Here is a 71654-nt window from a genome sequence, read left to right as displayed (position 1 = left end):
GGAGGAAGATCAGCCAATTCCCAAGTATGATTACTTAAAATTGATTCGATCTCACTATTGACCGCTTCTTTCCAATAGATTGACTCAGACGAAGACATTGCTGCTTTAAATGTTTGGGGCTCATTTTCAAGCAAGAATGCCACAAAATCTGGTCCGAACGAAGTAGGCTTCCGTTGACGATCACTACGCCTAGGATCTTTGTTAGGTAGTGTATTTTCTACTGATTCTTCCCGTGGTCGTTTAGTTCTTTCACTTGTCGACTCACATTTACTTTTATACGGATAAATGTTTTCAAAGAACTCAGCGTTATCTGATTCAATTACCGTATTAACATGAATTTCAGGATTATCAGATTTGTGAACTAAAAACCGACAGGCTTTACTATTCACAGCATACCCAATAAATACACAGTCCACTGTTTTGGATCCAATTTTCACCCTTTTAGGTAAAGGGACTTCTACCTTGGCTAAACACCCCCACACTTTGAAATATTTCAAGTTGGGTTTCCTTCCTTTCCATAATTCATATGGAATTGATTGTGTTTTGATATGGGGTATCCTATTCAGTATTTTGTTAGCCGTAAGGATGGCTTCCCCCCACAAGTTTCGCGGTGAACCGGAATTGATTATCAAGGCATTCATCATTTCTTTTAAGGTTCTATTCTTTCGTTCAGCCAATCCATTTGACTGTGGTGTATAGGGTGCAGTAGTTTGATGAATAATACCATGTTCCAAACATATTTCTGCAAAAGGAGATTCATATTCTCCCCCCTATCACTTCGAATCATTTTTATCTTTAGACTCAATTGATTCTCTACTTCATTCTTATATTGCTTAAATGCATCAATTGCTTCATCCTTACTATTAAGCAAATATACATAACAAAATCGAGTGCAATCGTCAATAAAAGTTATAAAATACTTTTTTCCACCGCGAGATGGTATTGACTTCATATCGCATATATCTGTGTGAATTAAGTCTAAAGGTTTAGAACTCCTGTTAACAGACTTATAAGGATGTTTAACAAACTTACATTCCACACAAATTTCACATTTCGATTTGTCGCATTTGAAGTTTGGCAATACTTCTAAAGTAATCAACTTTTTCAAGGCTTTGTAATTTACATGTCCCAAACGGGCATGCCATAAATCATTTGACTCCAATAAGTAAACAGAAACAGAATTCTTATTAATACTGTCAACAACCATTACATTGAGTTTGAAAAGGCCCTCAGTGAGGTAGCCCTTTCCTAAGAACATCTCATTCTTACTTATTACAGCTTTGTCACTAACTAGAACACATTTAAATCCATTCTTAACAAGTAGTGCAGCAGAAACTAAATTCTTCCTAATAGAAGGAACATACAGTACGTTGTTCAATGTCAACACCTTGCCAGATGTCATTTTCAACATTACTTTTCCAGATCCTACAATCTTTGCTGTTGCCGTGTTGCCCATGAATAACTCTTCATCGAACTCAGCAGGAGTGTACGTTGCAAAGGCTTCTTTCTCAGAGCAAACGAGTCGAGTAGCACCAGAATCAAGAAACCACTCCTTGGGATTTCCAACTAGGTTGCACTCCGAAATCATTGCACAGAGGTTATCTACATCTTCCATCTTTTCCACGATGTTTGCTTGACTCTTGCCTTTGTCTTTGTCCTTCTTTGGAGCACGACAGTCTGTTGACTTGTGGCCAGCCTTTCCACAATTGTAACAGTTGCCCTTGAATTTCTTCTTAGCATGTTCTGACTTCTGCCCTTTGGACTTCTTTCTCTTCTTGTCTTTGGTAGGAGCTTCTTCAACAATGTTAACTCCAATCATTGTCGAATTCCCACGAGACTTCTTTTCGGCGGTCTTGTTATCTTCCTCAATCTTGAGCCTAATCACAAGATCTTCAAGCCTCATTTCCTTGCGTTTGTGCTTTAGATAATTCTTGAAGTCGTTCCACGAAGGAGGTAACTTCTCAATCATTGCAGCAACCTGAAAAGCTTCATTTACTACCATGTCCTCAGCAATCAGATCATGGAAAATAAGTTGAAGTTCCTGCACTTGTGATCCAACAATTTTATTATCTGACATTTTATAGTCTAAAAATTTTGCGACCACAAACTTTTTCAAGCATGCATCTTCTGTCTTGTATTTCTTTTCAAGTGCATTCCACAACTCTTTAGAAGTTGTCATTGCACTATAGACATTGTACAAGTCATCCTCAAGCGCACTTAGAATGTAGCCCTTACATAGGAAGTCTGCCTGTTTCCATGCCTCAACAATCATGAATTTCTCTCTGTCTGGCATGTCCTCAACAGGCACTGAAGTTTCTTCGCTAGTAAATTTCTGCAAACCAAGAGTAGTAAGCCAGAAAAATACTCGTTGCTGCCATCCTTTGAAGTTCACACCAGAAAACTTCCCAGGTTTCTCTGTTGGTGGTACAGCAGTTCGGGCTAGTACAGCAACAGTGACCGAATTTGAAGTATTATCATTTGCCATTTCTGTTAAACAAAAATCGAAACAAATGATTCAGTAGGCAATACAATAATTGCAAACTTAACAGAAGTATAAAACTACAAAAGTTTTTATCTTCACCAGAATCACAGATTAACAATATAATACTAATAATTTCCTTAAGAATGTTATCACCAATCTGTAGACTAAATATATATATATATAAATATATATATACCAGAAACTTTAAGAAACAGTAACTAGTTCAAACCAGAATTTAATTAATTAAACTAAATTCAGAAAACAAAATCTGTAAAGAACAGAAAGGAAAAAGATCAAGTCCACTGAATACATAGTGTCCCCTTAAGGAAATTATTCCCCTCTAGTATCCGAGGTTTGAATTGGAATATATCCTCCCAGGATAAAATGATCTTACTCACCAGTGTATTGATACCCAAAACCTTGGTGTCAACGAACCACTCAACAGCAGTAAAACACACGATTTTATTTTGTACAGAAAGAAGAAGAAGAAGCAGAAATTTCGTAAGTGAAAAATCTGAGGAATCGCAGGTATTTATAGACAAGAAACGGCCATTGATGAAAGGTTGCAATCTTTCAAAAGGCCATGGCTATTCTGAAGCGTTGCAACTCGTTCAGAATAGACATCTCCAACGACGGGAAAATTTAAATAAAACGGGAAAGAAAATTCAAGTTGTTAAGTCGGTTAAATCAGATCTCGCGGATCCGGGTCGGGTTTGGGTCAGAAAATATTAAATTAATTAATTAAATAAATAATTAATTAAAATAAATTAATTAAATAAATAATTAATTAAAATTAATTAATTAAATAAATAATTAATTAAAATAAATTTCGTTCAAAAAAGAAACTCCACGAACGAACATTTTCCAAAGCCAAAGCCAAAGCCGAGTCGAGCGAGCGAGGACGACGGCGCGAGGGAGTCCCTCTTTACAACCCTTTAACAACTAATAGAAGTACTACTATATTTAAGCACATCTATTTTTCTCTTCACCACCTATGTGGGACAAATGCCTTTTACAAAGGCATAAGGGACAAAGGAACTTTTTCAAGTTCCCTCCCTTTTCATTTTTTTTTTCCCTCCATTTCCCATTAATCTTTCTATATACCCAACACTAAATTTATTCTAAGATGTTTACCTGAATTTATTGCACCAATTATTCTAAAAACCTCATCATATTAAAATCCTTATTCCACACAGAGAACTGAACAATAACAACAACAACAAAAGGGTCCATAAGTGCCAAATAGTAACATTTGATGAAATATGACATACATCATCGTTTACCATTTAGGCAATTAAACGATATCCAGCAACGTTACAATTTATAGTTGTAACTTGTAAGCACATAAATTGCAATATCACACATTTACAATGAGTAAAACCAAAAATGAAGAAAAATATGGTTATTAGAGCATTGACAATACTGTATCTGTTAGTAGCTTTCATAATGTTATTCCACATAGCTAATCATTTTACTTGGAACATTATAAGTGTTTTAATAATATGCTTTTTTACACACGATCAATATATAAGAATTAGACTTATACGGAAAAAGTCTATACTCTAAATAAGATTATCTTTAAATATATCCCCTTAGGAATATTGGGTGGGTAGAATTGGTCTGCTTTGTCATTTTTTGTAAGCAATAAGTACGCATATCCACTATTGGACTCAAAAGAGTGTGCATATACACACTGAAATTATATTTTTTCCTTATAATATATATAGATATATAAGAGGGGATCTCTTTCTATTTGAAAACATTACGATTAAAGGTATAACATGAAGGATAGAGAAAAAAAATAAGCATATCAAAAAATTAGATTATGGTAATAGAGAGAACAAAGTAACCTTGACTAAGTTAGTAAAGCATAAATGAAGAGGAAATACCTTAAGACATGTCCAATGAAGATTTTCATTCAAAAATGAAGAACTCCTTAAATTGCTTATTATACTCATCAAAACACTCTTTTATAAGACTAATGATCACCTCAATTGCCTCTTTTGTCTTTTCCATAATTTAAATTTTAGGAAGGAAAAAATATAGAAGAATTAGAAGTTATCGCTAGTAAAAAAATTGGATAAAGAATCATTTTTATTTTTAAAATTTTATCTAAATGAAAGCAAATATCTATTATTCTTCAAATTTTAGGAGAATGATGTGATGAATAATTAATGAAGGTGATCAAAAGGGCAAAGATTGTAATTGGCTTATGTGCTTGTACAGTACGTCTGCAAAATGAATCGACTTTGATGTTCAATATCGACCAAATATTGTACGACCTCTTAAATAATTGACTTGTTTTCATTTTAACGATATAATCAGGATTAATGCCTATGAAACACTTCTAATGTGATTTAAAGCGCACCTATTAAATACAAATACTAACATGACAAAAATAACATATACTATTTATTTTTCTTTATAAAAAGGATAGTTCGGTTTATAAGCAAGGATTAAAGAAAGACCGCAATTCAAGAGTGTGGTATAGACGAAAAATCCTACCGCCGTATCAGTTGCAACTCCTCCACCAACTTCAGCCATTTGTGACCTCTCTCCTCTCCAACGCCTAAAACTACAACATTCATTTTTTCACGACACCTGCATCTTTGACGTTGTTTTACCAGATTCTCAACCAAAATCTCCATTACTACGTAAGCAACCTAATTCCACACAACACACAAATGGTTTTGTTATTAAAGAGAATAAAAAGCATTAATGATTGGAAAATTAATGGTCTTCAACAACAAGCAATCAAATATTATAGAGGACGTTTCTAAATTGCAGTGAACTATTTTAATGAATTTGATCTAAATATACATTCATTACAACTCTTCAAATTCTCACGTTGAAGGTCTAGTTTAATTTTATTATGTTTAATATATTTTAAATTTAGTATAGGGGTAAAATGGTAATTCAACTTTGCACTTTGGAGCTTTTCACTTTTAATAATATATGATTCATAGTGTCATGCTTATGGCAAGTGGATCGTTTAGGGCCTCACAGAGTCCTATTCACCATGTCACATTTAGGGTGTATTTTGGATTGTGACAAACTTGGTATTAGAGCATTAGGTGATAAGGTTCTATAAGTATGACAAGCCACGTCGAGTAGAGTCTTGTTCATGAGTGTGAAGTGTGTCACATTTATGAATAGAAGGATATAAGGCATTTAGGAAGCTTTACTTCTTTCACTACTCTAAAATCGTGTGATAGAGTTGAACTCTATAAAGGTCTTCCTCCTAACTCTTGTTCTGTGCTTTTCAGAATATGCTACCACGAAGAGCTCCCATGAGAAGGAATGTTGGTGACAATGTGGAACCCAAAGTTTCTCAAGCTCCGGTTGATCCTTTATCCAAGCAAGTGTTACATGTTGAATTTGGGCCCGCTTTCCAAGTGTTGGCTCATGACATGACCACTTAATCTAATAGGGAAGTTGTAGCTCCTGTGAACCCAATTATGGGTACGATGACAATGAGAATTAAGATACTTCACAAGGATGAATCCTTCAGAATTTCATGGGTCCAAAGTGGACGAGGATCCACAAGATTGTGGACTTTATGTGTGTGACTCCAGTGGAAAAGAAGACTTGGCCCCTTACCAACTCAAGGGTGTTGCTTAAGTTTGGTTTGACCAATCGAAAGAGAAAAGAGCATTAGATGCAGGTCCCTTGGATTGGGATAAGGTCAAATGGGGGTTTCTTGATCGTTTCTTTCCCCTTTAGATGAAGGAGAATAAATTGCAAGAGTTTATCAATCTAAGACAAGGGAGCATGGGTGTGAATGAGTACTTATTGAAGTTCATTCAATGGTTAAAGTATGCTCTTACTATGGTTGTCGACTCTAGGTCAAGAATAAGTAAGTTTGTATCAAAAGTGTCTGCGATGATGGTCAAAGAATGTCGAACAACCATGCTAATCAAAGAGATTGGTATCTCAAGGTTAATGATTCATGTCCAACAAATATATGAGGAAAAGCTAAATGATAAGGCAAGGGAGTCAAAGGGGGAAAGAACGTGTGATGGTGATTTCTCTCACTCTAGGTACAGTGTACATGGACATTCTCAATTTCACCAAAATTTCTCCGATCAAAATTAGTCAAATGCTCCGGCTCAAAAGTTAAACAAAGATAAGGTTAACCCTAAGCCTTAAGGAGGTAGTTAAAGTGGATATTATATTCCCGCTTTCCAAAAGTGTGGCAAGAGTCATTCAGGAATATTCTTAGCCGGTACCAATGTTTTCTATCATTGTGAGAATAATGGTCACAAGGTAAGGGATTTCTCTTTCCAAGTTAGAAAGGGTAAGGTTGGCCGACAAGTTCAGCTTAGAGGTTCTGGTTCAGGTGGTGCTCCTCATCAGAATAACTTCTATGCTCTTTAGGCTCGACATGATCATGAGGGTTCTCTAAATGTGGTGACTGGTATGTTACACGTCTTTCATCTTGATGTATATGCATTACTTGATACAGGGGCTACATTGTCTTTTGTGACTCTTTATGTGGCTATGAGATTTGATGTCTTTCCAAAAATTCTTTTAGAACCTTTTTTAGTCTTTACACCTATTGGTCCATTGTTGCTAGACGAGTCTATAGAAATTTCCTAGTTTCAGTTTCTCATAGAGTCAGTTCTGTTGACCTTGTAAAGTTAGGCATGTTAGATTTTGATGTTATTCTAGGGATGGATTGACTTCACTCTTGTTATGCTTCCATAAATTGTCGTACCTATTGGTGACATTCCAGGTTATGAATGAACCTATCTTAGAATGGAAGGGTGGAAATTCAGCACATAAGGGTCAGCTTATCTATTGCCTAAAGTCTAGGAAAATGATCTCTAAAGGTTGTATCTATCATCTTGTTCGGATTAGAAATAAATATTTCAAAACCCCTACTCTTTATTTAGTTTCGATTATAAATGAGTTTCTGAAAGTGTTTCCTGATGATCTTCCTTGTATTACTCCTGAAAGAGAAATAGACTTTGGATTTGACCTTCTTCCAATACACAACCTATCTCTATTCCTCCTTACCGTATGGATCTGACATAACTTAAGGATTTAAAGGAGCAATTGAAATATTTGTTGGATAAGGATTTTATTAAACCGAGTATCTCTCTTTAGGGTGCTCTGGTGTTTGTTTGAAAGAAGGATGATTCTCTTTATATGTGTATTGAATATTGACAATTAAACAAGGTCACAATAAAGAATAAGTATCCTATTCCAAGGATAGATGACTTGTTTGATCAACTCTAAGGTGCAAGTTTCTTCTCAAAGACTAATCTTCGATCGGGGTATCATCAATTAAGGGTAAGGGATAGTGACATTTCGAAGATGGCTTTTTGAACTTGGTATGGTCACTATGAGTTCTTGGTGATGTTATTTAGATTGACTAATGCCCCAACGATGTTCATGGATCTTATGAATAGAGTATTCAAGAAATATCTTGACATGTTCGTGATTGTATTTATTGATGATATTGTGATTTACTCACGGAGTGAGGATGAGCATATTGATCATCTAAGTATTGTGTTACAAATCCTCAAGGATCTTCAATTGTTTGATAAGTTTTGCAAGTGTGAATTTTGATTGAGGTCCGTTGCTTTGTTTTTGCCATATTATTTTCGGTGATGGTATTTGTGTTGATCCTAAGAAGACCGAGGCGGTTAAGAACTTACATAGACCTCTTTCCCCTTCAGATATTTACAGTTCCTTAGGTTTGACCTGTTATTATAGGAGATTTGTAGAAGGATTTTCCTCTATTGCTTTGCCTTTGACTACATTGACTTAAAAGAAGGTAAAATTTCACTGATCGGAAGCTTGGGAGAAGAGTTTCGAAGTGCAATATTCTACAGGCTGTAGAAAGGGTCCATAGAAGTTGATCCGCATAACCCATAAATCCTTTCCATTCACAAGCACTTCCATAGTCCGTGAAGTGTTATACGTTTTGTAGAAGGCAACCGTAGAAGGCCTCCATCAGTTTTAAGTTAGGTTACTTTGGTCATTTCCACTCTTTAAATTCCTGTACTATGTCATTTTAACCTATTCAAAATGAGATTAGGGGGGATTTTATCAGCCCAAAGCTCCTCATTCACTCATAACCTCCCCAAATTAGATTTCTTCTCTCTCAAGTGTTCTCCTAAAGCAAGAACTAGGGTTCCAAACTTTAAGTCTCCATTCAAAGAATCAAGCCAAAAAGGTATGTGGGATTTAATCAATTGATATCCCTTCACCCATTGAGTCCTAAATGCTACAGACTTTCAAGATTATGATTCCTACAAGGTAGAACTTTCTATGATCTTCATAGGTTTTCATTGTAAATTAGTTTTTCTTCATGATACGTGTCTAATTACATGTTTTACTCATGAATTCCATGATTTCAATTATAATTCCATATTTCAATGATAATTTCATGAACCCATAGCATGCACGTATTTTCATGACTCAGAATTATGCTAATTCATATGCATGTCCCATATTAACATATTTTCTCGATTTAGATGATTTCATATAAAGTATCTTCCAAATTATTTTCAGTTATCATGATATAAGATGCTTTAGATAAAGTATTTCTCAATATGATTTCAGTTATCATGATTTATGAGTTGCTCATGAACATCAGTTATTAGTCTGATTGAGTATTATCATAGTATTATGATTTCCATAATATCCATGTTTCCCTTGGGAGTAATACCTAGCACTGAAGCTTTCTAGTCATCGCTTGTGGACCTTTAATAGCAATCTCTAAGTCCCAGAACTACGTGCCACCATAGGATTTGTCTTAGATAGACATTAACTCATTGTATCCATATTAGTTCAATTATCAGGTCCCTTGTGATGGAAAGTATAGGAGGCCCTATTTTTGGTGTAGGGGTGATACACTGAACTCCATGTAGCAGCTCAAATGGTTTATATTAGTTTTAGTAGCTCCCACAATCAAATTTTTAGTTATTACATGACCTTGTACTTATGTATTTTAGATCAGTATATCTTAACTTTATGTTAATAACTTGGTCATTGCATTAGCATGTTTCACATATTTAGTATGTCATATATCATGTTTATTATGCATATTACCCATACTTAGTACATTCAAAGTACTGACCGTATACTTTTTGCCTATATTGTTTGATAATATAGGTTCTAACGCTCAGTATCTAAGTCATAGTTAGTATAGATTAAGTCAATGTTGTAGGAGCTTTCGGTGAGTTGTCATTACCCGAGGACGGCCCCTTTACCTTTGACTTTCAATATTTCACTTTCAATTTCAGATAGTTGGAGTTGGCTTGGGGTTTTTCCCCATATTAGTAGAGGCTTTCAAACAATCTGATATAGATTAAACTTATGTCATTACTTTCAGATATTAGTCCATCTCAGTATTATATGCTTTATTAAGATATTTTAGATTTAGCTTTCACATTTACTTTCTAGATTTCTTTGGTTATATGCAAATCTTAGTGTCATGCCATGCCATTATGTTATATTGGGGGTCACATATGTCTCTAAGAATCATGTCGCGTTTAAGGGGTAGTCTCGGGGTATGAAAAACTTGGATTAGAGAATCAGGTTAAGTAGAGTCTTGTTCATGGATGTGAAGCATGACACATCTATGAATGAGAGGCTATGGAACATTTTAGGAAATACTTCACTTCTTTTATACTCTTAGACATGCAATAAAGTGCAAATCTATATAGTTTCCTTCTAATTCATGCTTTACATGTTTACGACATCATGCCTCCCAGAAGAGCCTATGTTAGAAGGAACAAGGATGAAGAGCAACATGCACCACTAGCTCCGGTTTACCCTTTGGGAAGAAATGTTACTCATGCTAAATTTAGGGTTGTTTTTCAAGTTCTAGACCAAACCATGGGTGCTCAAGCCAGTTAATAAGTTGTGGCCTCAGCCAACCCGAATATGGGCATGACTATAACTAGAGTTTTTGATTTTACCTAGATAAACCCTCCAGAGTTTCATGGCTCAAAGGTAGATGAGGATCCATATGAGTTCAATCAGGGTATTAAGAAGATTATTGAATTTGTGGGTGTCACTCCATTTGAGAGTGCAGATTCGGATACTTATCAACGAAAGGGGGTGACTCGAATTTGGTACAAGCAATTGAAGGAGGAAGGGGCTATTGAAACATGCCTATTGGATTGGGAAAAGTTCAAGGGTGGTTTTCTAAACAACTTCTTTCTGCTTTAGATGAGAGGATAAGGTTCAAGTGTTCATAAATCTGAGGCAGGATAACATGACAGTTAAGGAGTATTCTTTGAACTTTACTCAACTCTCCAAGTATAATCCGACAATGGTGGCTGACTCTCAAACCCACATGAGTAAATTTATCTCCGGTGTTTCTAAGATGGTTATGAAGGAGTGTAGGACTGAGATTTTGATCAAGATGTTGGACATCACCCGTTTTATGACTCATGTTCAATAGATTGATGAGGAAAAGCTTAAAGAGAGTACTAGAGAGACTAAAAGGGCTCAAATCGATAGTTACCCTTATAAAAAATGAAGAGGTGGTAGTCGATCTCAATTTCATCAAAAGTACTCAAGTCCAACCCCATCTTCTCCTAGTCTCCTGGGCCTAAGTTTAAAAAGGATAGGGTTCTAGGATCTAAATCATACGATAGTGTTTCTAGTAGGCGTTCTTTCCCTGTGTCTGAGGTGTTGTAAAAATCATCCAGGAGAGTGCATGGCTGGTACTGGTGGATATTACGAAAGCGGTAAGACATGTTACAAATTCTAGGATTGCCCATTGGCCATAGGCAAGGGTAGGGATGCTCGTTAGCAGGCTCAGTTTACCGCTTTAGTAGGTCACCCGACTTAGCAGTGTACCTCATCTAGCACTGGTGGCGGACGCTGTCACAACATGTTGTATGCTCTTTAGACTCGAAAAGATCAAGATAATTTCCTCTAATATAGTCATTGGTATATTATGTATCTTTCAGTTTGATGTTTATGCATTGTTAGATCCAGAAGAGACACTTTCCTTTGTGACTTCTTATGTTGCAACGTAATTCGATGTCAGTCCAAAATCTTATCAGATTTCTTCTCAGTTTGTACTCTTGCTGATTAGTTAGTTTTAGCTACATAGGTATATAAAAATTGCTCGGTCTTAGTTTTGCAGAATTCACCTCAATTGATGTAGTAGAGTTAAGCATGCTCAATATTGATATCATTCTTAGCATGGACCGACTACATACTTGTTATGTATCAGTTGACTGTAGAACCAGAGTTGTTAAATTTCAATTTCTGAATGAACCAATCATTGAATAAAATGGTAGTACCTCGACACCTATAGGTCAGTTTATCTAGTACCTTAAGGCCAGAAAGATGATTTCTAAGGGTTGTAGCTATCATCAAGTTCAGGTTAAGGATACCAATTTTGAAACCCCAACTCTTTAGTTGGTCACTATAGTGAATGAATTTTTGAAAGTGTTTCCCAAAGATCTTCCTGGAGTCCTTCTCGAAATGGAGGTTAACTTTGGAATAGACCTTCTTCCAGATACTTGCCTATCTCCATCCCTCCTGATAGAATGACCCCTATGATATTAAGGAGTAGAAAGATCAGTTATAGGATATTTTATGTAAGGGTTTCATAGAACCTAATATAACTTTATGGGGTGCTCCAATTCTCTTTGTGTGCAAAAAATGGTTCTCTCGAAATGTTCTTTGATTACCGTTAGTTGTACAAGGTCACAATCAAGAATAAGTATTCCATCCCAGTATTGATGACTCGTTCGACCAACTTCAAGGTGCTAATTCTTTTCAAAGATAGACCTAGATCAAGCTATAATCAATTCAAAGTTAGAGAATGTGACATTTTGAAGTCAACCTTCAGGACTCGGTATGGTGACTAATAATTTGTGGTTGTACATTCTAGTCTAAGAAATGCTCCTGCAAATTTTATGGATTGAATGAATAAGATGTTCAAACAATATTAGAATATGTTCGTCATTGTCTTTATAGATGAAATTTTGATCTATTCTCGAGTAAGGATGAGCATGCAAGACATTTGAGGACTGTCTTGCAGATTCTTAAGGACTGTTAGTTAATTTCCAAGTTCAGCAACTGTGGATTTTGGTTGAGGTTCATAGCATTCCTTACCTATATAGTCTTAAGAGAGGGTACTCAAGTTGATCCTAAAAAGATTGAGGCACTTAAGAACTGACCTAGATTGCTTTCTCCCTCAGATATTAGGAGTTTCTTGTGGTTAGCGAGTTACTACAAACAGTTTGTTAAAAGATTCTCTTCTATTGCTTCTCCCTTGTCTTTGTTGACTTAGAAAAAGATAATACTTTAGTGGTCCAAAGCTTGTGATAAGATTTTTTAAAAGTTGAAGGGTCGACTTACTTCAAACCCAACTTTGACTATACCAGAACGTTCAAATGGTTTAGTGATGCTTCTATAATTGGTCTTGCTTGTGTACTTATGAAATAGGATAAGGTCATAGCTTGTGCTTTCAGACAACTCAAGTTTCATGAGAAGAATTACCTGAACTCATAATTTAAAGTTGGTAGCGGTGGTGTTTGCTTTGGAGATTTGGAGGCACTATTTTTATGGTGTTCATGTGGATGTGTTTATAGATCATAAGATTCTTCAGTATGTGTTCAAACAGAAGGACTGAAATCATTGCCAAAGGAGATGACTTGAGTTACTAAATAATTATGACATGAGTGTCTTTTTCCATTTAGGTAAAGCTAATGTAGTGGAAGATGCTCTTAGTAGGTTGTCCATGAATAGTGTTGCTCACATTGAGGATGAGCAAAAAAGAGTTGGTTCGTGATGAGCAAAAAGGAGTTGGTTCACAGACTTGCTCGTTTGGAAGTTAGTTTGGTTAATTCAGAAGATGGTGGAGTTATTGTTCAGAATGAGTCAGAATCATCTCATGTGACAGATGTTAAGGAAAGCCAAGAGAATGATCCCAATTTGGTTGAATTGAAGAAAGTGGTTCTCGAAAAAGTTATCGAGGTTTTCTCCCAAGGGAGAGATGATGTGCTTTGTTATTAGGATCGACTATGTGTTCCAAATGTTGATGGGTTGAGGCAATATATACTATTAGAATCTCACATTTCACGGTAATCTATTCACCAGGAGCCACTAAGATGTGTTGTGATCTACAAGAAGTCTATTGGTGGAATGGGATGAACTAGGATATTGGAGAATTTGTAGCTAATTGTCCAAATTTCCAACAAGTAAAGGTTGAGCATCAGAAATCAAGTGGTATGACTCAAGATATCACTATTTCTACTTGGAAGTGGGGTGATTTAAATATGGACTTCATCACAGGCTTGTCTCGCATGCATCATCGACATTTTGATTTCAGTGTTAAGCTTTGAGTATTGGGTTGTAGGTCCCTCCTTACTCTTTTCAACTCAGTCAGACTCCATTTGAAGACGAATGTTCTCAAGGGAGACATATTGTAACATCCAAAAAGTTCCTAAGCCAAAATTAGATCTTGGAAAGATTAGAAAGACAAATATCAATACAAAAAGGGGTTTTACAACCTTTTCATGGACTATGAAAGAACCACGGGCCGTGATGGGATCCATAGACCTGAGTTCAGAATTTAAAAAAATTATAAGAAGGTTTCATGGGCCCTTTCGTTGATCGTGGAGATCATGGATCGTGAAATGGTCCGCAAACTAAGATCCCATAATTTCTTATCCTTTATAGACACTTGTATGAGTCGTGTAATATTCTACGGAACGTACAAGGGTCCGTAGAAGTTGATCCTCAGAACCCTGAGCTTCTTTCCAATTACAGGCATCTCCAAGGTCTGTGAAGTGGTGTATGGTTCATGTAAGGAAATCGTAGAAGGCCTCCATCAGTTTTAAGTCAGGATTACTTTGGTCTTTTTCACTCTTTTAATTCGTATACTATGTTGTTTTAACCTATTAGAAGTGGAATTTAGCTGATTTTATCACCCCAAAACTCCTGAAATAAGATTTCTTCTCTCTCAAGTCTTCTCTCAAAGCAAGAACTAGGATTCCAAGCTTCAAGTATCCATTCCAAGAATCAAACCAAGGTTTCAACTCCAGGTATGTGGGATTTAATCAATGATAATCCTTCACCCATCGAGTCCCAAAGTTAGAACTTTCTATGCTCTTAATTGGGTTTCATTGTAAATTAGTTTTTCTTCATGATCAAATTCTAATTGGATGTTTTACTCATCTATAATTTCAATATAATTTCATGAACCCATAGCATTCAAGTATTTTCATGACTCAAAATTATGCTATTTCAGATGCATGTCTCAAATTATCGAATTTTCATGATTTAGATGCTTTCAGATAAAGTATCTTCTAGATTATTTTCAATTATTGTTGCTCCTAAATGCACATGCAAGTGTACGTGGTCGCACTAGAAAGATAATGGTTGTTTAAGAATCGAATTGTCAAACCCAAAGAACTTACGATTAGTTCATATCCAATTTCACTAATACCCATAATTTAATGCACCTGTGCTACAAGAATTTGATTATATTTGTAAACAAAAATCGCAATAATTAAAGAACTAGAATAAGTAGCAACGATTCAATTTCACTTAGAAGTATTACAAAGGTTTGAGAAAATTCAAAGACTGCAGCTGAACTAATAATTCATGCGTTGTATTTCTTCAATGGATTTTAGAAGGTTATCAAATTATTGATTTACAAGGTTTATATTATGACTATGATCTCCCGACATCTAATCACCTAACACAATTGATAGTTTAAGTACATCGTTGAGTGAGATAGATTGAATCAACTGCAGAGCACTAAGATTTCTTCTTTTTTCGTAACCAAGCACGACAACTAGGTATATCCTATTCTAGATACAAATCAATTCTAGTATTTGTACAAGAAAAGATCATACTAGTACTCCACTTTCTATCTCTCTATTCCTTTCCTCGGTTCAAGACAAGACAATATATTTATTTCAATGGTGATCAAACGCCAAAATAGTAATTCAAGAACGCAAGAGCAATTTAAACAATAACCAAATTCATCCATAGATTCAATATTCAACAATCGTTCCTAGCCACAGTCCCAAAACAATAGTTCTTAGCCACTCATGCTAGTAAAAAACACAAAGAGAAGTTTTTTCATGAAAAGTAATGACTAAGAAAAAGTAGAAGATTAGAAACCTATGGGTGAAGTCTATTCTCTTCTTCTTGCATTGAGAAATAAGACGGAATCCTACAAAAGAGACACAATGTTATATTTATATGGTTAGGGAAACTAATCCCTTTTCCTTCTTGGATTTGGACTACGAAAAATATGGGATTTCATGTCTATGCATGGGCATCTTTGGCATGGCGCTCCATCATAGAGCCAACTAAAGCTCACAGAAGTTTGAGCCCTAGCGTGGCATGCTAGCAGTACACCAAAGTTGGCCATCAATAGTTTTTTTGGCCTTGGCATGGCGCGCCAACAGTGCGCCTGAATGAATGGGGCATCAATAGTTTTGGGGTTGGGGATGCGTCAGTAGTGTTCCATAACCCAATTTTTCTCTTTCTTGTTCTTTCTCGTGCAATCCGTTGATTTTCTTCCAAGCTTTATTCCTATGCTTCAGCTCACAATTGATAGATTCTCCTATCAAACTCCCTACATCATCTAATCATATGTCGTAGTGTACAATTATAATAATACTCATCAAACACAACAAATAGAGTAAAGAATGTTATTAAAACCAAAGGTACACACATGACAAATTCGGTAAATGGGGCATATAAATACACCTAAGATCATCATCCCACACATAAACCGTTGTTCTTCTCGAACAACTCTCTAGCCATATGCTATCACTTTACCATTAACACCTAAGGAATTGTCCACCCTCACTCACATCAACTAGAGACTTTAAAACATGTTTTAGTAGTTCAATTTTCATGCACTAACATATGCCTTTGTTTAGCACAAATATACTTTACAGGTGAAATGACCCAAAAGGTTCTTAAAAATGTGCTTCGGAAGTTACCAGAAACTTGTTTAGCTATATCAAAAAAAAAATCCGTTTTGTTTTTCGAAAATCCGACTTCATATTCTTGTTTAGGGGGTCAAATTGAGTGGGAAATGGGTCTAACCCAAATTTTAGAGCAACCGTATCAAAATCCGAAATTTCCAAGTGAAGCCTTTTTCGAGGGTCTACTTTGGAGGGTCATATCTCCTAGCACACAAATAATTGGGTGGCCCATAACATACCCATGGAAATCCCTTTGAGTTAGCTACCTAACTCACTTCGTTTCACCTCATTCGGAGTTCGGACGAAGAAGTTATGCCCATTTTCGTAAAATCTGTCCGGCAGGAAATGCAATTTCCAGTGAGCGTTTTTACTGTTCACCCGCCTCATTTTTTTTTCTAAGTGTTGGACCATTTTTCCAAAGGGCATATGTTATTTCCTATATACCATTAGTTCAATTCCCATCTCTAAAACATTTCCCAAAACACCTCTCCCATACTTAGACACATTTTCTCTCAAGTTCTCTCAAGAACCCTAATCCAAAACCTTCCTCAAGATTGAAGAGACTCTTGCTCCAAGTTCCAAGCTTCCATTGAAGACACTCTCAAGACCTTCATAAGAACTCAAGGTATGTGGTGTTGAACTCATGGGTCCTTCCACCCATAGTGCCTAGACTCTATTCTACTCACTAATTCATGGTTTAAGTTAAGATTCATAAATTAGTCTTGTTCTTTGTAATAATTTCCTGCACATTGAATTTTAAACATGAAAAGTGATTGTTTTGAGCATGTTGTGACTCTAGAACTTGAATCTAAATTTGGAATGGATGTGGAGATTTTCATGTGGTATTGTGGGTGTTAAAAGGTGTTGTTGTAGGTTGTTCACTGGTTTGGCTGCATAATTACTACCCTATTTTCCATGCTCTTTGATTCCATTACATGCCTTCAAGGTGTTTGACAAAATGTCCAACTATGGAGAATTGATGAATCGATGCTTTAAAGCTTGAGTTATGAGATGTATGGCAATCCAGAGATGTGTTGATGACAAACTAAGCTTGTGTATATGTTCATTCCATACGTGAGATTGCATTAGAGCCTAATGGGAATTTCCTATATAAAGTGTTGCATGACCATGCCCGGTCCGGGGGAAAAGAACCGGACAACCATGTGAGAGGTTTATATCTCACCACCTAGGATGCTTGGGGTGTGACCAACATCAACCATGTGAGAGGTTTATATCTCACCACCTAGGATGCTTGGGGTGTGACCAACATCAACCATGTGAGGGGTTTATACCTTGCCACCAGGGTGTCCGGGTGTGAACGGCATCCCCCATCCTAAGTTGGGGTTATAGATTGGTTGGATCATGCATACACATATGATATCTACTATTAGTATAGATTTACTTAAACATGTTTTGACTTCACTTTGATCATGCATCCTCATATTGTTATTCATAATGCCTATGAAACTATTTCTTGTATTTCGATTGTGTCCTTGTCTATTGTTGTGTTGCACCCCGCATACTTAGTACATTCCAAGTACTAACGCATATTTTGCCTACATGATGTCACCATGTAGGGACCGGAGCTACTCTTGATCCTTCTCTCCATTCACGTGGCTAGTACGGTGCTTATCCGAGTTTGTTGGTGAGTCCTCAATGATTCGAGGGCTATGTTATGTTTCCTACTCCTATGTTTTGAGACTTTAGCTTGCAATTGTATTTTGACTATGATTGGAGCCGGTAGTATGTCATGGCCCCCGTCCTATCTATGTATGTAGAGGTGTGCGTTGGACAAGTATTTTGTAAATGAGCTTGACTCTTGTTCTATGATGTCTTTTTGAAATGGTTTGCCCTTAGTCCCTATTTCCCGTTAATTAATGTTAATTGTACTTCCGCGACCGATGAAGTGTGATGACAAGTTTGAGAGGCTTGTTTGGGGTTCCTTCGGGTTCCTCATTCGCCATGTCACGCCTAGGCCCTAGGCTTGGGTCGTGACAACAGGACACAACACAAATTCAATAATGGACTCCTTGAAAACTTACTAGGCCAACATGATCATGTATGAATAAAACAAATAAGAATAATACAAAGCATATGTCATGAGTGCCCTCGCTATTTTGGTAAGGCCCTTCTCACATTATATTTTATTTTCACAATCATTCACTTTAAAGGGACACTTTGAATATTGAATCAATCACTCTCTCAAAAGATGTTTCAAACATATCACAACATGTCATAGGCTTGCCCTTAGTTTATAGTGACATTGATAGTGCATTCTATTCATGGAATCAAAAGAACTTTCTTTGGTTTTAATGTCCGCTTCGGGACGGGGAGGATAATTTTTTATATATAATGAATCTTCTCCCTAATGCACTTGTTTATGGCAGGACACTTTACCCTTTCTTCCTTTTTAACTCATATTTTCTTCTTATGTTCAGACCTCTTGTCATTTCCTCTTGATCTTTTGATTTCCGCCTGCTAGTATTCAAAGTACTACCTGTAGTAGACTATTTCAATTACTTCGTTATATCAATTTTTTTTTATGTTTTTTTATATGCAACAATCATTTCACTAATTCACCCAGGCGTCATACACAAAATCTCTCCTTCACAACACTTACCTCCACCTTTTCATTCACCCTTTTCTTATTTAACCTTGCTCATTATGAAATGCATTAAGAACCATTATTTGGATCAAATTAAGACAAGGTATCAACAAAATGGATTAGGCTCATCATGCGACTAAACAAGGAAATAGGATGCAAGGCTCAAGGGGATTCACTAGGGATAATGTCAAGGTGGAGCAAATTAATATTCAATGGACTACACAAGGTGTAACACCCTGTATCCTAAACAGACTAGATTGCAGATTTTAGAAGCTACAGGTGCCATGGACGGGGACCACCTACGGACTGTAGGGTGACCAACTGTTTGTGCTGGTGGTCCATGGATGGTCACCTGCAGTCCTTCCCAGAAGCAGCCCAGAAATCCAGCTAAGGGTCCACCTACGCCGAGACCTACGAATCGTAGGTTAGGCCACGATCCATGGTCTAGGGTCGTGGGTCAACCCCCCAGAAAATCCGCTAAGGGCCAGCCTACGCCAGGACCTATAGATCGTAGGTCAGACCACGGTCCATGGTCTAGGGCCGTAGGTCAGACCCCCAAATTTCAGTCCCAGTCTCCAATTGATGGTTGACCAGCACGGACCATCAGTCGATCGACAGTCCGTCGGTCCTGTCCATCGGTGACCCCGACAACAGTTAAGTCAGGGGTCTTTTGATATTTTCCTTATGCGTTGGACCCCTAAACTATTTAAACCCTAAACTACGTAGTTTTGGTCAGTTTTAGCCTAGAAACATAACTAGAACTTACCTAAGTCAGATAATTCATCAAAACTTAGAAAAATTAGAGCGTAAGAGGAGAAAGAGGTCAAGAACCCTAGTTCAAGAACACAACAAGGTTCCATCAGTTCCAACCCTAAAATTGAAAGATTTCTCCGTGGAATTAGTCACCATGTATGTAAGATTTTACTAGTGGGTTACTTTCACCCATTAGGTCCCTAGATTTCAGTCAGATTCTTGATTACCTAATCATCTAGACCTAGGGTTTCTAGAATCTCAGTAGATTATTATGAATTAGTTACTTTAATGTTCCTATTTAGATTATCATGTTGTAGTATCGGTTTTGCCCAGATTCATGCATAAACTCAAAACCCTAGCTATGTAGTTCTTTTAGTTCATGAACTACACATGCTAGGTCAGATATTTCAGTTATACATGCCTTCGATTTAAATGTTTCATTATCAACACATTAATGGTGCATTTTCAGTTATCATGTCAATATTTTAAGCTATGCAATATTACAGAACTTTGGTCATAAATTGTTAATTACTTAATCAATTGGGAGAAGCTTAATACTGAGTGGACTAGGGTCAGTCACCCTCAAGTCTTAGAACTACGTGCCCTGTAGGTTGTAAGTCCTCTTTGTGGGCATCATTTTAGTGATCACGCCAGCATGCCTCTATACCTCTAGGAAGGTATATTGGGTCCTTTCGATGGGGCGTATATATCGAACTCCACACTTAGCTCATGTGGTTTTATGTTGGTTATTAGTATCTCCCTTACAGTTTAGTCAGATTCTATTGCATTGACCATGCTATCAGTATAGTTCAGTATTCAGTCTTAGCATGTTATAAGCTTGGTCATTGCATTCCGTTTAGCCATGTTCATTATTTCCAGTGTCCTTATCATGTTCAGATTATATCATTGCTTTATTGCTTGTTCAATTATGTTATTATTTAGCTTTATTCTATCCTGCATGGTCAGTACATTTCAATTACTGACCATACTCTGCGCTACATCTTCTCGTGATGTAGGTTCATGTTCTCATCAGCCAGATCACACATAGATTGGTTCCCGATCTTCAGTTCAACAACATCAGTGGTGAGTCCTCATTCTTTGAGGACTAGTGACATGACTATATTTCTTGCTTATAGCCTTAGTTTCAGTTTTGCTAGATCTAGCTGGGTCATGTCCCAACATTTCTATTCAATAAATGCTTTATTTCAGACATAGTAGTTTCAGCTTTAGTGTTAGAGTTTGACTTTTCCTTTGTATTCAAACTCTCAGTTTTCTTTATTCAAACTTAGTATATGGGTATTCCCCATCATTTTAGATTATTTATATAATTTAACTTCCGCACAATATTTATTGATTCAGTTTGCTTTAGTATGCTTATGTATGCCAACAAGGTTAGCTTGGGGTCACTTGTGATCCTAGATCCTGTGTCTGCGTCCTAGAGGTAGCTTCGGGGCGTGACAAACTTGGTATCAGAGCACTAGATTTAAGAGCCCTAGGATGTCTGAAATGCCACACTAAGTAGAGTCATTTTTATAGGTGTGAAGTGCACCACATCTAATGAGAGGGAGGCTACAAAGTGATTTAGGAAAACTTTATTTTTGTTGCTACTCTTATCGTGCATAAGGTGTGATCTAATTCTTCGTTCTGACTCGTTGTTTTGCGTTTCAGATCATGCATCATCGTAGAGCTAACGCCAGGAATGAAAATGCTAGGAATGCAAACACAGATCCTCCAGTTCCAGATCAAGAAGTATCAAATGCTAGATTTTGAAACGCTATCCAATTATTGGTAAGAGTGTGACCAACCAGAACAACCAGCAGGTTCCAGTTCCGACAAATGCTAATGTTGAGTCAGCTGCAGCTAGAGTCCGAAATTTTGTTAGGTTGAATCCGCCTGAGTTCTTAGGATCGCAAATTGGTGAGGATCCCGAAAACTTCATAGATGAGGTCAAGAAGGTCTTTGAAGTGATGCGGGTAACTGGGAATGATCGGGTTGAGTTAGCATCTTACTAGCTTAAGGATGTGGCTCATATCTGGTATACTCAGTGGAAAGAGAACAGGGGTACAAATGTAGCTCCTATCACTTGGGAATGATTTAGTGAGACCTTTCTAGATAGGTTCTTCCCAAGAGAGTTAAGGGAGACAAAAGCTTAGGAGTTCATGAACTTGAGGCAAGGTAACATGATAGTCCAAAAGCATGGACTGAGTTCACCCAACTCTCCAAGTATGCTCCTCACATGGTTGCTGATTCTAGGACTCAAATGAATAAGTTTCTGTATGGAGTGTCTGACTTAGTGAAAACAGAATGTAGGAATGCTATGTTGCTGGAAAATATGAACATCTCTAGGCTCATGACTCATGCTCAGCAGGTTGAGGGAGATAAGCTTAGGTAACAGGCTAAGGAGAATAAGAAGGCTAGAACATGCAATGATGATTATTCTTAACATAAATTGGGTGGTGGAAATCGCTTGCAGTTTTAGCAGCAGTCTTCAGCTCCACCACCTTCATCAGCTAGTGTTCCATCCTCCAAGTTTCGAAATGATTAGGAAGGTAGGGAAATAGGCTCTAAGTCTCAAGGTTGTGTTTCAGGCACCAGAACCTACCCAACTTTCCCTAAGTGTGGTGATAACCATCTGGGCTAGTGTCTTGCAGGAAATGAAGGATGCTTTGGGTGTGGTCAGTGTGGTCATAGGTTGAAAGATTGTCCTTCTAAACAAGGTCAAAGAGGTGGTAATAGTAGAGCTCAGTTCACAACTTCAGCAGCGCTAGCAGGTTGCCCGACTCAGCAGGGTAACCCATCTGGTATAAGTGGTGAACAACGCCAAAACAGGATCTATGCTCTTCAGGCTCACCAGGATCAGGAAGATTTTCCTGATGTGGTCACTGGTACGTTATGAGTCTTTAATCTCGATGTTTATGCTTTGTTAGATCCAGGGGCTACTCTTTTCTTTGTAACTCTTTATATAGCAATCAAGTTTGATGTTAGTCCAGAAACTCTCGCAGAACCCTTCTCAGTCTCTACTCCAGTCGGTGACCCAGTTATAGCTAGACGGGTATACAGAAACTGCCCTGTCACAGTCTCCTAGAAAGTCACCTTAACAGATCTTGTAGAGTTAGAAATGGTAGACTTTGATGTCATTCTAGGAATGGATTGGTTACATTCATGTTATGCCTCAGTTGATTGTAGAACTAGGATTGTTCATTTTCAGTTTCCAGACGAACCAGTCTTAGAATGGATGGGTAGTAGCTTAGCGCCTATGGGTCGATTCATTTCTTACCTTAAGGCTAGAAAGATGATCACTAAGGGTTGTCTCTATCATTTAGTTCGGGTTAAGGATTCAAGCTTCGAGACCCTAACTCTTGAGTTAGTTCCTGTAGTTGATAAGTTCCCAGAAGTGTTTTCAGAAGATTTTCCCGGAGTTCCTTCTGAAAGGGAAAGCAACTTTGGAATTGATCACCTTCCAAATACCCAGCCCATCTCTATTCCTCCTTACAAAATGGCTCCAACTAAGCTTAAGGAATTGAAAGAGCAGTTGAAAGACCTTCTAGATAAGGGGTTATCAGACCTAGTATTTCGCCATGGGGTGCACAGTGTTGTTCGTGAAAAAGAAAGATAGTTCCCTCAGAATATGTATTGACTATCGACTGTTGAACAAAGTCACATCTCATCCCCAGGATTGATGACTTGTTTGACCAACTTCAGGGTGCTAGTCATTTCTCAAAGATAAACCTCAGATCGGGTTATCATCAACTCAAAGTCAGAGATAGTGACATTCTGAAGATAGTCTTCAGAACTCGGTATGGTTATTATGAATTTGTAGTTATGTTGTTTGGACTAACCAATGCTCTTGCAACTTTCATAGACTTGATGAACAGAGTATTCAAGCAGTATTTGGACTTGTTCGTCATCGTCTTTATTGATGCTATCCTCATTTACTCTAGGAATAAGGAAGAACATATGAATCATTTGAGGATGGTGCTGCAAACTCTCAAAGATCGCCAGTTATTCGCTAAGTTTAGCAAATGTGAGTTTTGGTTGTAATTAGTTGCTTTCCTTGAGCATATTGTGTCTAGCGAAGGAATTCGAGTGGATTCTCAGAAAATAAAAGCAGTGAAAAAATTGCCCAGACCTACCTCTCCTACAGATATCAGAAGTTTCTTGGGTTTGGCTGGTTATTACAGAAGGTTTGTGGAAGGATTTTCATCCATAGCCTCTCCATTGACTATGTTAACTCAGAAAAAGGTTAAGTTTCAATGGTCAGATGATTGTGAGAGAAGCTTCGCAGAATTGAAAACTAGGTTGACTACATCTCCTGTTTTCACTCTACCAGAAGGTTCAGACGGTTATATGAGCTATTGTGATGCGTCCAGAGTCGGCCTAGGTTGTGTGTTTATACAGTGAGGTAAGGTTATAGCTTATGGTTCTAGACAACTTAAGGTGCATGAGAAGAACTATCCAACTCATGACCTCGATCTTGCAGCAATGGTGTTTGCACTTAAGATTTGGAGACATTATTTGTATGATGTTCATGTAGATGTGTTCACAGAGCATAAGAGCCTTCAGTATGTGTTCACCCAGAAAGAGTTGAATCTTCACCAGAGAAGATGACTTGAGTTCCTCAAGGATTACGATATGAGTGTGCATTACCATCCTAGTAAGGCCAATGTAGTGGCAGATGCTCTTAGTAGACTATCTATGGGTAGTGTAGCCCATGTTGAGGAAGAAAAAAATGAACTAGAAAAAGAGGTTCATAGGCTTGTTCGTTTGGGAGTTCGCCTTATGAGCATATCATATAGTGGTGTAACAGTTCAAAATGGGTAAGAATCTTTATTGGTAGTGGAGGTTAAGGAAAATCAAGACAATGATCCGATATTGCTTCAACTAAAGGATGCAGTCCATCAGCAGAGAGTTGAGGTTTTCTCCCAAGGGGGAGATGGTGTGCTTCGCTATCAGGGTCGATTATGCGTTCCTAAGGTGGGTGAGTTGAGACATCAGATTCTCACAGAAGCCCATAATTCCAGATATTCTATTCATCCAGGCGCCACTAAGATGTACTGTGATCTGCGGGAAGTCTTTTGGTGGAATGGTATGAAAAGGGATATAACAGATTTTGTGGCTAAGTGCCACAATTGTCAGCAAGTCAAGGTAGAGCATCAAAAACCAAGAGGTATGACTCAAGAGATCGACATTCCTACTTGGAAGTGGGAAGTGATTAACATGGACTTCATCACAGGTTTTCCTTGTACTCGCAGACATTGTGACTTTATTTGGGTGATAGTTGATAGAGTTACTAAGTCTGCGCATTTTTTGGCGGTCAAGACTACAGATTCGGCTGAGGACTATGCCAAACTTTACATTAATGAGGTATTCAGGTTGCATGGGGTTCCTTTGTCTATCATCTCAGATAGAGGTCCTCAGTTTATCTCTCATTACTGGAAGTCGTTTCAGAAAGGTCTTTGTACTCAGGTTAATCTTAGCACAATATTTCATCCGCAGAAAGATGGGCAGGCAGAGAGTACCATTCAGACCTTAAAGTACATGTTGAGAGCTTGTGTGATCGATTTCAAGGGTAGTTAGGATGATATCCTTCCTCTTATAGAGTTCGCCTACAATAATAGTTACTATTCCAGCATTCAGATGGCCCCCTTATGAGACATTATATGGGCGTAGATGTAGATCTCCAGTTGGTTGGTTTGAAGTAGGTGAAGCAGCCTTGATAGGGCCGGATTCGGTTCATGATGCTATGGAGAAAGTGCAACTCATCAGAGATAGACTTAAGACATCCCAAAGTCGCTAGAAGTCTTATGCAGATGTAAGGAGAAGGGAATTAGAGTTCCAAGTTGATGATTGGGTTTTCCTGCAAGTGTCACCTATGAAGGGGGTGATGAGATTTGTCAAGAAAGGGAAGCTCAGTCCTAGATATGTAGGCCCTTACAAGATCTTGAAAAGAGTTGGAAAAGTGGCTTATGAGTTAGAATTGCCAGCAGAACTAGCGGCAATGCATCCAGTTTCCGATCTTCAATTCAGCAACATCAGTGGTGATTCCTCATTCTTCGAGGACTAGTGACATGATCATCTTTCTTGCTTTTAGCTTTAGTTTCAGTTTTGCTAGATCTAGTTGGGGGCAGTCCCAACATTTCTTGCCAGTAGAGGTTTTATTTCAGACATAGTAGTTTCAGCCTTAGTATTAGAGTTTGACTTTTCCTTTGTATTCAAACTCTCAGTTTTATTTATTCAAACTTAGTATATGGGTATTCCCCATCATTTCAGATTATTTATATGATTTAGCTTCCGCACACTATTTATTGATTCAATTTGCTTTAGTATGCTTATGATATGCCAACAGGGTTAGCTTGGGGTCACTCGTGATCCTAGGTCCCGTGTCCGTGTCCTGGGGGTAGCTTCGAGGCGTGACACAAGGAAATGCCTAAATCATGTTCCACAACTTCATGCTAGTAATTTTTCTCACACACACATGAGAAAGTTCTAGATGCTCTTCTATGCAAGAAACCAATCAAACACTCACCTCACATGGCACCATGATACACATATTGAAATACACTCATTGCATGATCATATATAAACACATTGAGTGAATTCACACAATTAAGCCAGTTTCTTCATTCTTAAAGTTCAGTTAAAGAATTTATGTATGTCTCAAGAGTTACTTCTTTAATATAAATGATTACACATGAACTACCCATGTCGTCGGGCTAACTTCAAAGTGGGGTTTCAAAGTTTTAATTGTTGGGTTTCCAATCCTGCAAACCTATGACTAATTTTCCTTAAGACGGTTATTATCCATCCATCATTGGGACAAGTCACTACTACTATGCCTCTCCTAAACAAAATTAAATAAAATAAAAATCTATTCAGTTGAAAAAGACTATTTTCTAGAAAAGAATCGAAAACAAAAGCCAAGGGACCCATTCTAAAAAAAACTCCATAAAATAGTAAAACAAACTAGGAATTCATTCTCCCGCCCACACTTAAAACATGGCTCTGTCCCCAGTGCGATAATTCAATACATAAGCTAATAGTGAAATAAGGAACTCTCTGGGCCTCTAGGCCTCGTCTCCATCATCAACATCATCTTCATCCGCCAAATTTGTGGCTTCATCAACCGCCATAAGTGACATGCCCAAATCATCAACCTCATCATCATCATCATTGGGAGAGACTTACATAGTGGGCTCATCATCGTCTAACGACCCTTGAAAAGTTGGGCCCATTTTTCACATATGCATAAGACTATCCATCAATGGGTAGGGCGCATCCAACTCAGCCATCTCTGCATCGGTCCTAGGATGACTATCGATGTATCATTGTAACTCATCCATACTAAACATTGGACCCATCCAACTATCATCCCAAGCTTGGTGATCAACAGTAGAGAGCACGGGTCCATGTGAAGTATCTTGTGCCTTGTTCTTAGTCACATCCACCAACTTACGTACCAAATATGAAACTTTCAATGGGCACAAATCATGGTACTCCTCCACAACACCTTCCCGTCGGATAAATTAAGTCATCAAATTCCCATACAAATATCTCCACCGTTTGTTATTTCTAAACTTCTCCATAAGAAAATGAAATAGGAATAAAAATAATAATATAATATTGAAGAAAGAGAAAAAAATTCTTTTTTAGAGAGTAAAATAGAGAATTGGGTTGGAGTTGATAGTCTGAAAAAATAGATAACTCTATAATAGGAGAATAAAATAGAGTGTAGGGTTAGAGATGAACATTTGATATTTACTCTAATTTTAACACATGATATGAAATGAATTTAAAAATTATCACAATTTAATTGGAATGTAACAAAAAATGAGAGATCATCCATATATATAGTTATATATATTGAGAATTGGGTGGCAAGTAGATTTTTTTTTAAAAAAAAAGCAATAAATTAGATACAATTTAATACTTATAATAGTGTAATTATTTCCAATAGCGGTTTGAAATTAAAAATAATATAAAGAGCTTTCTTTAAGTCATTAACATTATTTATTTTATTCAATCAAATTGAATCTCTCTTCCTCTCCCGTATAAATTAAATAAGGTCTAAAGATTTATATTAATAAAGATAGGAAACTTAAGAGAATTGAGATATTATGATGTACCTTTTAGTGTTATTAAAAGTTTTTAATGAAAAATTGCAATTTTACATTCATGGGGAATTTATATATAGATATTTTTAGGAAGAAAAATATTTTAAAAGAGGGGAAAATAATTATATTTTTTAACTGTAGAGAGGTGTTACATCACTTTATCTATGTTTCTTTTCTTTTTTATTTTATTTTATATAGCTCTAGATTAAATAATAAAACTTAAAATATTAAAATATATCATCATTTTATAATTGGAAGAAGGTAAAAAAAAAAGAGAAAAAAGTTTTTTTTCTAATTAAGAGTAGAAATTAGAGAGGCGTGATTATGGATAATTACTCTTTGTAAATGGGCATGTGAAGAGTCTTTGTAGTGATGTTTTTCATTAACAAAATATTTGTTTGTAATAAATTAAGTACTTCACTTCTACAATAAAATAATTAATTTAAATAGCAAAAAAAAGGAGAAAAAAAAGATAAATATGAATGGAGGTCATAGAGAGGTGTCATATCATTTTGTATATGTTTCTCCTTTATATTATACATAGATAGATTGGTTTAGACATTTATAATACATAATCTAATTAATTTTTCTTTAATGTTTAATCATGTAATTAATATTTATTAGACTTATTTTAGCATGTTCTAGTACTTTTAAATTGTGATCTTTTTCATTATGACTTGTTAATTTGTAATATTTGTTTTATGCCATTTCATTTTTGTTTTTTGTTGAATATTTTGATGTCATCACTTATCCCATATATTTTTTTTATTTTCTTAAGAAATATCTTAGACAATTGTATTTTTGTAGAACTAAATAAATATTTGGAACACAAGTTAATTATATGTATGTATGAACTCTTTACCCAAAAAATCTGAAAAAACCGAAGTTAAAAAACTTGAGTTTTATTAATTTGGTATGGTTTATAAATTTAAAAGTCCAACACAAATAATTTGTTTTAATATTTGAAAAATTCAAATCAACTCGACTATATATACACAACAGTGATAGTAATTCAAATTCTGGAAGTCGAAGGTATTTTTTTTTTTTGTTTCTTTTAAGCAGTGATTCCGTCTGTCATATCCAATTAATTATTAGTCAAATAGTATATATGAAATGTGATATTTATGAAACACTCCACAATTCATAAAGAAAAAAGTTTGTAATTATTAGTCATAAGGTGTGACATATAGTGTGAAATTTGATTGATTTGAGTCACTTCATATATACATAAAGTTACTCATTTTATTTCAATATATTTGTTTTTTTTATATTTAAAAAGAAAAAAAAACTCTTGATAACTTTTTAATTTTAATTTTGCTACGATATATTTAAAATGATAAAATTAAAAATTATTTTTTACATTTTACAGATCTCTAGTTATTTAAAGACCACAAGATTCTTTCTTAAACTGTATGAAACTAAATTAACATAAATAAATTGAAATAGACAAACCCTAATAAATAATATTTATTTCCCAATTAAGATGACATTTGGTAGGTGGAAAAAATATGTTTTAGAAGTAATATTTAAATGCTAATATGAAATACACTAATGTAGGTAGAGTTGTTTGTGATTGTGGTGGTTATGCAGAAATTGACAATTATTTTTATACCTTAACTACATTAACTTATGAATCCATGAAAAATTATATACTACACCCTTGTATGTAACAAATATATCAATGTCGATTATGAAATCATGAAGAGTCCCGATAATTTTTTGCAACTTGAATTTCACATAAAGTTCAAAAAAGAGTACATTGCATCTCACATGGATGTGATTTCGACAATTTATACATGCACAAATTAAAATTGTGTAACGACCGATTTCCATCGTTATGAAAAGGCTAATGGAGAAAGAATTTGGGCAGGAAAACTTTTGAGTAGTGACTTGGAAATTCCTAGCCTAGTCCAGATTTGGACAAAATCTGAGTCATATGAGGTCTAGGGAAATCTGGCAATGAATGAGAGAATTAATTATGATTTTGATCGCATGAGTGGATAGCCAAGATCTTAGGGAGCCCGTACGACTTTACGAAATTAAATTTGAGCGAGTAGAACTCCCGAAACTGATCTGAGCATGAACGGGTAGTTTTTGAATGTCAAGGGTTGAAGGTGTGTTGTGAAATGGGAGTTTGGAACTCAAATTCCTACTCTCTGTCCCCGTGCAAGCCGCCAGGTCCATCAAGAGGACAGGGCTCAGTTTTATGTCTTTCCGGGCAAGACCGAGGCGGAGACATTTGATGCAGTGATCACATGTACTATTCTTGTATATGATCGGATGGATAATGTGTTGTTTGATCCGTGTTCTACCTTTTCATACATGTCAGTTCAGTTTGTCTTGGGATTTGATGTGGTTTGTGATATACTTGATGCCCCCATCCATGTTTCTACCTAGTTGGAGAGTTTGTCATAGTCACCCATGTATATCGTGCTTGTCCTGTTATGTTTATGGGTTTCCAAACTTGGGCTGATTTAGTTTTTTGGATATGACTGCCTTTGATATAATCTTAGGCATGACTTGGTTGTCCCCCTATTATGTTGTGCTTAATTGTAATACTAAGTATATGACTCTAGAGATCCCGGAAAGGGAAAAGTTAGAGTGGGAAGGGGTGTACAAGCCTAAACCAGCTAAGATCATATCCTCTATTCAGGCAAGGAAGCTGGTGGGGTAGGGATGTTTGGCGTATTCAACTCATATTAGGGACATTGAGGTTGAGTCTATTTCTGTAGTGTCAAAATTTAGAGAAGTTTTCCCTACTGATTTCACTGGTATGCTACCGGATAGAGATATAGATTTCTGCATTAACTTGGAACCTAGTACTCACCCCATCTCCATTCCTCCTTATCGCATGGCTCCGGCGGAGTTGAGAGAGCTTAAAGCTCAAATCCAGGAGCTTCTTGATAAAGGTTTCATCCGTCCTAGTGCTTCCCCATGGGGTGCTCCAGTCTTGTTTGTCAAGAAAAAGGATGATAGTATGAGGATGTGCATAGACTATCGAAAGTTAAATAGGGTCACCATTCGAAACAAGTATCCACTACCTCGGATAAATGATATTTTTGACCAGTTGCAGGGCGCATCAGTTTTCTCTAAGATTGATCTAGGGTATGATTACCATAAGTTAAAGATTAGGCTTGAGGATGTACCAAAAACGACATTCAGGACCCGCTATGGGTACTATGAGTTCCTTGTGATGTCGTTTGGGCTGACAAATGCGCCTGCAACTTTCATGAGTTTGATGAATGGTGTGTACAAACCATTTCTGGATTCATTTGTTATTGTTTTTATTGATGACATATTGGTTTATTCGAAGAGTAAGATATAGCATTCCGACCATCTTTGTATTGTTCTGGTCGTTCTTGGGAGACAAAAGTTATATGCTAAATTTTCTACATGTGAGTTTTGGTTGACTTTAGTTACCTTTTTGGGGCATGTGATTTCAAGGAAAGGGGTAATGGTAGATCCCCAAGAGATTGAACTAGTCAAGAATTGGGTTCGACCTAGCTCTATAACTGAAATTAGGAGTTTTGTGGGGATCGTCAGCTATTATCGTAGGTTTGTGAAAAAAATTGCTTCTATCACCGCACATTTGACAAGGTTGACAAAAAAGGAGGTACCATTCGAGTAGACTGACAAATGTGAGGAGAGCTTTCAAACGCTCAAGACTCTTCTGACCACAATCCCTATTTTGGCACTACCGGTGGAAAGTAAAGATTTCATTGTTTATTGTGATGCTTCATATTCGAGCTTGGGTGCTGTGTTGATGCAGGATAAGAATGTTATAGCTTATGCATTGCGTCAGTTGAAGGTACATGAGAGAAATTACCCGACACATGATTTGGAGTTGGCAGCGGTAGTGTTTGCTTTTAAGATCTAGCGGCATTACCTTTATGGTGTCAAGTGTGAGGTATTTATAGACCACTGTAGCCTACAACATGCATTCACTCAGAAGGACCTGAATCTGAGACAGCGAAGGTGGATGGAATTACTCAAGGATTATGATGTTTCCATCCAGTTTCATCCGGGTAAGGCTAACATGGTGGCAGACGCATTAAGCCGGAAGGCGGTGAGCATGGGTTGTCTAGCTTTCTTGAGTGTATCCAAGCGACCTTTGGCCAAGGAAATTCAAACTCAGGCCCACATTCATTGAGGAGATCAAGGCCAAATAGTTTGAAGATGAGAGTTTGAATGAGCTCAGAAAGAAGACAATGTCTGACAAGGCACAAGATGCGACTCTTGACGCGGGGTGTGTGCTCAGTTTTAAAGGAAGAATTTGTGTTCCCCAAGTGGATTACTTGACTCAGAAAATGTTGACAGAATCACATGGTTTGCGGTATTCCATTCATCTGGGAGTGACCAAGATGTACCGAAATTTGAAATGGCTTTATTGGTGGCCTGGCATGCAGAAAGATATAGCGGAGTTTGTGGCTAAGTGCCAAAACTGTCAACAAGTAAAGTATGAGCACCAAAGGCCGGAAATTTTGCTTCAGTGAATGCCAATTTCGGAATAGAAGTGGGAAATGATAGCTATGGATTTCGTGGTTGGTATCCCCAAGACCTTGGGAAGGTTTGATTCCATTTGGGTAGTGGTTGATAGACTGACTAAGTCAGCCAATTTCATCCCAGTCAAAGTAGATTATAATGCGCAGCAGTTGGCTAAGGTTTATGTGAAGGAGATAGTGAGGCTGCATGGAATGCCTTTTTTTAGCGTCTCGGACCGTGATACGCAGTTCACTTCCAAGTTTTAGGGAAAATTGTACGAGGAGTTGGGCACTCAACTCACTTTTAGCATATCCTTCCATCCACAGACAATCGGACAGTCAGAGAGAACTATTCAAGTATTAGAGGACATATTGAGGGCATGTGTGATTGACTTTGGAGGACATTGGGACAAGTTCCTACATTTGTGTGAGTTCTCCTATAACAATAGTTACCACTCCAGCATAGACATGGCCCCGTTTGAGGGACTTTATGAGAGGGGATGTAGATCATCCATAAGATGGTTTGAGGCTGGAGATGTGAAATCTTTAGGGGTTGATTTGGTGAAGGATGCTCAAGATAAGGTAAGAAGCATCCAAGCTAAGCTTCTAGAAGCCCAGAGTCGGCAGAAGAAGTAAACAGACCGTAAGGTAAGAGACATGCCATTTCAGGCGGGTGAACAAGTTCTTCTTAAGGTGTCACCCATAAAAGGGGTGATAAATTCGGTAAGAAGGGCAAGCTTAGTCCTCGATACATTGGAACATTTGAAATTCTCAATTGTGTAGGGCCAGTGGCTTATAGGTTGGCCTTACCTCCTAGCGTATCTAGAGTTCATCCAGTGTTTCATGTGTCCATGTTGAAGAAGTATCATGGGTACGGGGATTACATAATAAAATGGGACTCAGTTTTGTTAGACAAATACTTTCGGTATGAGGATGAACCGGTTGCAATTTTTTATCGCGATATCCGAAAGTTGAGGACCAAGGAGATAACGTCCGTGAAAGTTCAATGGAAGCATCGTTCGGTTGAGGAAGCTACTTGGGAAACTGAGAAGGACATACGAGACAAGTATCCCCAGTTGTTCAATAATTCAGGTACTACGTTATCCTTACTTTAGCCAGTTTTTCCTAGTTTGATCACTCGCAGACGACTGATGGGTAAATTGATATCTCTTATAAAGATCGGTTTCCGTCGTTATAGAAAGGCCAATGGGGAAAGAACTTGGGCCGAAAAACTTTTGAGTAGTGACTTGGGAATTCCTAGCCTAGTCCAGATTTGGATGAAATCTAAGTCATGTGAGGTTTAGGGAAATCTGTCAATGAATGTTAATTATGATTTTGATCACATGAGTGGATAGCCAAGACGTTAGGGAGCCCGTACGGCTTTACGGAATCGAATTCAGGCGAGTAGAACTCCCGAAACTGATCTTAGCGTGAACGGGTAGTTTTTGAACGTCAAGGGTTGAAGGTGTGTTTTGAAATGGGAGTTTGGAACTCAAATTCCGACTCTCTATACCCATGCATGCCATAAGGGCGGGACCGCTATTATGGGATGGGGTCCGACGTAGCAGCCCAGTCGCGATTTAAGTAGAGAAAAACCCAAAGGGAACGTGAGCTGGGTTTAGACCACGAACAAGCGGAAATAATCCAGAAAGGGAAGATTCAAGTGCCTTAGGGGGGTTCAAGCTTGGTTTCGAGGTATATGATGGTTTGATTTCATGTTTGTGTGATATAAGTCGGTAATTTATTCATTGGAATGCATGCATGTATATGAACGAAACATTATTGATCAAACCTAATGTAAATGAGCATGAATGAACAATTGTATGTGATGAATCAACACTTGATTGTATGATTATGAGTATGTACATTATGAGTGGATTGTGATTGTGGTTGTGCTGATTGGATCGGGTGTCATGTTTCGACACATACATTAGATCGAGTGTCACGTTCTGACGCATATATTGGATCGAATGTCACGTTCTGACACATATATTGGATCGGATGTCACGTTTCGACACATGCATTGGGTCGGGTGTCACATTCCGACATATACATTAGATCGGGTGTCACGTTCCAACACACTAACAGTTTGGGTGTGGGTTCCATGAGAGGACCATTGACTTGTCGTATCTACTTGTTATTAAGAATGTGGAATTATACGTTGCTCCTGAAAGGATAACTGATTTATATATTCTGTACATGTCGTGTTTACTATGTTGTGACTACTTGTATATGTTTCACTTACTGGAATAGCCGCGTGATCCTACCAATACAGTGTGGTTGTGTACTCATACTACACTTGTTCGTTCTTTGTTGAGTACAGATTATCTTCAGGCGGCTATGGATAGACCTCAACTAGGAGATCAATAAACTGTATTCAAGGGTGAGTTGGTTCTTTCAGGCTATCATGGGTCCTCTTAGTTTAGTCCATTCCCTTCGGACTCAGACTGTTTTAGATATTTCTTATGTTTGGTTGGGGTTGTAACCCTTTCTCTTAGACTTGTTGGTTAGTAGTTTTGGTACAATGACTTTCAGTTCTAAGGGTTAGCTTCCACATTAGTTGATAGATGTTTGTTGGACTACCGGAGTTTATGAGAACTCTGAATTTCTTTAGTCATTTAAACTTGCTTCCGTATTTTATAATGTCTTAATTTTCGTTAACTTGGTTAGTTGGGTTATAGTAATGGTTCTCCACGGGAGGGTTAGTGTGGGTGCCATTCACGACGGTCTGGGTCGTGACAAATTGATCTTAAAGTTTAGTGTTGTGCCTAACACCCTCCAAAGCAAAAACAATATACAAAAAAATGAAGATAAGTTCAATGATACAAGATTGGAGTATCGTAAGAGAAATAGTTAGCAAGAAGAGACATAATCTCTTCATCATCTTCTTCAACATTATGAGGAGGAGGAGGAGTACTAGTAGTGCAATAAGTATCAAAAGAATGGTGTAATTGATGAGGCATAGACGACATTAGTCTTCTCCTCTTGTAATTTGTCTTGAAACATATTTGCCTCATCTCTTTGTTTTCTCCTCAATTTCCATGTCTGGTATTTCTTTTATCCTCTTCTCTTTCTCTAATACATTAATCACTTCCTTCAATTTTTTTTCCATTTCATTTCCGACTCCCTTCTCCAATTCCTTCAAATATATATAAAAAATTATTAATTAGAATCATAACTTGTATATATACACCATCATATATTAATCAACATAATTTATATTAATATATACTATAAGAAACAAAGAATTAATTAATTGAAACAAGCTTATTAAGTTGTGGATATATATATATACCTTAAAATTATCGATTAGTGTTTGAAGACTCATCAATATCATATGAGGCCACCTCCTAATTCCCAAATCCCTACATCTTTTCTTCAAAAGTATCAACCCAATATAAAGCTCCTTTGTTGCTTGAGTAATTGGTATATAAAAATACTTTGAAATTGCATCTCGTGACAACATACTTGCACTATTATTATTAATCTCCTCTCTAATTTTCATACAATTATCCTTGTCCTTTCCGTTACAATAATTTCTTGATGATCAATACCCATTATCATCTCTTCTTCATCAATCTTGTTATGACATAATAATAATTGTTCTATCCCTGCATTTTCAATTAATTCAAATTCACCGCTCATTTCATTCCTAATTTCCTCACACCATAACTCTTTTGCACTATAACAAATATATACTAGTTATGAATCATTCTTTTATATAAAAATATACTATAACACAAAATATGTATATGATCTAGCCTCACCTGAGATAAGACTATGAAAAGCTGAATCAACAAAGATATTGCATTCCATTTCTATCAAAGAATCAATAGCATTGTGTCCTGAAGATTCACTATTTTTAAACATAACATATTAATATTACCCTTATATAGAAGTGAGAGTTGAGAGGGACGAACAAGGGCAAAAAGATAATTCTAATGTTAATTTTGGGTAAATCTGTAAATAACCTTTTCATGTGTTATGTATATCCACTTTCTTTGTCTTCATTCTTTACACGGTAGAATCTAGAATATGCTCCAAATCTATTTTCACTTTGCTCTTTCCCGGATTCTGATTATAGATTTGAACCTCTGTTTCGCCCTCAAATTTCTTTTCACCACTATTGTGTTCTTTAGCTGTGGTAAGAGTTTCTTTCCCCTTTCCCCTAATTTTTCTCAACTGATTCCGCCAGAAAGGTAATTTTTTTGGGCAAACCATTTGATGAGTAAATCGTCGTAATATAGAAGTAGAAATCTTGGTGTAGCATGTTGAAATTTGGACATAAATTGTGATTAGTTGATGGTGAGGATATCAACTCTCTATAGTTTTCAACTTTATGTTTACGTTCTTCATTTATTTACTTGACTGGTTGGTACAAAAACAGGTTCTGAAGCTAAAATCTTTCTCCAAGTTTGAGGTTGAGAACACCTCAGAAGCTCTTTCAGTAGTTATGTTGTTGATAAATTGCAAGACCAACAAAGGACTGCGCAAGTTCTTGAAAGCACACTGTGATGAGGAAACTTTGGTAGTTGTTGATTCAAAGCTTGGAAATGCAATTAAACAGAAATTGGTCAGCTCCTTTCTTATGTCAATTCATGCATGTTCGCAAATAGAAATAAATAGGTAGTAGATGGCTTTGGATCCTTGATGCACTATGCACATAGTGCATCTAAAACTTTTGTTTTTCAATAGTCTTGGTTTTGGTGCTTCTACCTATTCTGGGGTTAGAAGGCGAATAAGAGGAAATAGTTGAACTTGGGGACAAACATTCGAGTCCAACTACCCACATAGAATTTAGCAGACCTTTTTACACATTGACTAACTTATTCCCTTTCTATTTAGCTCTTATGCTGCACTTCCCTTTCGAATTTTCATTTTATTTTCCTAATTCAGTTCTCCAATTTTCAGCTATTACTTTCTTGATTTCATTGTGCTTTAGAATTCATTGCTTTCTCTTCTCCTCTTTCACTTTATTTTCTCCTAACTACATTGTATTTTAATTTGCTTTCCTGTGCAACTGGACCTTCGTTTGACAATGAATCATGTATAAATTGAAGCTCAAATCCTCAAATTATGAAAGATCGGATATTTCAAAACGTTGTTATTCTCTCCATTAAAATTGAACTAAACTTTTGGTACATATGGTTTGTAATCTCTCCACTAAAATTGGACTATGACTTTTGATACATATAATTTGTATAAATAACTTTTAGTGGTTCCGCACTATACCCATCCAACATGTTTGATCATATACGTGTAAATCCCTAACAAAAATTTGTTGTCTTTCTTTTTCAGCAGGCTTTTCAAAATATTTTGCTCCATCAGTCAACAACTCAAAATGTATGTTGTCATCAGGTAATCTCTGTTCTATCGTTTATATTTGTGTTAAAAATATATATTTCAAATGTATGCCATAGGGCTGACCTGTCTTCCTGTTAGAGTCATTTTTTGTTTTCCACTTTTTATTAACGAGGGTTAAGCTTATCTATCACGTTGTGAAATTTCAGATTAATTGGCTTGATCTGATTTTTGGTATATTTCCTCCTAAAAGACGATCCATTCAATTTTTCACATCTAAATCTCTTAGGGCCCTTTAGAGGAGCTCAATTAACACATAAAATCAGTTAGCAGTCATTATTAATATACAAACTACAATTCGACAACTCTTTTTTCACAGAAAATCTGTTACAGGGACACAAAATTTAAAGGGTGCGAAAAATAATTTGGAATGTACTTAAAGGGCTTAGAAATGTTTGCTTTCTGTTCTTTGACCTACTTTACTGCACTTGAAGAGAAAATTCAGTAAAAATGTGGCTTAGATACTGAAAGTCAGAGGAATTCAAAACTAAAGTAAGATGAATTCCTCATTAATGTGTTTTGATGGATTTTATGGTCAACCTGGTGGCTATGTTTCCAACTACATGGTATGAAGCTACAAATAAAGAGTTAAATTTTAAGCTTCTAATTATCTCTACATTTTTCTAAACATTCTAACTCATCTAATTTTTTGCTTTCTTATTTTATATTTTGTGTTATATGTACTTATGACCCTTACATATGCCGTGTTTATTAAGGTATGTTTACTATGATCCATTTAAATTAATATTTTACCTCTTTGCCGTTCTCTTCTTTTGTTGCAGTGGTGTAAAGAATATAGTCAAAAGCGAAAGAATTTAATTACCTAAACTTTGTTTTTGTGCTTGTACTGTTGAAAATATATTTATACTTTATTTTTTGTACTTAACATGACAACAGTTACACCATAAGAAATATGTTTGTAATTTTTTTTGTTTGTGAGCTTCACCTTATTTTTACAAACTTATGCTAAAAAGAGAAGTACAGAGGAAGTGTTGTTCAAAACTTATGATGTTTTACTTAGTTTTGTTCTTGATGGTCCTTCTCTTTATTAGAGCATTGAACAGATCGTTGGATCATTCAATTTCTAAGATTCAAAGTGAGTTGCCTTCAACTAAGGATCCTCTAATTCCACGGATAACTGCAGAGGTTCCTTCATTGAGCACAGATTCTGGAGGACGTAGGCAGAGAAAGAAGACATTTATAGTTATTGGGATAAACACGACCTTCAGTAGTAGAAAAAGGCGTGATTCTATTAGACAGACTTGGATGCCTCAAGGTGTTAATTATAAGATTATTGATGTATATACTTCTTCCGTTTTCATTTTCTTCCTCCTTTGACAACATTCTGTGTGTTTGCATAGGTGCAAAGCTACATAGATTAGAGCAAGAAAAGGGGATCGTTGTGCGTTTCATGATAGGCTACAAGTATGATTTGCATTGTTCTATATCTTCTTCATGCCAAACATATAGATGCTCATTCATCAATGAGTTTCTGCTGGAGTCTCTATTGTTTCTTGCCAAAAGAGTGATAATATGCTTCCTGTTCTTTGTTTTAAATATCCTCTGCTTCACTTAGAAGTTTAATGTATGATTAGTTTTTCAAGAGATATACGAAGGAAATTATCATTTAGAAGCTTTGTTAAGAGTTAGTAATTCACTACTAAAGATGGACTGGAAAGATTTAAGACAAGGTATAGAGAACTGCAAGTGAGTGATTACAGAATCATTCATCTGTAATCTAGCAGTGTGGCACCTTTTTCCTTTTCTATCTGGTAATGTGCAGCATGCAACTCTTGAACGAAGCTGTAAGAAGTTCATTTTGCTGCTTAAAGGAACTTGCAAGTACTTTGAATCTTCTATAAAACAATATTTGCCTTCATAAACTAATGTGTGTTGTTATCCACTCTTTCTGGATTTCTAAGAACTAAATACCAAAGGTACATAGAGTTGGTATTCTAACTAAATCGGAAGGAGCAGCAGCTCGACGTGACTTTTGGGACTAGGAACACTATTTGTCGCATAAGTTATGATGATCCATGTTAATTTTCCTATTGTAGCTTCAAAATGATCAAAGGAAAGGATATTACCTTTTGTTAAGGTTGTAGATTTGAATCAATGACATTCAATGCTTCAATTTACTTCTGTCTTTAGAATGTCAAGACGAGTGAATATCTTGCCATGAGCAGTACCTCTCAATTGCTTAGTTGTTACTTGTGAACACCATTCCAACAATCAATTTAGTTAGACGTGAATTACTCTGTTATTGCATTTGTGCTGATATTGCAAATGTAAAAGGCAAAGTAATAACATCCCTTATGAGTTTCATGTTTGATGGTTTCTATACTTTTCAATCTTGGGTAGATATATCACGGGCCTAGGAGTATGGTTTTAACTTGATGCCCAACATGATAAGAACAAGTGCAGGATAAGTTTTTTCTTTTGTCTTCTTTTTTTGTAGATAAGCCATGAGAGATTCAGACACAGTATGTCGCACATTTTCTCACCTGTTCTAGAGGCTGTTTACAACTTCGTAATTTTTGAGGTATCTCTAAATTGAGTGATAATTACATTTATGTTTGAGGAATAAGCTCAGTCACCAAAAATTTCCAGCTCTTCTTTCGGTGCACTTTATTGTATTCAGATCTTGCTATTGAATTTAATCCTGAAGAAGTTTGTACTAAGTTCAAAAATAGAAGTTCAAGTTATAACATCACTTTAGGTTCAGAACAAAAAGACGAGTACAACCATCTAAACTAATGAAAGTTATTGGATTATCCAACAAACTGGATTGCATTAGTCATTTTTATGTACTCTTGATAAAATAATAATCATTTTTTATGTACTAAGATGTTTTTGCACTTTCTTTTTCAAGAAGGGAATAATCATTACATTTGTTTGAGAGCTTATTACAAGACCAGTTGAAGGATAAGTTGAAATATTATGTATTAGTAGGTTTTAAGTTGCTCACCCTCCTCTCAATGAAAAAGAGAAAGTGAGACTTGAGAAGGACATGCTGATTTTAGAATCAGACATCTATTTGAAGTAAGTAAATGCTACCATATCTCCATTGATAATATGTATTGTTGCTATGAGATCTTTATCTTTTGGCATGTGAATCAAGTAAACTTATATGAGTATAAGAATGGTAAAAATAAAACATTAGAAAGGAAGGATTGTTTTTAATGAAAAAGAGAAGTGAAATGCACATGAATAGTAGCCATTGGATTGCTAATTTCTGTTTATGACTGCTAAGTTGCTCAATCTTGAATTTTTTATATTTGTTCTTTTGTTTTATTAGAGATTGTAACTTTGACATTGAAGTCATGTTTATGACTGCTATCCTACTTAATCTTGGGCTTCTTTTTTCTTTAAGTAATACCCATTTCAGGTAACTTTTAAAGAACAAAACAAAGTTATTGCAGTGTAAGGAGAAAAAAATTGTGGCTTTCTATATATTACCTAATAAGACTCATTTGTCCTGGAAAGTTGGCTACGTTGCATGTGTGGTCGATCTCTTTCACGGCATGGCGGTACAATCAGACAGTCAGTCAACCTAAGCAACAAGAGAACCTCTTTACTGCAACTAGATAGATGCTCAGCATAAACTTTGGTTTTAAAGTCTTAATTTCTTAGTGAATTTTGGTGGAAACAAAGTTGAAATGTTCTTTTTGTCAATTTTAAGGATGTCAATCCTATGAAGGAGACACATAACGATGAAATTTTGTCGGTGGAGCTTCCTGCACCTCCTCCTTGGAAAAAATTGGTACTCACAAATTTTCTTTCTCAATTTTACTTGTAGCCATTATGTTTTTTCTTTACACTACTAGCTTTGTTATTTTACTTGAACATAGTCAATTTGCTGAAGAAATTTCTATAGTTTTTCCTTCCTTTGATTAGTGGTTTCACTAAATATGAGTTTGTTAACGAAAGCGTAAATATTTTCTATTTGTTAGATGACGATGGTATATATCCCGCACTTTTCTAATGAGGTTTATCAATGCTAAATCTCAAAACTAAAAGATAGATTTGTCCCTTTTTTGTTCCTACTATATTAACCAACTGGTCAGGCAGTTAAAAATAAAATTCTTAGAAGGAAAAAAACATTGACATTTTCTCCTTGCATATGTATATATTATTGATTGGTGTTGGTTTGTTTTGTTGGAGTTAACATAAAATCTTTGTATGTTGTTGTGTTTGGACTAGCAAAGGCTACCACCTTGGTGTCATTAGCGTGTGAAATTCAGTTTCGTACTCCCTTTTAAGATATTTTTGATGAATTAATTTAACAAAAGAATTTGCTCCCGTCAATACTCTTATGCAGCAAATACACTCTTCTTCATCTGTCTAAGAAATTCTAATGATTTGATCAATTTCATTGTTCATCCTTCTTAAATTTTCTACTTCAAATTTCAAGCTTTGCAAGTACTAAAAATGGGTGAACAGAACACACAAAAAAATGACTTAGGTTTTTGACATTTTATTAGGAGAAATCTCAATGACATTCATACAAATAGAGAATCTGCGTTGATCCTTATTTCTGGTGTGTGTTTGTTCTATTCCGGTGTGTTGCCTGGGCCTATCTTATTGGCCATTAAACACGTGTATATGCTGCTAATACACGTCAAGAACATCTTGCATCTCTGCTATTCACACTTCAAACTTTTTGACATCTCTTTCAAACGTTGTGATTTGCATCACTGAAAGAGGGAGAAAGAGTGTCGCTTCAGGCTTGAAATGTCGTTTCTCCTTGCTGGTAAAGACAATCTTTCTCCCTCGCTCTTTCAATAATGCGTCTGTCTGTTTTAATTTGTATATTGCAACACCTTCTTGGTGCTTTCGGTTATGAATATATATATTCTTTGAAATACTAAAATATATTTCTGGCTAATGTAATTACTTTTTACAGATATCTGATGCCATCAACGTGTTTGGCATTTTAACTGAAGACTATCTACATGTTGTATGGATCTACAACGGGGGTTTAAGAGGATAGAGTGTACGCAGACCTTACCTCTACCTCGAGTAGATAGGAGACACAAGCTGAGAAATGTTGTTTCCAACTACATGGTATGAAGCTACAAATAACGAGTTAAGTTTTAAGCTTCTAATTATCTCTACATTTTTCTAAACATTCTAACTTATCTAATTTTTTGCTTTCTTATTTTATATTTTGTGTTATATGTACTTATGACCCTTACATATGCCGTGTTTATTAAGGTATGTTTACTATGCTTCATTTAAATTAATATTTTACCTCTTTGCCGTTCTCTTCTTTTGTTGCAGTGGTGTAAAGAATGTAGTCAACAACGAAAGAAGCAAAACTATATTGAAAGGAATATATCTTTTGGTAGCGCACATCAACTACATCTCTCCACCATGGAAGTGCACATGAATTTAATTACCTAAACTTGATTTTTGTGATTGTACTGTTCAAAATATATTTATATGTATAATAGTAGAGTTATTCATTTATTAATCTCTCAATATATATGCTCCAATTTCTTGGATATGGAAGAAAAATTACATTAGAATGTACAGTTCTTTAGAATATGTATTCCAAAAAAAAGGAAATTTGTTTGGGCAAAAACCTTGGTAGTTTTCAAACAAATCCAATGTTGGGCCAAGCCTTGCACGATAGTTCAATCCTTTGAGCTGCATGTTGAATTTTTAGTCCACTGTCTTGGTGGATCAATAGTTAATCCTTGGAATTCATCTGATCCATAAATTTAATTTGGGTAATAAGATTAGTATCATAGTTTGGTAATCTTTAATTTTGCAAGTATATAGACAATGTTAACATAAAAATGGACCCATTTGCATATGGTTTTATTTGTCAGTTTTGAATTGGTGGTAGGTGAGTGGATATCAATATTTTGATATATACAAGAAGCAATAAGCAGAGAACTTAATTTTTTTTTCTCTAAGCACCACAATGTTGTTTCTTGCTTGAACTCTTGATATTATCCCACATAGTTGGGACATATATTTAAACAAGAAGCAAGCTGAAGCTCTGGATTGATTGTTGGAGATGAACACTTAGCACATAATATAAAGAAATAATTACTATATTATACAGTGTTGTACAATTATTTTTTTATTATAGTCATGTTGGGCCCGTGCAACACACGGGCATCCCCATCTAGTCTATATATATACGCGACTACATATCATAATAACAACAACATATATACTCTGTGAAATTGTAAAAATAATTTCCTCAGATAGATTAAAAAAAAGGAATGAATTACCTGAAATCATGTTGTTTGGAAAGGGAAAATAAGTCTTGATTTGTCATGATCACTTCCTATATTTGGTACTCTCTCCGTCCACAATTAATTGTCATGGTTTCCTTTTTTAGAGTCAAACTATAAGAACTTTGACCAACATTTTATGATGTATATTTTCATCATATTGAGATGTAAAAAATTGCAATTTATAGTACTTTTCGTATAGTCTTTGAATATCTAATTTTTTTAAAAAAAATATCGAGTTAATGTAATCTAATTTAACTTTAAAAATTAGTCAAATTGACTTTCGAAAAGCGCAACATGACAAATAAAAATGGACAGAGGGAGTATGAAAGAAGAATAAATGACTTTACGTTTATTTAGATTAGAGTAGGGAGAGGGAGAAGATATAAGACAGGGATTAAAAGTAAAAGTAATTATTAGTGCATTGAAAGTTGGCATGCATGCAGGTTTACCATTAATTAATGGAAGTACATTCATTAATATTGATATGATTGCCCATTGGTCTCTTTTGTGCCATGTACACCTCTCATAAAAACTTGTAATTATGATTTACATTTTGGAATTTGACCATCGATTATCATTAAAGGATAAAATTGCTGTTTTTCATCTGTTTGTCCAAAATTAAACAAAAACACCTTCAATTGAAAACATTATTATAGAAAGCAATGTTTTAAGAGATGGGGGTGTGAGATGGGGTAAGGAAATTCATATATAGAAAATAAAACTTCTAACATGATTATACAAGTATAAATAATCTAATATCTTAACTTTCTAATAATAAAAAAAAATTATTTCTAAAAATATTTTTTATCATACTATACAATTTACGACCTTAAAAGAAAAATAATCAATAAAACTTGATACAATTATTGTAAAAACATCACTCCATCATGAATAAAAATAAAATTACTTTCAAATAGCTAAATAAAATATGATAATTTTGATACATATGACAAAACCATGAAGACCAAGAATAAGTGAAAAAGTAAAATTTCGCTGCAAATTTTTGAAACAAATGTTACGTACTAAATCATCACCTTTACAGTGTTACCAAATAGTAACGATGTGATACTGCAACTTGTTATTTGAGTTACTCTCGATCTTCTTATCCCTATAGATTAAATAAATTATTAAGTATCATTCATTTATTCAAGAATTATGAGAGTCAACAATGTTAACTAAAAATTTTAGCACATAATTTGTGTAAGATCTATTAGGCGAGTTGGGCGTTGGGCATGCTTAGGGCGTACAGTCGGGCGCTTAGAGCGTAAGTCTTACAGAACTAACCCTCACACTTGAATTTCGAGGAATTTTGCTAGAGCCCCGAAGCGAGTCTCAACAAAGTCTTTATCTATAAATGTTGAGTGAAATTCTTTATATTTTATTCTCTTTTTTAAAAATATTTTGGCGGTTACTTTGATCACCCTTATTACTTTGTTTATTTGTGCATAATATTGATTTCACGATTAGTTAATAATTCATTTTCTTCTATAATTGTATGTTTGTGATTCGCTCTTCTATTTGAGTTAATTTTGTTCTACATTTTTTATTGAGGATATTACTGTTTTAGTATTATTTTTTTTCAGGTTGTTAATAACGTTGGATTTAATTTACTTATTTTATCTTGTTTGCTGCTCATTTTGGTAGTTCTCACTGTTGGTTTTTTATTATGGTCATTATTATTGTTATTATTATGACTGTAATTGTTATTATTATTATTATTATAATTATTATTATTATTATGTTGATACATTTTGTTTGGAATTTGATTTTGTGGCAAGCCATACATTATTAGTTAGAATTGGCCAATGAAAAAATTGATATCATTTTTTGGGGCGGAATTCATCATGCTTTTAGGTATAGACAGTGGTGAAGACAGAAATTTCACAAAGGGTGTCCAGAAATAGCAGTTTGTTATGTTAAGGGTGTTCAAAATATGTTATTTAATCATTTCGTATATCATTTTACTTGTATATATGGTATTTTTTTCCCGACGAAGGGTGTCCAATTGGACACCCTTACCACCATGTGGCTACGCCACTGGGTATAGAAGGCTTTATCATAATATTATTTTTTCAAGGGTATTAATCTGATTATTTCTTTTATATTTTTTAGAATATATTCTATATATTGTATATCTTCGTTTCTTTGATATATTTCTATATTTTCTTTTATTAGGTCTCCTAATAAGGTTATATTTTCACTAGTTGCTTGCCAATATTGGAGGTATTCGTAGTTTATCATTAGTCTGAGTATTCTAATTCTAGATCACTAATATCATTTCGTTCTAGGTCTATATCTATTTCATCTATTTCATACCAGGTTTGGGTCGCTAGTTCTAATTCTTCAAAGTTAAATATTTTATCCCATATTATTCTTCTTAATTCAATTATTCTATATCTTTTAGAATATATAAAATCAATGTTTCATAAGTTAATATCATTTTATCATGTAGGCAAGTAGCCATATTGATGTTCTGTTGTTTAATCAATAATTCCCTCATATCATATGCACAGTAAAAATTATTTATATTAGATTACTATAAACTAGATTATTTTCAACCATGCTTTCTCGTCACTACTAACACCGTACTTTCAAAGGTTTTTTCTTCCTAAACAACGCCTCAACTTTGTTTGCTCCCCTCACGACTTTCCTTGCCTACAGTTTCAACCTTAGGATGACATAGTTCTGGAAGTTTTTCCTTTTTTTTTCTCCATGTTAGCAAACTAGAAACATGCTTCAAATAATTCTAGTATATAATAACTAATATAAACTTATTTTATCATGCTATGATATTCAGGAATCCATAGATTTAGCTACGCATAATCATAAATAGGTATACCTGTTTTTCTATGAGTGTAATTTCTGTTGTGTTTTGATCCATATCTTAGATTGGAAACTTGATATTTTATTGAAATATTTTTGTTTACAAAGAGGCTTGCTTTCCGTCGAGAAAGTCTTGCCTTAGATGTGCCTAATGGCTCTCTATTTATACAAGTAGAGATACTTCTACTTACTTTACATCTGTCCTATACTATTTCTACTTTACATTTTCTGCATACTACTTTACTTTAATAATGCACACCTACCACTTTACACTGGTCCACTAATAACACACCTACCACTTTACACTTGTCCACTAATAATGTACACCTACCATACCTACCACTTTACATTTGTCCACTAATAATGTACACCTACCACTTTACACTTGTCTGCACTAATTTACATATTCCTATCCACTAACTTACTTTTACAATAAGGCAAGCAACTTTATTTTTCTTTTATCTTGTCAGTATTTGCTTTTTATCTTGTCGGCTTTATTCTAGCTGGACAACTGGAATTACATTATCTTCTCCATAGCATTTTGAACATTGATGATCTGGGTATCTGTGTCCAATAGTCTTGTAATATTTTGTCATTATCTCTGGTGAAATAAAATTCTTTCGTATTGCTCTTGTAGTTGGTTGTTGCACTAGTTTTAATAAGCTTAATATCCATTGTCGTATTTCTTCCATATCTGCTTCTCTAACTTCTCTAGAATTTGAATATGTCATAGTTTGCTCTCTTGCATAATAGCTCCATACTGAATTTCCATTTAAATAATTGGTTGTTAATTCGTTTAAAATAGTAGCTATTCCAATAATCCGCTTTCTAGCATAAAATTCTGGTATCTCTACTTTTTGTATCTCGTCTTGTCGTTTTATTTTTTCTGGTATTATCATTTCCCTGTTTAATTCAATTTTTATAACTTGTATGATAGGTTTAATTTCATCATACAATATTTCTGTTGGTGCTGATAGAACTTTATATAAAAGAGTGTTCCTTTAGTTATCCTTTTATAATGCATAAATGCCTTGTGTAACTCTGGTATTGTTGATATCTCATCTCCTGTTTGGGTATATACGGTATTTAATAGTCCATAGTTGTAGCAAGTTCCTATTAGATTGGTACTTGTTCCCGGTTGTGCAATCAACTTATTATATCCCTGTAGATTTTGTGTAATATAATCTTCATGGGGTTTTTTTTGTATTTTTGGATCTTGGATTCTGGTTTAGAAAAGTCTGTATTTTATGGATGTTTTCTATGTAGGCTCTGGTTATATGGTTATAAGTCTTTTTGTTTTGTCCTAGGCTTTCTTTATATGTATTTAACTGAGGCGGTATGAATAATGGAACTTTTTGGTTCTTTGGCATAAATGGGTTTTCAAATATTTTATTCATATTAGTATTAACATATCTGGTTCTATTTTCTTCTTTTGTTGCAGATGTGCTTCCTATAGCTGCATGTAACAAATCATTATGGGTTTTTAGGTGTTTCCCAACGTCACCTTGTAGCTCTGGAATTTTTAAGTCTTCTGATCAACTTAGCTCCGCATTTTTATAGTCATGTTGCTGACTTTTTATTTGTTGTAGCTCTTTGTCAAGATTTTCTACTTTTGTGCAAAGTAGGTTCATAGCTTTGAGTATTTCTTCTATAATATTTTCTTTCTCAGTTTGGGTAGCTTTGTCTTGAGATGTAATCTGCAATAACATTCTTGTCAGTACATATTACTTCTATTGTAAAATAGAAATGTAAAATTTAATATATTTAGTACTAGTCTTCGTATCTCTTTGGTTGTTACTGAATCTTGTACCTTTCTTGTTATCCACCATTTTACCTGTGTATTATCTGTTCTTACAATAAATTTGTTATACACAATATATGGTTCAAAAGCTAATAACATTTATATATTGAATATAATTCTTTTCTATTTATTTCCTATTTTATTTCGGAATTTGTAAATGTTCCTGAATAATATCTGCAATGGTGTTCTACCTTTTCCTTATTATATCTATATTTTAATACTCCTCCGTAGCTCATTTCACTTGCATCTGATTCCACTATATAGGTGAATTTTTTATTTTCATCTGGAAATCATAGTTTAGGTAATTTTTTACATAATGATTTTATTTTTCGTATTTGTTCTTGATCTTTATTATCAAAATGATATTCTACATCTTTCTTTAATTTTTTATGCAATGGTCTTAAATTTTCTGCTAAATTAGGTATATATTCTCTTACTTGATTTACTAATCCTAGAAACGATTGTAATTTCTCTTTGGTATCTATTTGTTCATCAGAATTTATTGTCTTTTGTACTATATGTGTTTGTATTTTTATACCATTTTTGTCTATTTGTATTCCTAAGAATTGTATTTGTTTTTTCATTATATCTGCTTTCTTTTTACTTAGGCTTATGCCTAAGTATTCTATGATATGTACAAATTTTTCTAATAATCTTATATGTTCATCTTGTGTTTTAGAATATAATAATATATCATCAATGTATACTATACAATTTTCTAGTTGTTTAAAGTAATTATCCATAAAATGTTGATATCTACCTGGTGCATTTTTATATCCAAATGGTAATACATTCCATTCATAGAATCCTTGTGGTGTTGTAAATGTTGTAAGTTTTTAGATTCTTCTTCTAACTTTAAGTGGCAAAATCCTGATTTACAGTCAAATTTACTAAAATAATTATATCCTTGTATTTGTCTTATCTTTAATATTTTATTTGGTATTGGGTAATTATATGTTTTAGTTTTTGCATTTAAATTTCTATAATCAATAACCATTCTACTTTTTCCTCTTTTTTGTTCACTATGTTTATTTACAATAAATGGTGGGCTTGTTTGCTTACTATTGCTTTCTTGTATATATCATTTTTCTAGTAATTCATTTATATGTATCTTGAATTCGGTTAAATCATTAAAATTATACTTTAATGGGTTTTGGGTTATTATACTATTATTATCAATTAGCTCAATTTTTACTTTTGTTTTATGTTTCTCCCATCCTTGTAAAGGATCCTCACTATATAATAATTCTAACTTATATTGGATTATTTTTACTTTATCTATAGAAAATATAATTAATTCTATTTTAGGGTCTTCTTCTCTTATATTTTCTAATTTTTGTGTAATTTTTCACTATCTTTTATCCATTCTGTTGTTTTCCGTTTTTTGTTATTCACTCTTTTTGCTCCTATTTTTTGTTTGCATGGTGTTGTGAACCACCAATGTGTTTTTGTTATTATATGTGGGTATAATTTTTCTAAAAGTGGCATTCCTAATAGCATAACTTTTGTGGTCAATTCAAAGTTATATATTTCTTCTATAGTTAATATCTTATCCCATATTTGTATTTTTATATTTTTTGCCTTATATGTGATCATGCTTCCTTCATTATTAAATCCTGTTACTACTATCGGTGTTTTTAATTTTTCCCATTTATCTTCTGGTAAGCAATTGTATTTACATATGTTAGCTTCTGCTCTTGTGTCTATCATTGGTGTATAATATCTGTTGTAATATCCTTCTATTATTATTTTTGCAAGTATATATATATTCATGTTTTTATCATAAGAAAGTTCTTTTTATTATTATCTTCTTATTATTATAATTTATTGTTAACTGTTTGTCTTCTAAATTATATGATTTTACTTGCTAAACCATTTTATCCCTAAAGTGATATTTTTATCTCCTTGATATACTTTAAACTTTATTACTATTGGTACTCGTCCAATGATTATTTCCTTTTCTGTAGTTTCTTCGATATATATTAATGCCTTTGGTAGTTCAGGGCATAATTGTTCAGTAATAATTATTCATCTTTTGTTACTAATTTTCTTGTAATATAGTTTTTTTCTTGTCCTGTATTTATTAATATTAGATATTTTCGTTGCTCCATTACTCCCGTTATGTAATAATGATATGGTTTTATTTCTTCTTCTATTGATTTTTGTGGCGTTTTATCTATTCTTCTTGAAGTACTCATTTTTGATGATATTTGGGGTATTTCATAATTTATTCGTTTTTATGTGCTTAATCTTTCTTTTACTATTTCTAAATCTTCTTCTATGTCAATCTCATTATAACTATAGTCATTATTATCTATGATTGTAACTATTCTCTCAAAAGGATTTTCTATTTTTATTTTTTTTATTTTATTTTTTGTTGTTATCTTATGTTTTGTTGTTAAAACATACAAGTTTTTACATCTAGCTGTAAATATTTTACTTCCTGGGGCTAGTTCTATCCCTGACATTTTCCAATATAATACTAGTGATTTATCTATATTCCTGTCATTTATTGCTACTAAGTAGTTAGCACTTATTATGAATTAAAATTTTTGGTATATGAGGTTACCTTTTACTGCACTTATTATACTTTTTTCTATAGGTTGTATGATCATATCATCTGCTAAGTATATTTTTATGGATGTATCTATTCCTTCTCTAAAACATGCTTTTATTAATATCTCTGTTCCTCCTAAATGTACATATTTAATTGGATTTTTAGCCTTAATATCTTGTATTTCTTTATTGATTATTCGTTTGTTTATTATTGGTATTTTAGCCTTTCCTTTGGTGTATTTGCAATCTATGATATGTTCTCTTTGACTTACTACATAATATTCTTCTTTTTGTCGTTTAAACCAATTTCTTATTGTTGGTATTTCGAATATTTTTTCTACGCTTAGGTCTAATTCTTTTCCTTTTATTTGTTCAAATATATTATTATCAAATTTTTTTTTCTGCCGATTCTTCATCTTGATATTTTTCTTTAGTTATTATTTGTATATTTGTTTCAGTCATTGATATAGTATTCATTATCTGATTCTATTATTGAATTATTTTCCATTTCGTCTGTTTCGTTTTCTGATAATTCATATATACTATCTTCACTTTCTAATTCATAATCTACGTACTCTATTTGTGTATATTTTTCATTGTCTACCAGTATTTCTGATATTTGTTTTTTCTTTGGATTTTTAGGTAATATACAATTTTTAGCTATATGTCCTAATTTTCCACAATTGTAACAAGTACATTCTGTTAATTTTTTCTTTGGTCTATATGGTCTTTTAGTTTTATAGTTTTTTACATAGTATCTTCTTCTTGGTTTTTTATATTTATATTTCGATTTGTACTTTTTATTATATTTCTTTTTATAGTATCTGTCTGTACAACCGAATTGGGGTGCTGTTTTATTTTTGCAACATGCTAAGTTTTTTACCAATATTTTTTTCATTTTTATTTCTTCTTTATGTTTTTCACATAGTTCTATAAACCATCGTTGTAAGAATTTCATTCTAGTTCCTAAGATATCTGTTAATCCTTCTTCATTCCAACTTTTTATTACTTTTGAATTAAAAGGTTCTGGTAGTTTTGTAAAATATAATTTTCTTATTTCTTTACTTTCTTCTATGCTATATGTTCCTTTATAATAGTATTCTCTAAATGCACATGTATATTCATCTATATAACACATGTTACATATTGCTAATTTTGTCATTAGATTCCGGTTTATGATTTTTTCTTTAATTTGTTCTTGTACTTCTGTTGTAATACTACTAAATTCGTTTCTTATAGCTACTTCATATTTATATAATATTTCCATAGTTGTAGTAGCTATTTCACCATCAAATTTTTTATTACTTCTTAAAGTTTTTAAACTTTCATCTGATAAATTTTGTAGCCATAATTTTACTGTTCCTATAAGTGTTCTTTCTATATATCCTGGTGTTTCTGTCATTCCTATTTTGTTATCTATTAATTTTTTTGATATATATCCCATCCATAATTGAATTGTTTTATTTATTTCTACTACACAGTCTAAATCTAAAAAATTATGTTGTTCAGTTATTGGTTTAGGTGTCTATTTTTTATTCAATCTTTTATCCCACATAGTTTTTTCTCTATGATATTGTCCATAGTTTGCATTATAGTATCTTGGATTTTTTGGATTTTTTACTCCCGATGTACTTGGTTTTTCATCCATGTCTACGTCTCCTGTATTTACTTCTAAATTTTTTGTATCTATGTTTGCTAAAAGTTCCGTATATGTTTCGCTTATTTCTGAATGTTGTTCTTCTAGATCATCATTATTTATTTCATCAATTCCTATTTCAGGTAGATTATCTTGGTTTTCTTCTTTTTCTTCTAGTTCTTCTAATTGTAATTTTTCTTTAAATTTATTTATCTCATTTGCTAATTTTGTTTTTTGTTCTTTTTCTTTTTGTTTAATTTCATACATTTCTTTCAATATTGCTAGTTCTTTTTCTAGTTCTATTATTTTTGTATTTTTTTACTTCTTCTAATTGTTGTACTTCCTTTTTTGTTTGTTGTTTTATTTTTTCCAATTTCCATTTTTCTATCTATTTCTTCATTTTCTTTTGTTATTCTTGTCATGACAGTTAAACTATCTTCTAAGTTTACTATTTCTTTTTCTAACATTAAACTTAGATTGTCACCTATTTTCTTATATCTTCTTCCTAGATTAGAAAATATTATCTTTATTTTTAGTCCGTCATAGTTTTCATATGTTTTTTCATCTATTGCGTATTCTTCTTTATTCATTTATAAATTGTGTTGTAGTTTATATTCTAAATTTTCTATTTGTATTTGTAGATATAAAATAGTTTTTCTCTGTGCTACTATAGAATTTTTACAAATTCCTGCAAATATATTACTGTTAAGTCTATTTTGCCTATTTCTTAATTCTTGTCTTTTTGCTATAATTATTTCAGTAAGTTTTTGTCTATATTCGTTATTCTCGTTATTCATTGTATCTTTAAATATTGAATATATTTATATTCTATTTTAGATATTATCTATTAATTGATCTAATTTATCGTTATCAGTTTTTGTGATATTGAGTTGTTTATATTCTGGATATAATTTGTTTAATTTTCTTCTTATTTTTCTTATTTTTCTACTAATATATTTCTTTATATCCATAGCTCTGATACCATTATATATTTTGTATGTTAAAATTGGCCGCTGAAGGAATTTCCGTCGATTCCCAATGCCTCTCATGTTCATAAGACGGATTTTATTTTTCAGTTATTATTATTTTATTTATTTTAGTTAATATTTATCTATGACTAATACTTTTACTAAGTGTCTTTACGGGTACCCAAAATTGCTTCCTGAGTAAGCTATTTGAATAAAGTTTAAATGATATTTTTTATTCATTATTATGTGTGCTATTGACGATAGGCAAACATTAGACCATTTATCATATTATTGCTTCACTTTATTATTTGTTTATATTTCATGTTTATTATACTTATACATAATATTTAATCTCCTCAATTTGAAAAAATGAATTCAGTCACAATTCTGGATTTTGAAGGATGCCTAATACCTTTCCTTCGAATAACTTGAACTCTTACCATATCTATTGGTTTCATAGATATTTTTATACAATTAATTAATGGTTTCCTAATTTTTCCTAAAATTAGGTGGGGAATCCCTGAAAAATTCTTTTAATCATTAAATTCTTTTTAAATTGATTATTTTTTGAGTCACCACGACGTTGTGCCTAAAAGGAAGTCAACAACCATCATAATATATAAATACCTTCATGATACCATCACAATATATATATATATATATATATATATATATATATATATATATATACATGATATAACTAGAGTTGCTTTAGTCTATAATGATGCCATCACATTATCTATATATTATCATGGTATCATTAATGTCTGCTTCAATCCTTTATCCTTCAATGATACCAACATATTATATATATATATAACATGATATCATTGATTAATGATCAATCTTTCAAGAGGGAAAATCATAATTTCTTAGTGATACCATCATAATATATTCGACTCATTTAGGGCATAATATTCAAGGAATTAGTGTCATCAATGCATATTTTAAGCTCATAACTGATGTTAAAGTATTAATATGCAACAATGAAGAACAAAGAGCAAGGCGAGAACATTACGAGGCAATTAGGAGCGAAAAAACTGAAGAAATTGAAGGAAAGAAAAGCTAGTACTCGCCAAAGCCACTCGGCAAGTCACCGAGTGGACCTTAAGCTCGCTCAAAGTTCCAGCATCCCAGTCCATGAACAAGACCTACTTGGCGAGGAGGCTAGTGATTCGGCAATGCACCAAAGAGATCGGCGATGCCAATCTCGATCGCCTAATATTTCAGAATGAGGTGTTAAAAAGGCACGCTAAGAAGGCAAGAAGAGGCGCATTCGGCGTGTCGCCAATCGGCGCGCCGATCTTAACCCATTTCGCTGAAAGTTACAAAATAACTTTGCTGAAAAAGGCACGTTAGAAAGGAGAGAATAGGAGCACTTGGTGCATAGCCGACCAGTTCAGCCAGTCTGACTTATTTCGCCGAGTGCCCTCCATGCTGAAATTTTAGGACCGTATAAATGCAATTTTGAAAAGAAGAAATAAAGTTCCCACATTGTCCACTTCTAGGTTTTTGGTCTTGAACATTCTAAAACATTGTTTTTACATTTTTAAATAGTGATTTAGGGTTTGTGAGATTTTTAGCTTCAATTTGAACATTTGAAGACTTGTGGATTGTTTCCCAATCTGATGGAAAACTTCGTTGGTAACGATTTCTTGTTCTTTATTATGTTTGGCTAAAACCCGCATTCTTGGGTGTGTGATTGTGTAGTTGAATGCACTAATTATCTAATGGGTGTTGTTATTTACTTATTTTATTGTTGATTTGAAGTGGATTCAATTAATAGTTTGTGTTTTAATTGAGGAATTGTAGTTGCAAATGCAATTCTAGCTTAGTACTCTACACTTACTTGAGAAAGAAGTGTTAGAGTTAAATTATTAGTTGATGATTGTATTGTTACAGATTTGTCTTGAGAAAGTTGGTCTGAATGCAATTTTACAAATATAGCTTGAAAAGGTAGATTGATTAAGGTAATTGGTTGTTAATCTGTGTTGTGCTTGTTGAGGTTCGAAAGAACTCACTTGATTTGTAATAGTTGATTGAGAAATGACTATTGGCCGAAAGCCTAGTCTATCCACTGAGATTCAACGACTTTTAGTAAATAATAATCACCTATTACGCGAAATTGGCATTCAATTTATTACACTCCCAAGAAACCTTCTCTATTTGTTTACCCCTGGTTTTAGTAGTCATAATTTGGTTACCTAGATCTCCCCATTGGACATTAATTGTCAACACCTTGTCATTTACTTTATTATTGCAAAAATGTCTACATCTACAAACGATTAGAACAACATTTGACTTCTTAATCGAATTCTTTATCGTATCACTCCCTATGGAATCGACCACAACTCTTAGTTGGGTTTATACTTGTTAGCGACTGCCTACACTTAGAATCGGATGAAGTGTAGTTTAGAGTTATAAAAAATGGCGCTGCTGCCAGGGAGTGTTTAGAATTCTTTTATGGAAGTTTAGTCGTGAACTGATTTTGTTATAGTTGAATTATCTTATTTGAGTTCTTTGTTGGCTGCTAGATGAATTATCTTATTTGTGTTCTTTTTGGCTGCTTTTAAACTAATGAAGAGAAGAGTGTCAATGGGAGCAATGCCAGCCAACTTGGGAACAATGATGACATCAAAAATTTGCATGATGTCAGTGAGGATCAGTTAGAAAGTGCGGGTGCTATCTGATTGCCTCTAACTGTGCGCAATGCGGTGTTCCACGTGACCAACACTTTGTTGCAGTTGTTGCAAATGAAGGGTCTCTTTGGAGGACTTGCTCATGAGGACCATCATGACCACATTCAAAACTTTGTGGATGTGTGTGGGCTATTCTCGTTTAAGAACATCACTTATGAGTCAGTCCGACTTCGTTTGTTTCCCTTTTTCTCTAATGGGGGAGGATATAAAGTGGTTGGCCGATTTACCAACCAGTCGACGCACCATGGACAGACTGACGGTCCGTTCTGCACGGCCATCGATGGTGTTCAGAAAGTGATTTTAGGCCCTTAAACCACACGCCCTCAACCACGGACCGTGATCTGACCGACGGTCCGTTAGTCAGGCCATGGTCCTGGGCCTTCAGGGTTTGTTTTGGGGAGGCCATCCACGAACCACACCTATGGTCTGTGGTCCCATCCACGAGTTGTGGGTGGCCCTCATGGGTTGGCACCGACAACTCATTAAAAGTGCTATTTACACTCTTTCGGATCCGGGGTGTTACAATATCTCCACCTTGGGATCATTCATCTTCGAATGAGATTCAAGCTAGTATGAAAAAGGTAGGAGAGGAACTAACAACCCAACCAACAATGCGACTTCCTCTAAATGCATGTAACCAAAGAGGAACTATCGACTCCAAGCTAGGACGTTTATCAAAATATCATAACAGGATTGGAGCTAAATCTAATAGCCCATCATGCATGCAATACATATATCCGAGGAGGAAACATCAACTCCAAGCTAACATCCAAGGAGGAAACATCAGCTCCAAGCTAAAAACACTCAAATCATCAAATACATATATCCGAGGAGGAAACTTCAACTCCAAGCTAAAGACATGCTCACAACATCATATCAAGTAGTCTACATGCAATTCATACTCAAGTGCACATAAACATGTAGAAATCAATCAAATTAATTCATTTTCTCAAAACTTGAACTTTTCATAAATCATGCATCATAAGGAAATCATGGAAACATATAAGACACATGACTCCAAAACATAAGACAAACCATGAGGAACTCATTACCTCAAGCTAGAGTAGGAGTAAAAGGAAAGAGATGAGGATATCAGGACATCATATCGACCTCGGCCTCCCAAGTAGCACCCTCAACTAATTGATTCCTCCACAACATTTTCATAGAAGATACTTCTTTATTTCTCAACTTCTTGACTTACCGGTCTAAAATATCAACCGGTACTTCTTAATAAGAAAGATTCTTCTTAACTCCCAAACCTTATAAGGGAACTATGGATGTCGGATCACCAACACATTTCTTCAACATAGATACATGGAAAACTGGATGCACCGATGCTAACTCATTTGGAAAATCTAGCTCATAAGAAACCTTACCAATATGTCTCAAAATCTAATATGGGCCTACATATCGGGGACTAAACTTCACTTTCTTACCAAACCTCATTACACCCTCCATGGGTGAAATTTTCAAGTAAACCCAATCATGAACATCAAACTCAAGATCTCTTCTTCTTACATCGACTTAAGACTTTTGCCAACTTTAAGCCGTTTTCAACCCTTCTAATAAGTCAAACTTTCTCTATGTCCTAATGTACCAACTCGGGACCTATTAGGGCAACTTCACCCACCTCAAACCATCCTATAGGAGATCTACTCCTCCTACTATATAATGCCTCAAATGGAGCCATATCAATACTCAAGTGATAACTATTGTTATAAGCAAACTTAATCAATGGCAAATGGTCATCCCAATTGCCCTTAAAATCAATCACACTAGCCCTTAACATATCTTCCAAAGTTTGGATAGTACACTCTACTTGCCCATAACTTTGGAGATGAAAGGTCGTACTAAGCTTAACACGAGAACGTAGACCCCTTTGGAAAGACTTCCAAAATTGAGAAGTGAATTGGGTACTACAATCAGAAATAATGGACAAAGGCACTCTATGAAACTTTACCATCTCTCTCAAGTACAACTTGGCATAGTCCTCCGCCGAATAGGAAACCTTGACGGGAAGGAAATGAGCCGATTTTGTCACTCGATCTACTATAACCAAATTGAATCCTGTTGTCGCCGTGTGCGAGGCAAACCAACAATGAAGTCCATATTCACATCCTCCCACTTACAAGTAGGAATGCTAATGTCTAAGGATAAAGCTCCTGATTTCTAATGTTCAACTTTCACTTGTTGACAATTAGGACACTTAGTCACAAATTCCTCAATATCCTTCTTCATCCCATTCCACCAATAGACTTCCCTTATATCACAGTACATCTTGGTGGCTCCCGAGTGAATGAAATACCACGAACTATGGGCTTCTGACAAGATCTGTTCCCTCAAGTCATCAACATTTGGGACACACAAACGACATTGATATCTAAGTACACCATCTTCCCCTTAGGACAAAGCCTCAACGAATTTATTAAGCATTGTTTCTTTTAAGTCGACCAAAATTGGATCAAGAACTTGGCTTTGACATCTGCCACTAAAGATGATTCTGAACCATTGTGGACCATCACACCACCCTTCGTAGAGTCCACTAATCGAACAACCAATCGGGCCAATCTATGAACATCTACACCAACTCTTTCTTTTCTTCTTCAATATGATCAACACTTCTCATGGATAACCGACTAAGAGCATCTTCCACCACATTTGCCTTTTCGGGGTGATAGAGAACACTCATGTCATAATCTTTGAATAACTCAAGCCACCTTCTTTGGCGAAGATTTAGATCATTTTGATTAAACACATATTGCAAACTCTTGTGGTCGGTAAACACATCTACATGAACACCATACAAATAATATCTCCAAATCTTTAAGGCAAAAACAACCACCGCTAGTTCAAGGTCATGGGTAGGATAATTCTTCTCATGAATCTTAAGTTGCCTTGAGGCATAGGCAATCACCTTTCCATTTTGCATAAGCATACACGCTAACCCAATTTTAGATGCATCATAATAAACAACAAAGCTATCCATTCCTTCTGGTAAAGTCAACACCAGAGCGGAAGTAAGTCTATCCTTCAACTCTTGGAAACTCTCACACTTTTCGGGCCATATGAACTTAGCCTTCTTTTGAGTCAAAGTCGTCAAAGGAGAGGCAATTGAAGAGAACCCTTCAAAAAACCTTCTATATAACCGGCTAAACCCAAGAAACTTCTAATATCCGGAAGAGTTAGAGGTCTATGACAAATCTTGACCGCATCCATCTTCTAAGGGTCTACCTCAATACTATTACTTGAAACAATATGGCCAAGGAAAGCTACGGACCTTAGCCAAAACCACATTTGCTAAACATTGCAAAGAGTTGTTGGTCCTTAAGAATTTGCAACACGATCCTCAAATGACCAATATGCTCATTCTCACTTCTCGAATAGATCAATATATTATTAATGAACACAATCGCAAACATGTCAAGGTATTGTCTAAACACCTTATTCATCAAATCCATAAACGCACTGGAGCATTAGTCAATCCAAACGACATTACCAAAAACTCATAATGACCATACCGAGTTCGAAAGTCATCTTCGAAATATCATCTTCCTTCACCCTCAATTGGCGATAGTCCGACCGAAGGTCAATCTTAGAAAAGTAACTTCCTCATTGAAGTTGGTCAAACAAATAATCTATCTTTGGAAGAGTATACTTATTCTTAATCGTAACCTTGTTCAATTGAAGATAGTCAATACACATACGAAGAGAACCATCTTTCTTTCTAACAAAAAATACTGGAGCGCCCCATGGAGAAATACTCGATCGGATGAAACCCTTATCCAACAAATCATTCAATTGTTCCTTCAACTCCTTAAGTTCTGGTAGAGCCATACAGTAAGGAGGAATAGAAATAGGTTGCATATCTAGGAGAAGTTCAATACCGAAGTCTATCTTATCTCCCTCTCAGGAGGAATACCGAGTAATTCATCTGGAAACACTTCCGGAAACACATTAACAACGGGGGCCAACTCAAGAGTAGGGGTTTTGGAATCTACATCCCTCACCCTAACTAGATGGTAAATGCAACCCTTAGAAATCATCTATCTGGCTTTGAGACAAGAGACAAACTAACCCTTAGGCATAGAATTTCTCCCCTTCCACTCTAGGACATGCTCATTCGGAAACTGAAACTTGACTACACGAGTTCTACAATCGATAGAAGCATAACATGAGTGCAGCAAATCCATTCCAAAGATAACATCAAAATCTATCATATCAAGCTCTACCAAGTCAACAAGAGTGACTCTATGGGACAAGGAAATGAGACACTTTTTATAAACCCTATTAGCCACAATAGAATCACCAACAAGAGTAGAGACATAAAAAGGTTCTAACAACACATCTAGAAGAACATCAAACTTCATAGCCACATATAGCGTCACAAAAGACAAGGTTGCACCTGGATCAAGTAAAGCATAAACATCAAGATGGAAAACTTTCAACATACCGATAACCACATCGGGAGAATCCTCTTGTTCACCACGAGTCTGAAGTGCATAGAATCAGTTTTGCTTGGGAGCATTGGAACCCGAACGACTAGAAGGAACTTGCTTGCCCTCTCTTCCTTTAGCCATAAGCATTGGGCAATCTCTCATTTTATAACCAATTTTACCACAACTGAAGCAACCATACATGCCGACTAGGCACTTCCCCTCGTGCTTCTTTCCACATCTAGTGCAAGTAGACATAGGCATTGAAGATCCACTACCATTTCCTCCTTTAGGCTTAGGGTTAGACACCCTATCTTTGTTGAACTTACGAAGAGCATTGAAGGAACCTTAACCGGAAAACCTTTGTTGAAATCTAGGTTGACCATGTCCATCGGAACTTGCATGAGAGAAATTATCATCACCGGTCTTAGCCCTCTTTGCTTCCCTAGAATTTTCCTTAAGTTTCTCGTCTTCAAACTGTTCAGCATGAACCATGAGACGAGAGATATCTATTTCATTAATGAGCATGGTGGTACGACACTCTTTAACCACTATTTCAGACACACCTGAAACAAACTTACTCATTCTTGCCCTAGAATCGGCAACTATTGTTGGAGCATATTTAGACAATTGTGTAAACTTCAAAGCATATTCCCTCACACCCATACTTCCTTGACGAAGTTTGATAACGAAGTTTGATAAACTCAAGCACCTTTGCTTTACTCGTCTTAAGGGGAAAGAACCTATCAAGAAAATCAACCTTAAACTTCTCCCAATCAAGAGGACCCGCATCTTTCGATCTCCCTTATTTCCATTGGTTGAACCAAGTTTGAGCAACACCTTTTAGTTGATAAGCGACCAACTCTACATTTTCCACCGGTGTCACTCCCATGATCATTAAGACCTTAAAAACCTCATCAATGAACTCTTGAGGATATTCCTCAACCTTAGAACCATGAAACTCCAGAGGATTCATCCTAGTGAAGTCCCTCACTCTAGATGTCATCGTACTCATATTTGGGTTCACGGGAACTGCAACCTCCCTATTGGCTTGGGCCACCACGGCTTGAGCCAACACTTGAAAAACATCCTTAAACTCCGCATTAGTCACTTACTCGGCCAAAGGATCGACCGAAACTTGAGGAGCTTAGGGAGAAGCTTCTTGTTCCGCATTCTCCCACACATTCCTTCTAGCATAAGCTCTTCGAGTAGCCATGTCATGTAGAGCATCGGATAAGGATTAGGAGAGAGACTTTATAGAGTTAAACTCTATAGCACGACTTTAAAGTAATGAATGAAGTGGAGTTTCCTAAATATCTTGTAGCCTCTCATTCAAAAATGTGGCGCGCTTCACACTCATAAACAAGACTCTACTCAACGTGGCTTATGAGACATCCTAGGACCATTCAAAACCTTGGGCTCTGATTACCAAGTTTGTCACGACCCATGGGTAGCCCGTAGATGTAACACATCGTATAGGACCCCGAGACCCCATACAATCCACTTAGCATTCATAACATAAGAAATATAATAAAGGAAGCAAAACAACATTTCAAGTCCAATAGTTTTATAAAATAAAAATGGAAGTCTAAAACACTTGTCTCAATTGCCATCTAATACAATAGAAGAGAAATTGGGCCTAGCCCATACACCATGTCCAAAACTAGAAATAAGAAATAAAACTAAAACAATAAAATCCATCCACGAAGCATGAGGACTCACCAAAGCTCGAGAATCTCAAAATCAACCACTAGCCATAAAATGGAGAAACCTGATTGTTGGACCCTACATTTGGGGAAATGTAGGCAAGAGTATGCGTTAGTACAAAACAATGTACCAAGTATGATAACTATACATAAAACATTTAAATCATGCTAAAAGAGAAATTTCATGACATGCAATTGACCAAGCTAAAACATGATATAAAGGGTTAGAAAACATAAGTCATAACACATGGTCAAATGCAAGCTAATATATTAAAACCTTTGAACACATGTGCAATACTTCTTGAAGTAACCTTAGTTCATTATTAATTTGGGGAGTAACCTTAACTGACATAGAGACCATGTGAGCTATAACATGATTCCTTGGTGTATCCCACACTGAAAAGGATTGTCCTACTTGCCAAGGTAAGGACCATGAACTTCTAGCTTAAGTGGATCCACTAGCTAATGTCTATCTAGACAATCATCCTATGGGGGCACATAGGTAAGGGATAAGGATATTGCTTCTAGAAACTTGGCCTCTACTAACGGAAGAGCTTCCATATCGATATCCTCTCAGTGTTAACCATAAATTTCACGGAATAGTCATTTCTTACTTGTTCTCATTATCCATGGAAAGACACGTTATCTTGTCAATCCAAGCTAAGTTATAATCCATGGAAAGATCATTCAACAACCAATCCAAGTTAAGTTTCATGTGGATAGCTCTTAATCTTTAATTCAATTAGGTGAGAAGACCTTTCAACCTTAAAATCCTTACTATGTGAGAAAACCTTTCACATCATGCTCTTATGTCTTTCATGAGAAATCCTTTCAACAACACAATAACAACATCATCATTGATACTTTACTCTCAAAGCATCCTTAAAACATTTGCATAGATTTAATAAGAACATGTATAATTCTATAATTTACCTTTCAAGATTCAAAACCCACTTTCAATCATCAACATTAAGAAAAACATGGGCTAGATATAGATTTCCTCATAAATTCATGTAATTCTCTCAATACATGCTTTATTTCATAAAACTCCTCCTTTATAATCAAAATCCCACATCACATGATCATAACTTGAAAACATTGGGAAAACATGGGTTCATAGGGGAATCATCATAGAATAATAGTATTTCATCAATTCATGCATAAGAGATTATAATTCAATTATTTAAATCAATAATCAAGACAACCCATGGCAATTGAAGAAAACCCTAACTAAATAGGGGAATTCTAACTTCGAAAATATGAGAATTTAGGAACTCCATGAATTGAAAGAATCCATGGATGAAAACTAACATACCTCAAAACCAATTGCTAATCTTCAATGAAGGAATTGAGACTTGACCTTGATCCTAGCTTGAACCCTTTCTTCTTCTTTTTCAAGTTCTAGAGAGAGAAATATTTTGGAGAGGAAGAGCTTTATTTCCTTTGGTGAGTTTGAGAGAATGGTTTCTATTGGGAAACTTGGGGATTAAAATATTTATATAGATGTCTTAGTGAAGGGTAAAACGACGTAGTATAGAGATAAAATAATTAGAAAAAGACCAAACTACCCCTAGACTTAGCTGTTGAATCTCGACCCACGACCACTAGTTGACGGACTGTGGACACACCGACGGTCCATCCTGCACAACCATCAATGGTGGTCAGAAAGTGATTCTGGTCCCTTGAACCACGGGCCCTCAACCATGGACCATGGTCTAATCGACGGTCTGTTGGTCAGGCCGTGGTCCTGGGCCTTCAGGGTCTATTTTGGAGAGGTCCTCCACAGACCACACCTACGGTCTATGGTCTCATCCATGAGTCGTGGGTGGTCCTTGTGGGTTGGCACCTACAACTCATTAAAAGTGCTATTTACCATCTTTTGGATCCGGGGTGTTACACTCCGGTCCTAGTGGTGGTTGGAAACACTATAGGTTTTATGCTCTTCAAACTCAAGAAGATCATGAGGGTTCCCCGAATGCAGTAATTGGTAAGTTAATGTCTTTTAGCTTGGGGTTATGTATTTCTTGATGTTGAGTGTTTCGTTGGATCTGGTAAGACTCCATGTATAGAGATAATATTTGTAGTAGTTCTTGAAAACCCTTGTGAAAACTTCTTAGGTATTTACTTGTATCAATGGTTTAGTGGTTGTTACGACGTTGGTGTTATAGTTGGGATTAAGGAAGATGGATTTGAAAATACTGGTGGAGTTTGCTCCCAAGAGGGAGATAGTGTGCTTCATGGTTTGTACGTGAGTAGAACTATGTTGATTTTGGAAGAGTTCCTTGTCATGGTTTGGTGGGTGAAAGTTCGAAGGCGATGTGATATCCTAGTATCCCTATATATTTTCCTTTTATCTTCAAGTCTAGCTTGAGGTCTTCGCTCTCATGCTTCACTCTTTAGGATTCTTATGTCTTAGTGATCCTCATGTTTCCTCATGCATGCATGCTCATTGAAAATTTGATTTTTTCGAAAATATGATTTACCTTAATTGATTGATTCATGATTATGTGCATTTGAGTATGATCTTGCATGTTTGTCTTATGAAAAGATGTTTTTTAAAAAGTATGATTTAGCTTGGAGATGAAATTTCCTCCTCGGATATGTGCATTCATGTTGGGCTGCTAGGTCCAGTTCTTATCTTACTTATGATAGTTTGAATATGTTTTAGCTTGGAATCCATGTTCCTCCTTGGTTATGTGCATTTTGATGAAGTTGCATTGATGATTGGGTTGTTAGTTTCTCTCCTACTCTTTTCGTGCTAGTTTGAATCTCATTCGAGAACGAATGATCCCAAAGGGGAGATAATGTAATACCTCAGATTTCAAAAAGGGTAAAAATTTAGATTTTTCACAACTTGGTGTCAGCAATGACGACACCATCCACGGATAGTAGGTAGGACGACGGTCAATAGGTTGTGGTCGTGGTTGGTCAGTTTAATTTTTCCAAAATGTTAAGTTCTAGTACTTGTTCAACGGTCCACCAGGATGGCCCGTCATCCACTCCACAAGCCATAGATGGGGTTCGTAGGTGAGTCAAACTTAGAGAGATTTCATAGTCAGAATTCGAGAACGACGACCACGGCCTAGGGTCTGTAGACTTAACTACGATCCGTAGGAAAGGGCCCGCCATTGGTGGCCCAGTAATTGAGTCTCTGAATTCAACGAAGGGTGAACAGGATGGTCTGTAGGTTGAACCACAAACCGTGGTTCACCACCGTCTTTGACAACGACAGTTATTTTGAAAGAAAGGGATTTTGGGTCAACTTTAAATGGTCATAGCTTTTAGCACAAATTGATATAGGTGGTCTATAACCTATCAAATTAAACATAATTGAATCCTCTTTCCAACCTTACCGAGTTTGCTAAAATCCACGCCTCGAGTAAAAAGTTATGCTCATTTTAGTGAAGCCTTATTGAGCAGACCATGAACGACGGACCCAGTCGATGGACGGTAGTCCAAACGATGGTCCGTCAGTCCTATTGTAGATGGCATTCAGCCATTTTTAAGTCAGGGGTTGTTGAGTCTTTTCCCAATTGTTTTAACTCAATACTATGTCATTTCTCTCTCTAATAGAAGCCTATATAATGATTTTAAACCCCCAAATTACCTGAACCCAATTCATTCTCTCAAATTCTCAAAAGAAGATAAAACTCTTCCTCACAAATATTTATCTCTTTAGAAGTTGAAGAAGAAAACTAGGGTTTCAAGATCAAGCCTCTTAATCCTCCATTGCTTCCAAGCTTTTGGCATGAAGGTATGATAGTTTTCATCCATTGATTCCTTCCATTCATGGAGTTCCTAAATTTTCCTATTTTCAAAGTTAGAAATCCCCAATTGAGTTAGGGTTTTCTTCAATTCCATGGGTTCTCTTGATTATTTGTTTAAATGATTGAATTATGATCTCTTATGCATGAATTGACGAAATACTATGATATCATGATGATTCCCCTATGAACCCATGAAATACCCATGTTTTCCAAATTATGATCATATGAAAGTAGGTTTTGAACCTTGAAAGGTGAATTATGGAATAATTATACATGTTCTTATGAAATCTATGCAAAGGTTTTAACGATGCTTTGAGAGTAAAATATCAATGATGATGTTGTTGATGTGTTGTTGAAAGAATTTCTCATAAACACATAAAAGTATGATTGTGAAAGGTTTTCTCACATAGTAAATGGTTCTAAGGTTGTAAGGTCTTCTCACCTAAATTAATCAAAGATAAAGAGCTATCCTAATGAAAACTAGCTTGGATTGGTTATTGAATGATACCTTTCCATGGATGACTTATGGCTTAGCTTGGATTGGCAAGATGACATGCCCTTTCTAGGATAATAAGAACAAGTAAGAAATGACTATTCCATGGGATCTATGCTTAGCACCGAGAGGATATTGAGGTAGAAGATCTCCCGTTAGTAGAGGTCAGGTTTCTAGAAGCAATCTGCTTATCACTTACCTATGTGCTCCCATAGGATGATTGTTTAGATAGAAATTAGCTAATAGATCCACTTTAGCTCAGATTCATGGTTCTACCTTGGCAAGTAGGACAACCCCTTTCGATGTGGGAGACACCGGGGGATCATGTTATAGCTCACATGGTCTTTATGTCCATTAAGGCTAATTCCCACAATAATAATGAACTAAGGTTACTTCAAGAAGCATCTCACATCTGTTCAAAGTCGATTTTACTTGCATTGATCATGATTTCATTGTGTGTTTTCTAACCTTCTTATCTTATGTTTGACTTGGTCTTTGCATATCATGAAAATGTTTGTTTTAGCATGATTTCATACTTTTATGCATGACTATCATACTTAGTGCATTTTTGTACTGACGCATACTCTTGCCTACATTTCCCCAAATGTAGGATCTGACATTTAGGGTTCTCAATTTCGTGGCTAGAGGTTGTTGGAGAGATTTCAAGTTGTGATGAGTCCTCATGTTCCAAAGACCGAGCTTGATTTCCTATTTGCCTTTACTTTCAGTGTTTGAACATGATGTACGGGCTATATCCCGATAAACTCTTATTTACTAGATGGCTTTGAGACGATGTTTAGATTTTCGCTTTTCTCTATAAAACTTTTATATGTTGAAACTGTCTCTTAAATATTTCAAACTATATTATCTTGTATGATGTATGTTAAGTGCCTTGTATTGGGCCTTTCGGGGTCTTGTACGCCATGTCACGTCTAGGGTGTACCTTGGGTCATGACAATGGTGCTCCGACAAGGGTGGTACTCCGGCGGTGAGCTGGCCAGAAAGATGAAAAACAGTGAAAAGACCCATTTTTATCTAAAAATTATTAAACCCTATCCTAAAATATTTTATCCACCATCTAACTTTGTGGCCAAGAAATTGTTTAAATATAAGATTGAAAAACACTTTAGTACAATAACATGATCTTAAACCATGGGCCAAAACACTGGTTAATAAAATATCTGTGTAGGCAATTCTTATCCAATATTAATGAATTTCTAGATTGTGGTAAAACCAAAAAATTAATATTAGTAATAGTGACAAATAAAATGAATATTAACAAATGTAACGAATAAAATGAATGACATGTAAAAAATGTAGTTTCACGAAAAATAAGTTGCCTCGTTAAAAACCTTACCAGGAAAACCTAATTGGGATAAAACCATGGTTAGGAAAAAGAGTACAACACGTATTTTTCTACCCCTGATAAAAAATTTACCTAATATCTCAGAGACGATGCATTCTAATCTTATATTATAACTTCTCAAATATTGATGTTGGGAATCCTTAGTGAATAAGTTTACAAGATTATCAGTTGAACGAGTCTTTGAATGTCTAACTCATCATTTTATTGATGATCATATGTGAACAAGAATTTTGGTGAAATATACTTTGTCTGATCTCCTTTGATTGTATCCTCCCTTCAATTGAACTATATATTATTTTCGTATATGGTGGCTCAAATATTATTTTCCAAAAGAAAATCACATATTTCTTAATATGATAGATCATGATTCCAACCAAACACACTCCTGACTTACTTCATAGATCAATATTATTTTTGCATGGTTTGAAGAAGTGGTTACTAATGCTTGATTCTTTGAATGCCAAGATATTGTTGTGCCTCCATATGTAAACAAATAGCCCATTTGGGATTGATCTTTATGCAAATCAAATAAATATTCTGCATATACATAATCAAATCATTTATGACTCGAAGATTGATCATTTCAATTTTATTGAAGCTCGACTATTCTTCTCAAAGAAAATCACCCATCTTCTATGTGTTGAGTCACTTGCTTTATTAGTTTCTAGGCATAACTTGAATGATAATATGACAATCCCTTCACATAACTTTCATTGTGTATATCAAATAATATTATGGTATTTATATAACGAACAATCTGTAAGTGCATCAATTGCACTAATACATGGAATTTTTAATCATTTTCGTGAGATCGAAAAGATTTTTTCTTTGTGTTAAGCAATATCAGAATCATTGGGTACTCAATGGAATTGTTTTAAGACCTTTTACATCTTTCAAGAAATTTCATATAACCTTCATCGTCTAGTTAGACATGATAAGCATTCATTATACATTTTCAAGTATTTTATCTACTGCCATACTAAAATAAGTCTCATTGCATCCACTACCGGAGAATATATCTCCATTTAGTAATGTAAGGATTTTTGCAAAACTCATTTACATCCCAAGGCAAATATCGTACTTTGTCTCTTATGGTTATACTTTCGCACAATGATTTATTTGTACCCCACTGACATATATTTTGATCTAAGAACTATAAGTTCAAAAACATTTCTTTCTAAGTGAAACAAAATATACTTGAATTGTAACACCTCGGCCATAGAAAGGGCTAAATTTAGAAAGAACTAATTTGCAAAGAGCTAATTTTTTATTTGTTCAAGTTAAGCTTAAGTTGTAAGTTTTAAGTCAACTTCAAACAAACATAACATTCAGTACAGAATGAGTTAGGTGGTTCATAAGATATCAAATCAAAGGTCTTTGAATCCTCTTTCCAACGCCACTGAGTTTGCTAAGTTTCGAGTTCAGATGAGGGAGGTATGCCTGTTTGAAGTCAATCTTTCCAGTTAAGGAAAGTTACCTAAATTAATGAGGGGTATTTTGGTCTTTTCCTTACCCCATCAACTTTAAGCATTTTTAGTAATATTTTAGGGTAAAAATTGATTTGATTCAGTTTTCACAAACCTAAATACGCTTAGGATTTTGAGAAGAGTTCAAGAGGAGAAGAGAGGAAAGGTTCAAGGCGTTCATCAAGGTTCTTGAGATTTGTCGAGGAATTTCGTCGGGTGTTGATCCATAAGAGATATGTAAGATTCCATAGTTATGGGATCATTCGTCCACACGCCAATCATGATTTACATTATCGAATTCATCCATAAAGATTGAGAAATTTACGTTCTTGAGGTGTTGTCCTCCATTGTTGAATTATGATGTTTGGTTGAGTTCTTGAGGTGAGGATCTTGTTAATGAGTATTGTTCTTGAAGGTTTTAAATATATTTTCATATAATTAAGTTGGGTAAAGGAATCTAAGAGGGTTTAGAAGAAACCATTCGATTCTAGGCGAATTAGGGTCAGAAACGAGAAACAAAATTCGTCAGATTTTCTAGGCAGAGGGTTGGCACGCCGCGCCACCAGTGCACCAGAAAGTTGCCTCTGAAGTTAAGGGGTTGGCGCCATGGTCCCCTGCCCCATCCTATTTTTCAATCGTCGACTCCGTCTGTTACTCTAAACTACATTTAAAGATCGAGAGATCCTTCATAACATGAATCATAACCCTTGAATTTATAATTCAAATTCAAGGTAGAGTTAAGAGTAAAGTCTTGAGAGTTCTTTCAAGTCATTTTGAAAAGTCTTTTACAATCTATTAAAACTTGATTTAAGACTTGAGTACTTGAGTATGAAGATGAGGAGAGTCGAGTTTCATTTTTTAAAATGAATATATGGGAACTAAGTATTCCCAAGAGTAAATATTTTTACATTTAAAATGACAGGAAACATCAATTTCCAAATGAGTTCATGAGGAGTTTTGATTACTATCTCTTTGAAGAGAAACCTTTTGATCAATAATCTCAAAGTTTGAGGATGAGGAAATGTTTTTCAGCATATGAGCTGAGCTATATTATTGGGAGAAGTCTTGAGCACCGATATGGGGACGAGTTCGATAAACTCAAAGTCCTGTATAAACCATGTAGCCAGCGTGGGTAGAAAAGGATTATACTTTTTATATGATTCCTTATTGCTTTTTAAGCATAGCTTAGTGGATCAACTTAGTTGAGGATGTCTTATACTACGGCAAGGTATATGACAGTGTTGGAAGCGTGGTCGAGACGTTGTATCATCACATAGCTCATAGTGATTGTTGTGGGTTAGAAAATCTCCCAAATTGAGTTATTTTGTATCTTTACATAAAACTGAGTTGTTATTGTATTTTTAAATATATGAAGTTGTTATCTACTATTTCAAATACTTTATATAAACTGCATTTTTATTGTTATTTTTATATTGTATTTAGTTGAGTATCCAAGAGTTGATGTTGATGTTGAGTTGAGTAGAGTTGAGGTGAGTATGTTTCCTTCTTTCCAAGTTCAAGCTTTTATGTTATGTTTAGTGTTCCCCTTACATGCTCGTACATTCAATGTATTGATGTCATTTGGTCTGCATCATTTCATGATGCAGATACACGAGATCAAAGTCATCAACATGTGCTTCGTTGATACCATAGCAGTTCGAGTTAGCTTTGGTGAGCCTCCTTACTTCTGGAGGATTCCATTTACTTTTCGATTTTGTTAGGATGTTGTGGGTCTTGTCCCGACTTCCATCTTTTTCATTTAGAGGCTTCATAGATAGACAGTAACAATTTCATTTCTTTATTAAATGTTTTAAAGACTTGAGTTGTCTATTTCTAGCTAGTTGAATATTCTATTATATTTTGAGTTATTCATTTGAGACATTTGAGTTAAAGTTTGATATTTGAGTTCATCTTATGTTGAGTAAGTCTTCCACTGAGAGTGGAGCTAGGCCAAGGGTT

The 71654-nt window shown here is 35.1% G+C and overlaps 2 protein-coding genes, 1 long non-coding RNA gene and 1 pseudogene across 15 annotated transcripts; 1 reads left to right on the top strand and 3 right to left on the bottom strand.

The window, feature by feature from the left end:
* Positions 1-35182: 35182 nt before the first annotated feature.
* Positions 35183-36236, bottom strand: LOC125877511 (protein RKD1-like; annotated as a pseudogene).
* A 153-nt stretch (positions 36237-36389) lies between these two features.
* On the top strand, positions 36390-43267 carry LOC125877934 (probable beta-1,3-galactosyltransferase 5). 13 transcript variants are annotated; one of them, XR_007447649.1, is made up of 8 exons: positions 36517-36939; positions 37665-37724; positions 38792-39003; positions 39089-39152; positions 40186-40769; positions 41410-41490; positions 42634-42794; positions 43011-43267. XR_007447649.1 is itself a non-coding variant. In XM_049559225.1 (5 exons), exons 2-5 carry the CDS (start codon positions 36920-36922, stop codon positions 39301-39303), a joined length of 504 nt encoding a protein of 167 aa, XP_049415182.1. In that variant the 5' UTR covers positions 36390-36510; positions 36754-36919; the 3' UTR covers positions 39304-40145. The 13 variants fall into 13 exon arrangements, 7 of the variants coding, with proteins under 7 accessions (XP_049415182.1, XP_049415179.1, XP_049415184.1 ...); XR_007447648.1 differs by having other exon boundaries at positions 42634-42815; XR_007447652.1 differs by having other exon boundaries at positions 40186-40269; positions 40603-40769; positions 42634-43263.
* On the bottom strand, positions 37886-43257 carry LOC125877935 (uncharacterized). Its single transcript, XR_007447654.1, has 2 exons — positions 43130-43257; positions 37886-38550 (listed from the first exon to the last, which is right to left on the bottom strand). It is a non-coding gene; the product is annotated as an uncharacterized LOC125877935 (long non-coding RNA).
* A 17702-nt stretch (positions 43268-60969) lies between the features above and the next one.
* On the bottom strand, positions 60970-61563 carry LOC125877509 (uncharacterized). Its single transcript, XM_049558784.1, has 2 exons — positions 61259-61563; positions 60970-61138 (listed from the first exon to the last, which is right to left on the bottom strand). Exons 1-2 carry the CDS (start codon positions 61561-61563, stop codon positions 60970-60972), a joined length of 474 nt encoding a protein of 157 aa, XP_049414741.1.
* Between the last annotated feature and the right edge of the window lie 10091 nt (positions 61564-71654).

Source organism: Solanum stenotomum, chromosome 9 (genome assembly GCF_019186545.1).
Source record: "Solanum stenotomum isolate F172 chromosome 9, ASM1918654v1, whole genome shotgun sequence".
NCBI lineage: Eukaryota > Viridiplantae > Streptophyta > Magnoliopsida > Solanales > Solanaceae > Solanum > Solanum stenotomum.
Note: the sequence above shows the minus strand (reverse complement) of the source record. Positions and strands in the feature narration are given on the sequence as shown.

Coding starts and splice junctions, on each gene's coding strand:
- LOC125877934 (XM_049559222.1), top strand. CDS start 36,920: ATGCAATTAAACAGAAATTG. Junction 36,940..37,664: donor ATGCAATTAAACAGAAATTG/GTCAGCTCCTTT, acceptor TTTCTTTTTCAG/CAGGCTTTTCAAAATATTTT. Junction 37,725..38,791: donor AAAATGTATGTTGTCATCAG/GTAATCTCTGTT, acceptor AGCATTGAACAG/ATCGTTGGATCATTCAATTT.
- LOC125877509 (XM_049558784.1), bottom strand. CDS start 61,563: ATGGGTGTGAGGGAATATGCTTTGAAGTTTACACAATTGTCTAAATAT. Junction 61,139..61,258: donor CAACCTAGATTTCAACAAAG/GTTTTCCGGTTA, acceptor TACTTGCACTAG/ATGTGGAAAGAAGCACGAGG.